Here is a 72089-nt window from a genome sequence, read left to right on the forward strand (position 1 = left end):
ACAGGGTTCTGGCCATGGTTCAGTACTGGGCTCAAGAAGGAAGTAACTAATGCTTGTGTCTGTGTTTTAGTGTCGGAGCCACCTGGCACACAATCGAAAAAGTTAAAATGTAGCATCCACCCGGAGGGCAGGCTTGCACGAACGAAGAAATGAAGGAGCGCAAGACCGCTCGGGTCGTGGCTCATACATGTCAAGTGTTGTGTGTATCTGTGTTGCCGCAGCATGAGCCACATGCCTAGCCCTATTCACAGCGTGACTTCAGCCAGGCATCTACTCAAAATCTGTGTCCACCCTATCCTTACCATAGGTCTACACTCATGTGGCCGCCCACCTTCAACTGCCAACATCAGTGTTTCATTTTCAGGCTTGTGGACATGCGCTGAAAAGCAGGACAATGGTGTGCCGTAGGGGTGCAAGTGGTGCAACCGAGCAGCACACACAAGTAAATAGGCTCAGAGGGAGGGAGGAGCAACTGTGAGGCAACGTAACACACAGTAATGCTGCACATTTGCCACATGCAAGACATGTCAAAAATGAATCTCAAAGTTGCACACATCCTACCCCACCCCAACAAGCCACAGCACATTGCCTGAATGCTAGCAGATAACAAACTAACATTAGAGTTGAAAGCTCCTTTATCTGAACTATAAGGCAGAAGCACATCTACTGGTTACACATAATAACCCTTAGCAACTGAGTTCTACCCCCATTCTGCTTAATGCCAGTTTCCTTACTAACAGTTCATGGAACATTCAACTGCACTAACAGGTCACAAGTTCACCATATTTTCAACTTCACCACACAATGTTGCAAATTCAAACAGCAGGTGTGGTTGACTTTGTAAAATATGACCTTATCCATTCTACTGTACCTTTTTAAAGAAAGTAAAATGCACCCTATTTTTTTTATGTAAAAAGTTGTTAAACAACCAATCAATTCTCTACTTTCTTAGAAACAGCATCTTGTCCACCATTCTACCAACGGACTACTTCAGCTACATGCAAAAAGTGCATTTGATGGAAAGAATGCACAATAATGTCATACATTCACCCCAGTGCAGATATCTGGGCCTAAATCCATTGTTTTTTTTGCTCACCATGCCATTCCAGTTTGGACGCAGCCATATGCAAATCAGTCTTGACCCTGCGCAGCAATGGGAACAGTCCAGCCCAAATTGCCAGGCCAGGTCCTCCCTGGACTGGAAATAAGCATCCTAGGACCGGTTTCGCGTTTACAGCCCTCATCAGCCAGGATACCTTGACTCCAGTGGCATGGAGAGCACGGAACCCACGTCTGGGCATACCCGTCCCACTAAGGGTGACAAATGCAAAAATAACATTTGATGAACCAGGATGCTTGTTTCTGGTCTAGGGAGGACCTGGCTTGGCAGTTCGGTCTGAACTGTACCCATGAGGCACAGGGTCAAGACTGATTTGCCTGTGGCTGGGCCAAAACTCGGGTGGCTTAGTGGGCAAAAGAACAATGGATTTAACCCAGATCTCTTGACTGGGGGAGAATGTTTGAATTATTCAGCATTCCGTCCATCATTTGTTGCAGTTACACTTTTCACCCTAAGTGGGATGGGTATGCCCAGACATGGGTCCCTTGCACACTGTGCCACTGGATTCAGGCTAGCCTGGATGACGAAGGGTGACAAACCCTGAAAACAGTCCCAGGATGCTTATTTCCGGTCCAGGGGAGACCTGGCTTGGCTGTTCGGTCTGGACTGTTCCCATGAGGCACACGGTCAAGACTGATTTGCATATGGCTGGGTCCAAATTGGTGTGGCATAGTGGCCAAAACAACGATGGATTTAACCCAGATCTCTTGGTTGTGGGAGAATGTTTGAATTATTCAGCATTCCATTCATCATTTGTTGCAGTTACACTTTTTGCCATAAGTGGGATGGGTATACCCAGACATGGGTCCCTTGCTCACTGGGCCTAAGTTTCAAGCTATCCTGGCTGATGAAAGGTGACATACCCTGAAATTGGTCCTATGATGCTTGTTTCTGGTCCAGGAAGGACCTAGCTTGGCAGTACCGTCTGGACTGTTCCCATGAGGCACAGGGTCAAGACTGATTTGCATATGGATGGGTCCAGATTGGGGTGGCATAGTGGGCAAAATTAACAATGGATTTAACCAGATCTCTTGACTGGGGGAGCATGTTTGAACTATGCAGCATTCCGTCCATCATTTGTTGCAGTTACACTTTTTGCCTTAAGTGGGATGAGTATGCCCAGACGTGGGTCCCTTGCTCACTGTACCACTGGATTCAAGCTAGCCTGGCTGATGAAGGGTTACATACCCTGAAACCAGTCCCAGGATGCTTGTTTCCAGTCCAGGGAGGACCTGGCTTGGCAGTTCGTTCTGGACTGTTCCCATGAGGCACAGGGTCAAGACTGATTTGCATATGGTTGGGTCCAGACTGGGGTGGCGTAGTGGGCAAAAGAACGATGGATTTAACCCAGATCTCTTGACTGGGGGGGGATGTTTGAATTATTCAGCATTCCGTCCATCATTTGTTGCAGTTACACTTTTCACCCTAAGTGGGATGGGTATGCCCAGACGTGGGATCCTTGCTCACTGTGCCACTGGATTCAAGCTAGCCAGGATGATGAAGGGTGACATAACCTGAAACCGCTCCCAGGATGTTTGTTTCCGGTCGAGGGAGGACCTTGCTTGGTAGTTCGGTCTGGACTGTTCCCATGAGGCACAGGGTCAAGACTGATTTACATATGGCTGGGTCCAAACTGGGGTGGTGTAGTGGGCAAAAGAACGATGGATTTAACCCAGATCTCTTGACTGGGGGATAATGTTATGAATTTTTCAACATTCCATCCATAATTTTTTGCAGATACTCTTTTTGCCATAAGTGGGATGGGTATGTCCAGACGTGGGTCCCTTGCTCACTGTGCTACTGGATTCAAGGTAGCCTGGCTGCTGAAGGGTGACATGCACTGAAACCGGTTCCAGGATGCTTGTTTCCGGTCCAGGGAAGACCTGGCTTGGTAGTTCGGTCTGGACTGTTCCCATGAGGCACAGGGTCAAGACTGATTTGCATATGGCTGGGGTGGCGTAGTGGGCAAAAGAATGATGGATTTAATCCAGACCTCTTGACTGGGGGAGAATGTTTGAATTATTCAGCATTCCGTCCATCATTTGTTGCAGTTACACTTTTTGCCCTAAGTGCGATGGGTATACCCAGACTTGGGTCCCTTGTTCACTGTGCCTAGGATTCAAGCTAGCCTGGCTGATGAAGGGTGACATACCCTGAAACTGGTCCTATGACACTTGTTTCCAGTCCAGGGAGGACCTGGCTTGGCAATTCAGTCTGGACTGTTCCCATGAGGCACAAGGTCAAGACTGATTTGCATATGGCTGGGTCCAAACTGGGGTGGCATAGTGGGCAAAAGAATAATGGATTTTACCCAGATCTCTTGACTTGAGGAGAATGTTTGAACTATGCAGCATTTCGTCCATCATTTGTTGCAGTTACACTTTTCACCCTGAGTGGGATGGGTATGCCCAGACGTGGGTCTCTTGCTCACGATGCCACTGGATTCAAACTAGCCTAGCTGATGAAGGGTGACATACCCTGAATCCGGTCCCAGGATGCTTGTTTCCCATACACGGAGGACCTGGCTTGGCAGTACCGTCTGGATTGTTCCCCTGAGGCACAGGGTCAAGACTGATTTGCATATGGCTGGGAAAAAACTTGGGTGGCGTAGTGGGCAAAAGAACGATTGGTTTAACCCAGATCTCTTGACTGGGGGAGGATGTTTGAATTATTCAGCATTCCGTCCATCATTTTTTGCAGTTACACTTTTCGCCATAAGTGGGATGGGTATGCCCAGACATGGGTCCCTTGCTCACTGTGCTACTGGATTCAAGCTAGCCTGACTGATGAAGGGTGACATAACCTGAAACCGGTCCCAGGATGGTTGTTTCCGGTCCAGGGAGGACCATGCTTGGCAGTTCGGTCTGGACTGTTCCCATGAGGACCGGGGTCAAGACTGATTTGCATATGGCTGGGTCCAAACTGGGGTGGCGTAGTGGGCCAAAGAACAATGGATTTAACCCAGATCTTTTGACTGTGGGAGAATATCTGAATTATTCGGCATACCGTCCATCATTTGTTGCAGTTATACTTCAGCTACAGACTCTTTTCATTTTTTCCAGTCATCCCTTGAAGATGCTATCAGTGTGGATTGTTGGGCACAGCTATATTTCCTGGTGTAAAAGGTATGCTGAACGCAGAGGTATTAACAAAGACCTAGCTTTGCAAAATGTAGATAGTAAATGGATTGGACAGAGAAGATTAAACTGGCATCAATGATGCCTTTCTTTAAAACCTTTTTGGATCTCCAACTCCCTGACCTCATGATTGTGCACTGTGGTGGTAATTACCTAGGCACATTGACTGGGGTAGGTTCGGAAAAGCTAATGAAGGACACCTTTGCAGAACTGATATTGATTTTCCCCCAAACTGTCTTTATATACTCTAACATATGCCAAAGACAGAAATAGAACTGGTCCAATCAATTGTGTCCTCAGATTGAGAAAGATAGAAAAAATGTCAATAAAGCTTTTTCTTTTTACCTCAGAGACCATAGGTTGGGCTCCATCTATAACAACAACCGGAAGCTCTGCATCCGCACTTACATGTAGCTACATCAATCCCCCAATGAAAACAAGTGCTCTTTTTAAAGCCACCCAAAAGCCCAACATGTAACTAAGCTTTTTAAAAAAAAATCTTAATTATTTTTGTTTGGAGCCGCGTACCCAGCACGTTCACATTAGGGGCCCGCCCTGAGTGCTGCGCTCGGTTTGTGACTCCAATCTTTGGTGAAAGAAAATGGTCTACTCCCATTTAATTATAGTCGTCCTGGGGACCCCATCCGCTGGGGCATCCCCAAAATATTTTTTTTTAAAAGGAGAAGGGCCGAGTGGCCCCCCTCTCTGGCTATTTTTGACCGTGGGGACCCCATCCCCCGGTGCATGGCCACTTGTTGGGGACTGTGGGGGGAGCCCCAATGCCCCATGGTCCCGCCAGCTCACCGCGTACTGCGGGAGTCGGCGATGCTTTTGAGCAAGGGGAGGTACTCACATGCAGCTCTCCTTACCAAAAGCTTAGCTTCATTGAAGCGAGAACAGGTTTCCCTGCTCTTGCTTCAATGAAGCAAAGCAGAGTTTGCTATGGCATGGCATGAGCCGCACAGCTCCTGTCCTGCCATAGCAAACAGCAGTGTCCTGGGGTGCCCACCCCGGGACATTGCAGGAGAAGGCCCTGGTGGGTGGCAGTCCCCAGGGCCACTATGGACTCTAGGAGGGGGACCACGCAGCCCCACTTCCAACATTTCTAAAGCCCCTGGGAGGTGGTGGTCCCAGGGGCTTGAAAGTCCATAACTGACCCCAAATTTTAATTTTAAGTGCCCCGGGGTGTGTGGGGGGGGCTCTTTCTCCCACACACATAATTTTGAGTTTAAAACAGAGCCCCGGGGAGATGGTGGTCCCCGGGACTGTCGGGTGGACCGCATGCCCTCCGCAGTTTGTTATCAAAGCCCCGGGGAGGCAGTGGCCCCAGGGTCAGCATGTGGAGTTTGGGACCCCCCATGCATTTTTTTGTTTCAGCCCCAGAGAGGTGGCGGTCATTGGGTCTTCGGGTGGCCCCCGCTGGCCCCCGCAAATTATTTGCCCCCTGGACCTGGCCCACCGGGGACTTTGAAAAACGAAGCACGGAAACCCCTGCTTATTTTGTTTTTATTTTCATGGCAGAAGCCGCACACCCAGTGCAACTTTGCATATTTGTTTATGAAAAAAATACATTATGGGAGGCCTTAGGGGTCCTTATTGGACCGTCTGAGCAGGCCTAGGGGGTTACAGTGATCCTATCCTGCCCCCTATTCTTCTTTTTCATCCTTTTTTCAGCAGTTATCTTCTGACTCAGTAACCAAGTCACAAAATGGCTGCCAACACTTCCTGGTTTGGAGTGTTGGCAGCCAATCCGAGTGCAGCTCGTGCCCGGAAGGGTGCGCAAACCCTCCTTGGTGCTCAGATATTGAAACTTTCTTTTTCTAATGTCTCAGCAACTACTGAGCGGATTTACACCATTTAACAAAAAGGGCTTTTCCTGAAGCAAGGGCTACCTTGTTGCCAAATTTGGTGTAATTCCGTTCAGCAGTTCGGGATGTAGCTTTGTCTAAAGTTTCCTTTGGAGGACAAATATCGAACCCATTCTTTCTCTAATTTATCAGGAACTATGAATGGATTTGTATCATTTAAAAAAGGGCTCTTTCCAAACCAAGAACTACCATTTAGCCAAATTTGGTGTACTTCCGTTCAGCAGTTCGGGCTGTAGCTTTGTCTAAAGTTTCCTATGGAAATTAACATAGGAAAAATGCCTTTTGGGAACCTCCTTTTTTCCCAGCCCCCGCTTGACTACTCAGCCCGATACTTTCAAGACAGAAGCTGACCGGAGCTGGCCACTCTTTTTGAAACTTTGCATAGATTTATCAACCAGCGCCAAAGATATTGGGGAAAAAACTGCTTTTCCTATAGAAACTAGGTCCTAACTATAACTACCTACTGGCGACCGCCAGTAGGTAGTTATAGTTAGGACCTACTTTCTATAGGAAATCCGCAACATTCTATTTGGAATAACTTTGGCGCCGGTCAACGAATCTTTGCGAATTTCTCCAAGAAAATGGCCTGCTCGGTTCCGCTCCTTCCATGAAAGTTTGGGGGTGATTCGTCAAGTGGGGGCTGAGAAAAAAGGGGGATCCCAAAACGTGTTTTCCCCATGCAATTTTTCATAGGGACCTTTAGCCAGGGCTACAGCCCGAACGGCTGAACGGAATTAAAACAAATTTGGCAGAGAGGTAGAGTTCGGTTGGCAGATTGTGCTTTTTGTTAAATGGTGTAAATCCGTTCAGTAGTTCCTTCGAAAACTGCAAGTAAAATCATAGCGATATCTAGAGATGGAGTACAGCACGCGTACGGAAATCCGTACAATTACGAGCACGAGCTGCATGCTGATTGGCTGTCAACTGTGCGTGAACATTCCAAACCAGGAAGTGTTGGCAGCCATCTTGTCAGCCATCTTGTTCGTCGCTAGAAGCGACTCACAAGAAAACAGTAAAACAAAGTTGAAAAATAAGGAAAGGGGGCAGGGTAGAAACATCCTGACCCTCTAGGCTTGGTCAGGGGGTCGTACATGGATCTTTAGGCTCAATTATTAAATTTTTTTTAAATAAAAAATCGGGGGGTACGCTTATGGTATACGTACGCGGTGGAAAAGGGAAATAAAACATAGAAATCCGTTTTATTCATTAGGTCCCGGGGGGCAAATTTCAGGAGCAATTTATTTCATAGTGGGGGTGCCCCGAGCACCGGGGAATGCCACCCCCCTGTGGTTTTATTTTGAAGTATGCAGGGGGGTTACGATCCTCTTCCCTTCAGTCTTCCCCTCAGTCTCGGGGACTGTCACCCCAACGAGGCTTTTTTTTAAAATATTTATTTTTTAAAAGTGTGTTTTCAGCTTTCCCTCTCTCTCTCCCCGTACACGTCGCGGGGACCGCCACTTTCCTGGGGCAGTAATATGTAAAATGACCTTCCAGCCCCAGATGCCTGCACTCCCCGGGGTTTTTTAATGTTGGGAGGGTGTCGCGCTGCCCCCCTCCTGGAACCCATGGTGGCCCTGGGGTCCACCATCTCCCAGGGTCGGTTCTTGCAGTGTCTCGGGTGCGTACTTCTGGGACACTGCTGTATAGTATGGTAGGGAGGTACCGTCGCCGCTTTCATTTTACCACAGGAAACCACTTTCCTATTTGAAAAAGAGAGCAAGTTAATCTGTTCTCTCTTTCAAGAAAGCAGATTGTTTTTCAAAAGAGAGAGCAGCATATAAGGTGATGTCTCTGATAAAGCAATGCGGGCTCACGAAGGACGCGGGGAGCCGTGTGCGATCGTGGGGCCATTGGGGCTAAAAATAAATTTTAAATAAGTTCTTTTTAAGAACTAACTTTATTGATCAAAAAAAGAGCTATATTTCTAAGATAGTATGTAAAACATTCCGGGTTTTTTTGTGCCCCAGTTGTACTCTCTACACATGCGCAGCCTCGTTTCCAAGCCCACGTTTTTTTCTTTTTCTTCAAGTTCGCCAAGCAAACCTCTCCTCATTTCAGGTATTAAATTTGCCGCTTTCTTTTCCCGGGCCGTGTGTGTCATCCGCTGCTATACTTTTGTAATATATTAATAAACATATTATATCTATATTTATTTGAAATGTAGTGTCGAGGTGCCAAAGTTGATTACATACTCCGCCCAGCGCCATTTTAGTAGTTTTCCTCCGTTATTTTTATTATACCTGTGTCTTTCATTTTACCCACTGCATATTTTCTCTGTGATCGATGAGATTTCCTGCCACAGACACCACGGTGTTTGTTCTTGGCCTCCGATCTTATCAGACTTGGACACACGTATACCTAGAAACTAAGTTGAAGGACGTACTCTCTGCGCATGCGCAGCCTTGTTTCCAAGCGCACGTTTTTTTCTTTTTCTTCAAGTTCGCCAAGCAAACCTCTCCTCATTTCTGGTATTAAATTTGCCGCTTTCTTTTCCCGGGTCGTCTGTGTCATCCGCTGCTATACTTTTTTAATATATTAATAAACATATTGTATTTATATTTATTTGAAATGTAGTGTCGAGGTGCCAAAAGTTGATTACATACTCCGTCCAGCGCCATTTTAATAGTTTTCCTCCGTTATTTTTATTATACCTGTTACTTTCATTTTACCTTCCGCATATTTTCTCTGTCACAGACACCACAGTGTTTGTCCTTGGCCTCCGATCTTATAAGACTTGGTTACACGTATACCTAGAAGCTAATTTGAAGGACATAAGCCACAGCCATTACAACGTGTGTTTATCAACATAAAGCCATTATTAAGATTATGCGTTTATCATGCATGGTAAATGCATACTAGTTGTAAAAGCATGTCTGGTAACGCCATATGCGTGCTAATGGCTTCGTGGTGACGATCAGGCATTGTAATGGCTGTTTCCCCCAGGACACTGCAGAAACCGGGTCTGGGCGTGGTGGACTCCAGGGCACCATGCAGAGGGCCACGCAGCCCCTCTCATACAATATAGAAGTGTTTGTGGGGTTATTGTTTCCGTGGTTCGAGGGGCGTCATTGAGGCGCACATACTTAATTTTGTAGGAGGGTAGGCATTGCATGGGGAAATGTCGCAATAAGATTGTAAATGTGGTACACATTGTTTCGTATTAGTTTGATTTCTTTACCATGTTGTAGTGTATTCAGAGAAAATATACCTCAGTACTTTTCAATCCTAGTCTTGAACATCTTACTATAGTACTTCAACATTTTAAATAATATTTTTATTGTGGATCGTCACCCCCCACAAAGAAAAAGTAGTATGTACTTTTTTTATTAAGTTTTATTAAAAGAATAACTCTAAACGAAACTTAATGATAACTATATAATAAAGAACTAGACAAATAACTTTAAAAAAACAATAGTATAAACAAATTGTGAAGTTGACTCCAAAAGACGTACGATTGGTAATCTGCAAAACAAAAGAGAAAATTAGAGTTTAGAAAATGAGCTGAAGCATTACAAGTCAAGGTAACACTACGATTTTACGTGTGCAGTGTGCCTGGTACATTTCACTTCTGTTATAGTGCCGCGTTCAAGTGGTGTCTATATGGAAGTGCCTACTGCGTCACTGACACAAAAGTTGCACAACGGGATTGTGAATATGGCGACTTATTTCTAATGCATTGTAATGAAGGCATTGTATATCTAGGCCTCTGTGCTTACCGTTGTATAAACACTGCGGCCACTGGAATTCAAAACTTGAAGACTTCTTTGCTTTTACATGTGAAAGCAGACAGCATTTTCTATAACTTTAAAAGAGAAAGAGAAATTATGTCACAGAGAGTGAGAGAGAGAAAGAGAGAGAAAACAACATTAAAACTATCTCGCAGAGTCTGGAGTTGAGATTTTTTCTTGAAAAGTTAGACGTAGATTTACAAGCTGCTTGCGTCACTTTTCCCATGTTAAAAGTGACACAAAAGTGGCGTAATAAGCTTGTAGATCTGTTTGTCAGACTGTTGTAACCTATCTGTTGTCACTGCTCGGAGGTAATTTTATATTTCAACACAGTGAAGCTGGTGCACACTACCCACTGTCTCCTTTCACAAATGAAGGTAACACTATAGTTTTATTTGTGCAGTGTGCTAGTACATTTCAGTTCTGTTATAGTGCTGCGATCAAGTGGTGTCTATATGGAAGTGCCTACTGTGTTACTGACACAAAAGTGGCAGAACGTTATTGTAAATATGCCGACTTATTTCTAATGCATTGTAATGAAGGCATAATATATCTAGGCCTCTGTGCTTACCGTTGTATAAACAGTGCAGCCACCGGAGTTCACAACTTGAGTTCAACTGTTGTTCTAGACGCCAAAGCAAACAGCAGTGTCTATAAGTTTGAAAGAGAAATGATGTCACAGAGTGAGAGAGAGAAAGAAAGAGATAGAAAAAACATTAAAACTGTCTCGCAAAGTGTGGAGTTGAGATTTTTTCTTGAAAAGTCAGACGTAGATTTACAAGCTGCTTGCGTCACTTTTCCCATGTTAAAAGTGACACAAAAGTGGCGTAATAATGCTCGGAGCTAATTTAACCTTTTAGACAGTGAAGCTGGGGCACACTACCCACTCACTCCTTTCACAGATAATTTGTTGTTGTTTCGGAAACAAAATTGTTTGTCACCTAGTGCCATTAGCGTGATTGAAACATGGTGCTCTACGTGTGGAAGAACCCTTCACTGTAATCAAGAGAGTTAATCATTTCAATTCAGATAAGGTTGTATACAGCAGAGTGGAGATAGCAGCGTCCAAATCTTTAAAAAAGAAAGAGAAATTATGTGAGAGAGTAAGAAAGAGAAAGGGAAAAAAGGATGTGGAAAAGTTTTATTAAGGATTCATTCCTGTTCGGGGAGTATTAGGGTAACGTGCTCCAAGCGGGACTTTACGAAGTTTAATGTTCATTTGCTGTAAAGTATTAAAAGTAGAAGGTTTAGCAGTCATTCCGTGCTCGTCTTTGGAGAACATGGACATTTTATTAGCTAAAGTGTTCCGAACACAAGTTTGCTCCTTATTGGGTGGGAACGGTTCACTGTTGTCAGTGATATTGTGATGAATTTTCCAAAGGAGTATGGGGAAAGAAAGTAGTAGAGGGTAAGTTAGGTAAATTATTAACTGTGTACAGTGCCCATAAGGTGGTGGAGAGGAATTATGAGGTAAACAATTTTTTATATATGTTTCAAGGGCCATTTATATAATTGCTGTGTGGTGTATAAATCACAGGGGAAAAATGACAGTGTTTTGCGCTGTTTTCTTTTATCAAGTTTGTAGGTTACATACTTCTTATTACTACTATTTACTTATAATGTGGTGTTTACTTTCATGATGGGGAGGTGTGGTTGCGCGGCAAATAATTCAGTCTAGGTTTGAAACAGTTTGTATTAAGCAAATACAAATAAACTTTCTTCAGAAACTGTTGCAGTATATATGAAAGGGGTGACAATTAAAAATAGAATTTCATATAATATCAGTTAAGCGTGGCTATATAGTTATTTTTTGTGCTACAGTTTGTAAAAGTGTAGCCCCACATTCTTGTTGATGTAAGAGGGCATAAGTTACTTTTAGATAAAGTAGAATAGAAGTGCTATAACAAACACTCCCACAGTGCATTATCTCAGATCAAGAGAACAAGTAAAACAGTAAAATCTAAATTGTTTCATATTACATAGAAATGCATGCATTATTATTTTTAAAATGTGTATTCTGTACAATTCAGACACATGCTGTCGTAGTGTTTACAAGTTGCAGACTGTTCCGCTAATAAATCACATACTCACCAAAGAATATATAGAATATTACTTTTATAATATATGAAACAGGTCCTATATATTCTTTAGGGAGAAGGTGAATAGGAATCGCAAATAAGAATAGAAATTATAAAATAACAGTCAGAAATGTGGGATTTATTAAATATTTAAAGTAAGAAAGTATGCATTATGCATGATAGCTATATTTTAATATATATAAACATATCTAATCAAGTTTTTATAAATATTTGATAATTATATTACAGATGGTGCTGAAAAATCTCCCATTCCTCTTCTGTAGCAATAGGACAATCTATTAGAATATTATAACGATTGATACCATTGTTACAGTAAAAGGAAAAGGAAAATAAAGTTATGCATTTCACAGAACATCCATAATGAAATAGTTTTGAGCGGTAATTATTTACTGAACTTCTTTTCTCCGGGAGGTGAGAAAATTGAATCTTCGTGGCGACGGGTCATAAACTCCTCTGAGATCATGACGGTGAGAATAATAATATGTATATATTCTCACAGCATATGATCACAAGGGGAAAATAGACTGAAAGCCGCAAGTCGGTAACGTTGCTTACTTATCGTTACTCTTTATGACGACGAATCGTGAACTCCACTAAGATCACCAAGACTGTTAATGTTATAATATACATATTAACAGTATGTGATCTCTAGGGGAAAACACAATAATAAGTGGAAGATGGTGACATTGATTGTAAATGTTTAGGGTTTGCGTCGACGGGTCACCAACACCTCTCAAGGGAAGTACAGTATAAATATTATAATATAAAAAGTCACTATATATTAGGTAAAAGGAGCCAGAAAAGGAGTAATATTTGTTGTAATATATCTGTTTCTAAGACCAAGCTGCTGACATTACAGAGAAAAAAGGAAAAACATGCAATAACATTTTTTCTACATATAAATGTTTAAATATTGACAACTAGTCACAATTTATAACTAAGTACTATGCCTATGCCATCTTGAAACAACTTACAACTCCAGGAATATGTTGGTTGACGCAAAAAGAGAATCCGATGCTGGAGAACGGAACCTGCAATAGAGATTGGCGATTTAGAAATAACTCGGGATAACGAAACTACTTGCACTGTAGGTGTGGTTTATATAGTTTTTTGTTGTTTAGTAGTCTATGGAAGCAAGATGTGGCTCCGCCTATGTAGATGGCACGTTTTTCAGTTTACACGTGCTCACGTTTTAACTGTTTTTCGTCTGCACGTGTTCGGAAAAGTTTCGAACTGTGAAGCTGTAAAGGTTTCGATTTTGATAGTAACATGTATAAGATATTATTGTCTACATACGTTGGAGAGTTTAAAAAGTGTTACTCAGTAAACTGTGTTCTTTGCATTTTCATGATTAAAAGCATCTAAATAGAAGACGTATAAAAAAATATTGTTATCATTAGAAGAAAAAAAAAAGGTTTACTGTTTATTATTTTTATGGTTCTTAATTTAAAAAATGCTAGCATTTGTAGATCGTAATCCTACCCTCGGAAAGGTGTGCTGTCGCTTGGAGCTTTGGGAAGGTTATTATATAATAAATGCCCTTTTCTATGCACCTGTAGACTTGGCTTTTAAACTTTCAATTGCCTAATCTGTATATTTACACTTCCTCCAAACATTGTGGTACTGCTATTTTAGTATTGCAGTGAGCCATTCTGCAGTATGTGTTTATGTATACACTGTTCTAAAAGTGAAGCTCCTGTACATTTTGCCAGACACTCTCCTGGCAGAATTGTAAAAATTCAGCCAGTACCCAAGTAGTCATGGTGCAAAGTTGGCCTTAGGGCATGGACTGCTTCAAAGCCCCATACACTATGCATGCACTCTTCTATGCACGGGCAAACTTGTCTTTTATAGCTTTTATTAGCCAGTCTCTGTTCTTACACAAACTCTTTGTGATTGCTGATTCAGTATTGTAGTGAAGTATTCTGCAGGATGCCCTTATGTATGCACTTTGCTAAAAATGAAGCTCTTCAAATTCAGATGGACACTCTTGTTGCAGAACTGTAATTATCCAGTCGGTACTCAAGTAATCATGGTGCAAAGTAGGCCTTAGGCCATGTCCTGCTTTAAACCTGTATAGAGTATGCTTGCACTCTTCTATGTAGGTGTACATTTGTTTTTTATACATTCAATTGTCCAGTCTGTATCATTAGACTTTCACAATCACTCTCACTCTACTGTTTCAATAATGTAGTGAGCCATTCAGCAGTATTTCCTTATGTATGTACTGTGGTAAAACTGAAGCTCTTATAAATTCAGTCATGCACTCTCTTTGCAGAACTGTAATCATGCAGTCAGTACCCAAGTAATTATGGAGCAAAATAGGCCTTAGTATATGGACTGCTTCAAACTTCTATTTACTATGCATGTACTGTTCTATGCACCTGCAAATTTACCTTTTATATTTTGAATTCCCCAGTCTCTATCCTTACACTTCCAGCAAACACTCTGTCATTCCTCTTATAGTTTTGTAGTGACTCATTGATCAGTGTGTAGTAATCCATTCTCTACATTGAAACAGTAATCAGGAGGTGTACAATAAGTGGTACATTCCCAGAGATATGGCAGTTATTGTGCACTGTGATATCAGCACAATGGATGCACCGTATTTACAATGTAGTGTATTATGGAGCAAAAACGGCACAGATATGTGATGTATTTGTGTTGTGAATGTGGTGCATTGCTTGACTTGCGTTCCAAGTGCAACGCGGCTCCTGCAATGCTCTTGGGGTTCTATGCTCACCAAGCTGTGTCAATCCTTACACCTGTTTCAAACAGGAGCAGGGTTTTGATGTAGCCTAGCACTAAAAGTGACTCAATGAAATATTATAGATTTCACTCAGTCACTTTTAGGAGGTGTTCCTATGCTAGAACACTTGCACTCCCTCCCCCCCTCTCTGCGCAGGAAAGTCTCTTTCTGGCGCAGGACTTTAGAATATGATGCACCTTCCATATGCATCACATTGTAAATATCAGGTACTATGGTACATCTTTTGCAATGCCGGAGCATCACAAAGTGATGGAAAAGATGTGTAAAAGAGGTACAAGGGGGTTGTAAATTCGCTCCTAACACATACAAATTCACCCAGGTAGTTTCACTAGCAGTGCAAATTGAAGTATAGACTTCTAACATATTTATATGGATGTGTTACATTGAAGTGCTTTGGAGGTCTACAGTATAGTATAGGTAAACACCTTATACATTTATGCAGTAGCACTCTCTTATACTTTTTGCACTTTCACATTCACCATACACTACTAATTCATTCGTTCATTTATGCACTACACATTCATTCTGACAAAGTTTAACACACTAATATAGAAATATAGTTCTTTTTTAAGCCAGTGGAGGTAGTTCTGAAACAAAGTGTTTTTTTCTTTTTAGTTTTCTATTTTTTTTGTATATTTCAGGAAGTTTTTAGTTGTTTTTTTTTAAACCAAAAAAATTTAACTGGAAACCAAAAAACTGTGGAACATGAAGAAAAAAGAAAAAAATATATTGTTTTGGGCAACGGTGCTCTTCTTTGCTCTTCACAATGAGGTGAATAGACTGCTCACCGTAACAAAGGAGTTCTCTGCAAAATTTACAATGAATTGTAAGATTTGCAAACTGAGGCACAATAATAGGATGCGGAATGTTCGGAGGAGGTGGTGGTGCTTTTGAGGTAGAAGGAACTGCAGGTTGAGGGTTTTCCTGGAACCTTTGTGTTGCCATCCTTCCTTAATTATTTGGATGCACATTTTTGACATGGTGAACCATTGAGGCTGTCCCGAAAGAGTACTTTTTAGTGGGGTCAGCCCTGGAAAGCTTCTTTTCTCTTTTTCTGAGGTGGCTTAGTAACAAAATGTTTCTTAGAGGAATGTACTGATGAAGTCTCTAAAAGAGCAGCCATTGTAGAGTTTGGTTGTAAAAGACTACATCTCCACAGAATAGATGTTTTTCCTGGGAAAGTCGAAGTAGGATAATCAAAATGAGAGGGGTCTTTCAACAGTTGGAATAGGAAGTATTATGAACTAATCAAAACTCTCCTCATGGTCAGATGACTTTGCGTACGCTTACAGTGCTCTTACAGTGCTCTTAAGATACGAGTATGTACGACGTACCTTTGCGATTTGCGTAATTGCTTTTAAAAGTAATAATTGCTTATTAAAAGTTTAAAAAAAGTATTTTCATGTTTGTCCTAGATACTGTCTTACTACACACAGTTCTACTAGAGAACAAGGGTCTAAGGGACAATATTTACAGACCAACTTAACAGATTCAATCCCCACAATTCAACTAATACAAAACACAAGTGGAATCTGGTGGTCATCTCAGAGGACTACAACAATGAAAAAGGTAAGAGGAAATGCAACTACTGAAACACACAGCTCACTATCAAGGGTGTCTCATCCCTAGCAATACAATTAAATAAATCGTGTTATCACATAGGAAAGTGGCTTATGGATTTCCATCAACTGCCCTACGTGGCCAGTGTCATCATCTGGAATTCCATCTTTCTGTCACAGCACCTCATTAACACAAGAGGTGACTCTGTGCAAAGTGCAGTAAGATGTACAGACAACAGGAACCAGAAGATAACATATGCCTACCAACCTATGTATAAGGGCCACCAAAAAGTGCAGTGCATATAGTGGAGTGCAAGTTAAAAAGGGTATGGAAGTAAACAGATAACTTTATTCAAATATTACTTCCAAACCAAGTTACAAATTGTGCCGGGACGGCGTTTAACAAATATGCCGTTGTTTTCAACTACGGTCTACTAGTTTCAGCCAATAGGAGCTTCTTGCCCTCGCTTTCGTCAGGACCTACAAAAATGAGCTACTGCAAATAGTGATGAAAGTAAAAATAGTGGTGAGTAAAAAATACCTCCATACAGCCAGGGTGGACTTCACTCCTGTAAGAGATAAAGATATAAAGAAATGTATGTACATATAATACAAACGGCACAGTAAATTGCAATCCTCCACCTTCTCCACCTAGTCTACGAACAGATACACTCACCTGTCCTGTGCGAGGTAAAACCCTCACCTCACCTGGTACTCACTCAGGTGTTGAGAGACCCCGCCCTAAAGAAAATAGATAGAGATATTTCTTTTAGTGTGGGTCTCAGCATTAAAAGGGTGTTTGGGCATATAGTGGATGTCACTGCACATATGGTGTGTGTATTAGACAGTACTTGCAGGTGTAGCTGACTTCTGTAATTGTACAAATGTTGGAACAATGCAGTTTGTCTATAACAGGGTATCAGACATATCTTGAAGTTTAAAAAGGAGAGTAATCAACTCTCCTGTCTACTCAAAACAGTTGTTTCCAACAACGTATATGTTACCTTTTTAAGAGGTTATTGAAGCGGTTTCTTTGTTTTTAATTTTGCAAAATCCAAACTCGTGGACTATAGCAGGGTCCAAGGGATGGCATCATTTAACCCCTGGGTATCAGTGTGTAGTTTAAAAACCCATTTTTGTTCCTTTTGAAAAAGGAACTTAGCTCTGTTACTGACATGAGGTGGTATATAAGGTTTTTCCAAAACAGTCCATTCAAAAGCATCCGGGCTGTGATTGAACTCAGTGTAGTGTCTCATGAGTTTAGTGTTACTTTTTTTGCAGCAAAATGTGCTCCTGTGTTCTGACATGCGTAATCGTACTTTTCGAGTTGTCATTCCGACATATCGATAACCACATGGACATTCTATCAAGTAAACCAAACTGTTGCTATTGCAGTTAGAAAAACTTGATTGTATACAAGGTTTTGACGTCCCAATGTCCACTCTTTTTGATTGCTTTGTCTGAGGACAGACCGAGCAACCCCCACACGGAAAATGACCTTGGACCGGTGGTAGATCCCATAGTGTGCTAGTCTTTTTTGGGGTATGTCTAGGACGTGTATCTACTAAAGCATCACGTAAGTTACGACCACGCTTAAATGCAAACAAAGGCATCAGAATTCTTTCTTTCTTGGTGTTTAAGAAGCGCCAATTCTTGCGGATGCATTTCTGAATTCCATAGCTCAAGGTACTAAATGTATTGACAAAAGTCAATCGGCCAAGAGGAGGTTTCTCAACTTTTGGTTCAAGTAAGGCCTCTCTATAATTGTTTGAGGCCCATTTACTCGCTTGCCTGACCAGTTTCCGGAGATACATTTTGTCATGGAGCTGTTTAGAAAGGTTGTTTGCATGTACTTTGTATCCATCCATGGTTGAGCTATTACGCCTCCAGCGTAAAAATTGGCCAAACGGCAAGTTGTCCCGCAGTGACTTGTGGTGTTGGCTGTCATAGCGTAACAGTGAGTTACACGCCATAGGTTTACAAAATAGCTCACTTGCCAATCCATTTGCTGTTGCAAACATGGACATGTCGAGGAAGGCAATTCTAGCCCCGCCTATTTCCAAAGTGAATCTGAGGTAGTCATTCCGGGTATTGAGCAATACGTGAAAGAGTTTAACGGACTCCTCGTTACCACACCACACCACCAAAATATCATCAATGTAGCGCTTCCAAAGTCTAATAGACTTATGGTAGGGCTTGGAAGCCATTAGTACATGCATTTGCTCGAAACTGTGTACATAAAGGTTTGCTAGACTCGGCGCATAAACACTCCCCATACTGGTTCCAGAAACCTGGAGGTAGTATGTGTCTTCGAACTGGAAGAAATTGTCTTTCATTGCCAAGTATGCCAACGTCATGATAAAATTCACTGGGGTGATGGTATCCAGCTCTGTGTTATTGAGGATATCAGCGATGGTTTCAAGGGTTTCATTTTGGGGTATTGATGTGTAAAGAAATTCCACATCAAACGAGACCGGTATGTCTAACTCTGGGTCAAAATCCACTGTGGGTAGTAATCTTAAAACATCCTTGGTATCCTGTAAATAGGTTGGCATTTCCTGCACTATAGGTCTCAGAAAGAAATCTACAAAGGTAGAGAGGGGTTCCAAACAAGAGCTTATACCCGATATAATGGGTCTGCCCGGTGGTGGCCTTTGTGCTTTGTGCGCTTTTGGAAGAATATAAAAGTAAGGCACCACCGGGTAGGTTGTCTGTAGATACGTGGATTCCTGGGAGGTAATCCAACCTTCTCTGAAGGCTTCTTCAACCGATTCCATGATGATTTTACTCACTCTCGGTGTGGGATCCTCTTTCAACGGGCGGTAACAATTCCTGTCACTTAACTGGCGCACGCATTCGGCGCGGTACAGGTTAGTGTCCAAGATGACTGTCGCACCGCCTTTGTCCGCGGGCTTAATCGTAATGTACTGGTTCTCCATCAGTGCTTTCACAGCATTTGACCCATTCTTGGGGAGATTATGCTGGTTGTTTTTCTTGTTGCCACACAGTGTAGTTATCTCTTGTTGTACAGCCCGTTCAAATGCCAGTACTTGTGGTGGTATGTAAATGTAAATGTAAATGTAGGTGTACTTATATAGTGCAAACCTGTCACCCAAAGGGCATCCTGGCGCTTGCTTAGGGAACCCGTCCTGATATTCCCCTGTGAGAAACCCCGGCAGGGTGTCCACAAGGTGAAAGCCAGGCATCCCGCCGCGAGGGGCCGTAGTGGAGATTAAGCAAGCTATTGGCCAGAGTTGCAGAGTGTGACCCCGTGATTCGAGTAGGCACCGGAGCGAGAATTGTCGAGTCCGTGGAATTTTTTAGCCCGAGACCCACCGAGGCGGGGAATCGAACCCTGGTCCACGGTCGATCTCAGCTTCCGGGTCTGCCGCCTCTAACCACTGAGCCACGCTTCTCCACTATGCTATGTAAGGGGGGATTGAATGTGGAGTGATTCTTTAGCCCTGTATTAATCCTATCCCCCTGGCCTTCCGTTTGTTCTTTGTTCTTAAAAAAGTGATGGAGTTGAACCTTCCGAAAGAAATGGACTAATTCACATTGTATAGTGAATTCATCTCCTGTGGATGTGGCTACAAAACCAAGGCCCTTGTTCAAGACCATAGTCTTGTCTATTGTCAGAGTCTTAGTACTGAGGTTGACTATCAAGTCTCTTCTTGTTGTACCCCCATCTGCTTCTGATTCTGGTTCCGTTTTGTCTGGGACCGTGTCCCTATCTGGTTGGGTGTTTGCAGAGGCTGATTCCAGTGCACTTGTGCCTGGTGATTCTGATAGTTTCTGCGTCGACCTCTGGGTTTTCCTGGACCTACCCCTGAAAAAGACTGGTTGGAAAAGTCTGTTTGATATGGTTGGTAAGGCCCAGGGGGATGAAAATGTGTAGGAGGAAAACCCTCATTGTTGAAAAAGTGGTCCTGTGTACCCTCTTCTGAACGCCCTCCTGCCTCTTCCCCTGTATTGTTGTCTATTCATGTCAGTGTAGTCAGAGTCACTGGAATTATCTTCTGAGCTACTGCCGGAATATGAGGAACCCAGCGCCTCCCTTTGTTGTTAAATGCTGGTGCTGTGTATTCGTCACTTGTATACGGGTATACCACCTCGTGTTTAAACTTAGCCAAGTCCTTTTTGAATTTTTCAATTTTTGATGAGAGGATAGAGTCTTTAAAATCCTTGTTTTGTTTGTTAGATTCTTCCTGATTTTTCTTAAAAATAATACTTGTGACTGTAGTTTTAATCTGGGCTTCCATCACCTGTATTTCTACCAAAATGGCATCTGCTATTCTTTTAGCTGTAAAAATGATTAGAAGTAACCAATCAAGGGTACACTGTCAGGCTATTAAGGACCAGTCCTTGCAAAAGGCCTTGTCCTGTAAGAATAGCCTGGGGGCGTTGGTCACAATTAATCCCGGAGGGGCACAGTTACCACGCAGATATTCCGCCATAATGGCGCCGTGTATCATGGTGCATGAATGTGATTTTTTTAAAGTAGTGACTGAATTCCAGTCGTCAACCGATGGTACTGAGGAGCTAATTCAAACTGTTTAGTATACTTGGTGTGTTGTCTAGTATACTTTGGTATGTTGCATCATCGTATGCCAGGCCACTGAATTCCCACATGGCCAGGGTCCTACAGCAGGGAGTAGTACGACAAGACCAGTCAAAGAAAAGGGGGTTGCTTTTTACTTTGAAAAACAACTATTAGAACACGGTAGCCAACACACCGGTTTGGACTCCGTAGTTACAAAAGAAGAAGAAGAAAGAAGGAGCCGCAGCCATCAGCTGCACTACAATACTACACACAGTTTCACTAGAGAGCAAGGGTCCAAGGGACAATATTTACAGACCAACTTAACAGATTCAATCCCCACAATTCAACTAATACAAAACACAAGTGGAATCCACTATTTGCACTGCACTTTTTGTTGGCCTCATGTACATAGGTTGGTAGGCATATGTTATCTTCTGGTTCCTGTTGTTTGTACATCTTACTGCACTTTGCACAGAGTCACCTCTTGTGTTAATGAGGTGCTGTGACAGGAAAGATGGAATTCCAGATGATGACACTGGCCACGAAGGCAGTTGATGGAAATCCATAAGCCACTTTCCTATGTGATAACAAGATTTATTTAATTGTATTGTTAAGGATGGGACACCCTTGCTAGTGAGCTGTGTGTTTCAGTAGTTGCATTTCCTCTTACCTTTTTCATTGTTGTAGTCCTCTGAGATGACCACCAGATTCCACTTGTGTTTTGTACTAGATACTGTCTTCCCTTAATATGTACATTAAATACATAAATATATGTTTTTGAACAATTAGAAACTTTTGCACCATATGCTTACGGGGCACCGTATATGACGTCACGCAGAAGCGTTGATGCGATGCGCAAGGTCAAAGTGTATCTGTAACGAGTGCGTGGCTATGCGCAGAGGACCATTTGCCGTACAAAGTGTGGTGTGATCACTGTACGCGTACGGTGCGATTATCCCATAAAATATGAAAAAGGAATTATAGAGATTCTAATTGTAAAAAATGGGGAAAAAAATTGGGATTTAGTTTTGTTATTATTTTACATTAAGAATCTGAAATATAATTTAAAAACTAAAATTAATATAAATATTTTTCATAAAAATGTAAGAAATTAGTATAAAAAGAAAGAAATGTAATAATTTATACATAAAAATTTATCATTTACTAACCCTTTGAAATTCACTGAAAAAACCATAGGTTTCAGCCACGTTATAGTTAGGAATTAGCATTTAAAAAACCTTGATTTCACTCATACAAAACCTTTGAAATTCCCGCGTTATAGTTAGTTCAGCTAACTATAACTCGCGCGCCCACAATGCACTGTTGATGGCGTCACATATTACATCACTCATGACATGGTCAGTGACATCACTGAGGACATCACTGATGACATCACTGGTGACATCTCAAATGACTACTGACTGATGACATCATGTATGACATCATCCTTGTGAAAGAATGGCAGACCTCCTCTCACCCTAATATAACCTTTGATAGACACACTCAAAAATAGAAACTAAAATTTTCAAAAAAATGGGGATACCAATACCAGTTACAACAACCTATTCAGTAATTCCAACATCTACATACACATCCACTAATTCACCAACAGTTCTATATAGTCACTCATACATGTACTCACTCATCAGATATACTCATACACCCATACATCCACATACTCACACATGCACATAAACTATCAAACATCCTTTTAGCTGCATATACAGCTATACACACACCACTACACTTACTTCTACAGAAACGTACACATACTTACTCTCTTAAACAATCCTTATAGAAACACATACTTATTTATACAGAAACTCTTCCAATCTCTCACTCTCATATATACTCACTTATAAACATTAATACTCACATATAGTAGTTTAAAAAATATGTACTTACTTATAAAGATAGTATTGAGACAGTCATCCACTCACTAACACACCCATACACACACTCATCTACCCATACAGTCCTGCACACATGCTGTCTTCAAAACACATACAAACAGTGAGTCACTCATTCATGCATCTATGCGCTAAGTAATATTCTCCACTGAACCATAAAAACATTCATACTGATAGTTTAAAAAACAACTAATAACCCATATAGACACTCATGTAGCTACTCACCAACCCATGCAGCCACCTATACACAAAGTGAGACACTGATGCAGATATCTAAATATTTAAAAATTACTCGGTAATACTTGTATTCACTAAGATACACTTAATCAGTCCGTTATACAATCAATTTTACAAAAAATCATCCATTTAGACACTTATATACCCATTTATTCTTCCATCGACCTTGAGATGTACATATATAAAACATATTTAATTTTCCGAAAAACACACATTCCCTGGATGATGTCATGAGTGATGTCATCAGTGATGTCATTTGAGATGTCATCAGTGATGTCATGAGTGATGTCACTGACCATGTCATGAGTGACGTAATATGTGAAGTCATCAACACTGCATTGCGGGCGCGCGAGTTATAGTTAGCTGAACTAACTATGACAGGGGAATTTCAATGGTTTTGTATGAGTGAAATCTCCAGCTAACTATAACATGTGTGAAACCTATGGTTTTTTCAGTGAATATATATATATATATATATATATATATATATATATATATATATATATATATATATATATTCACTGAAAAAACCATAGGTTATAGACCATATATAGTTAGGAATTAGCATTTAAAAAACCTTATTTTACTCACACAAAACCATTGAAATTCCATATATAGTTAGTTGCACTAACTATATATCGCGCACCCGCAATCCACTGCTGATGATGTCACATATTACATCATTCATGACATGGTCAGTGACATCACTGATGACATCACTGATGACATCTCAAATGACATCACTGATGACATCACTGATGACATCTCAAATGACATCACTGATGACAACATCCAGTGACTGTGTATTTCTGTAAAGTTAAAATATGTCTTACATATTGAAGAATGAGTGGATGTAGAAGTGTCTGGAAGAAGGATTTAGTAGGTGCATGACTGACTGTATGAGTGAGTGGTTAAATATGTCTCACTGAGTGCATGGGTTAGTGACTGAACTGTCTTAATTTGTGCATCATTATGTTTGTTGTTCTGTAAACTGCTGCATGTGTTGATCAGTAGCTATATGAGTAAGTATATGGGTTATTGATTGGTTGCTCAAGTATTTGTATGGGAGACTGAGTGTGTGTGTGGGTGGCTGGGAGGTGTATGACTATGTGCATAGATCTGTGAGCAGTTGATTCACTAGATGTATGGGTTCAAAAGTGCATGTGGAAACAGCTGTATGGGTGGTTGACTGTGTGCATGAGTGCATTGGTGAGTGAATGGATATCTCAGTGCTACATGTCAAAGTAAGTACATATGTAAAACACAGTACATGTGAGAGTTGACATATATAAATAACTGTGCATAAGAGCCAGTGAATGTGTGAGTGGCTGTATGGATCATTGTGAACTTGTATCAGGAATTGTATAAGAGAGTAAATATGTGTTAGTATATGTTTGAATAAGTAAGGTGTGTATAACTATATAGTTGAGGAAATGGAGGTGTGATTGATTCTTTGCATGACTGACTAGGTGTGTGAGTAACTCCATGGATGAGTGACAGTGTGTGAGTGTCTGTATACACTGAGTGTATCTAAGGTTACATTGGAGTCTGAAGAGGTTTATCGTATTAGCACAAGAATGATGTCATTTGAGATGTAATCAGTGATGTCATCAGTGATGTCATTTGAGATGTCATCAGTGATGTCATCAGTGATGTCACTGACCATGTCATGAATGATGTAATATGTTACATCATCAGCAGTGGATTGCGGGTGCGCGATATATAGTTAGTACAACTAACTATATATGGAATTTCAATGGTTTTGTGTGAGTAAAATAAGGTTTTTTAAATGCTAATTCCTAACTATATATGGTCTATAACCTATGGTTTTTTCAGTGAATTTCAAGGTTTTGTAAATGCTAATTCCTAACTATATATGGTCTCTAACCTATGGTTTTTTCAGTGAATTTCAATGGTTTTTTAATAGCGAATATCATAAGCTGTCGAATGTCAAGTACGTGGTAAGTAAAAACATTTTCGTGTTTATGCACACTGATCTGCTTTGAATGCTGCCCCCCCCTCATTTCTACTACGAGTACTCTCTCTTTGCAGATAGTGAAGGGTAGTTAACGCAGGCCTTTGCCCCCGTTGTAATCCGTCGTGCCTGCTTCTCTCTCCATTTGATTGATTGTTATCCAAGCATTTACTGTTTTAGAATTGGTTCTCTTTGGTTCATTCTCTATTTACAAACAAGCACAGAGTCGCAATACTCTGTTTAGTCTTTGCAGATAGTGAAAAATTGTGTAAAAAAACAAAAGGAATCGAGGAAAATCAGTAGGCCACTAATGGGATCTCTTTTTGACCTCGCTACAATAGAAACATTAGGAACAACCCCTCATGATTGCTCGTGGAATGGCCACGACGGAGCTACGAGATGGTGGTGCCAGCTTCAGTCTGAAACATCCAGAAACACTGTAGACTACCAATTCGATCAGTTCCGGTAGCGCCCCAACGTGACCCGGTAGAGAAGAACTTGCCCTCCCCTCTTTGACTGATGGTTCTTGTTGCCTGTCCCTTCTGTTGTCATTTAACAGAACTATTTAGCCTGCTGAAAGGGGTTGTGTTCCGACCGCTGGTTGGTGGAGACATTTTGACTATATTCTGGACCTGCGTTGTCGCGTAATGCGTCATATGACGCGCCGCGTTAGCGCATCCGGAAGTGCTCCGATGCGCGAAGCGCAGTTTCCCGGAAGCGATCCGGGGCGCGGTGCGCAGCGCGTAACATAAGCATAACAGGTCATGTGACTTGTTAATAAAACTTTTCATTGGTTCATTTTACTTTTCTTATTCTAATGATGAAAGGCTTGGTCATATGACCTAAAAATTACACTTTTTATTACTTTCGAACATTATTTTTACTTAAACATATATGTTATAATGTTCCAGGCTAATGTACTTTCCCGGAAAATTTACAACTGTCCTGCAAGTAAAATATATTCCTTTATCGAGAAAAAGGGCGTTTCTTCGTCCCATGACGGAGCCGTTGAGCAAAAGAGGCTCGGCCTGCTGTCTTAGTCGCCGATACGCCTGAATATCAGATTCTTATCGATCACTTTATGTTGCAGGAGTAGAAAACACAACAGCCCTTGACCATTTATCTTTACTGCGTTCCTGCGTATTATACCTTTTACCCTTCATGTAATTGGACTGCTTTATTTCACTTGCCTTTTACTGATTCGAAAACAGTGACTATTATTAAAAACTTTACCAATGTAAATACTACTACCATGTTTACTTTTAAAAACCTTTATTGTGAAAATGTCAGTATACAAATACGGGCCTATAACCACGTGGGTCGGCCACGGAGCAAACTGTAATCGTATATGATGAGGAGACATTTACACTGTAGAGGAACGTAACGGGCGGGCCATTAGGTTGCAAGAACTAACGTGTCTAACAGTTGCGGAATCGGTGGACGTACATTTTATAATTAAAATACGACAGGGCCAGTTACAATAAAATTATCTAGATATACATTTGAGGGCAAGTACCATGGGTGACGTTAATTCGAACTTTCAATAGTACAGTAATCAATAACACATCAGAACTTAATATCAATAGGGCAGGTCCAGGATATAGTCAAAATGTCTCCACCAACCATCGACTATGATGATGTTCATATGCTGTATTTATTAGAGTAACACTCATCTGTCCACATGAAATTAATTTGCCACAATCTAAACATGTCATTTTAATCTTTCCAAAGTTCTTCTGAATATTTGGGACCGTTTCCCTTGCCTCTGATGCTGTCAGTGCCACTTCTTTGGTGAATGTACTGGCAGGTCGGGGGTTGTCCTCCAAATCTCTCTTTTGTGCACCACTATAATTAATCGGTGCCACCTCTCCATATGACGATGCATGGTATAATTACCATAACTATATTTTTTTTCGGTTCCTCTGGAGAGTACATCGTGGCAGATGAGGCAGGTAACGTACCGGGCATTTACCTTTTTTGCATGTACAGGAAAGGAAAAAAAAATTGAGCGTCCGAGTTCTAAGGTGTCCCAGGGCCATTTTAGTGGACCAGGCCCAAATCCAAAGAACAAGCCGCCATTTTGAGAGTTCTGTTGCAGCCGCCTGTCGCTGTAGCAGCAAGAGCGGGCGAAACTCAGCTAGACGGCGCTCCACTGCAGATGAAGTGCCTCAACCTGGAGAGGCGGGAGAGGCTCGTTTGCGCCGCCTCCCCCCCTCCCTTCGGGCACCCCACGCCGTCTTTCGGCGCAGCATTGTAGGATGGCCACACCAGTGTGGCAACTTGCTGGACACCACCTCGGTGCCATCCAGATCTTGACGCGTTGCGCTGCCTTTGGCCCTATTCGCACATCGGTCCGCTACTGACGCCACCTCACAGGCCAATGTGGTACCCCACGCCGACTTTCGGCGCAGCATTGTAGGATGGCCACACCAGTGCGGCAACTTGCTGGACACCACCTCGGTGCCATCCGAATCTTGGCGCGTTGCGCTGCCTTCGGCCTATTCGCACATCGGTCCGCTACTGACGCCACCTCACAGGCCAACGGGGCGCCCCACGCCGACTTTCGGCGCAGCATTGTAGGATGGCCACACCAGTGCGGCAACTTGCTGGACACCACCTCGGTGCCATCCGGATCTTGGCGCGTTGTGCTGCCTTCGGCCTATTCGCACATCGGTCCGCTACTGACGCCACCTCACAGGCCAACGTGGTACCCCACGCCGACTTTCGGCGCAGCATTGTAGGATGGCCACACCAGTGCGGCAACTTGCTGGACACCACCTCGGTGCCATCCGGATCTTGGCGCGTTGTGCTGCCTTCGGCCTATTCGCACACCGGTCCGCTACTGACGCCACCTCACAGGCCAACGGGGCGCCCCACGCCGACTTTCGGTGCAGCATTGTAGGATGGCCACACCAGTGCGGCAACTTGCTGGACACCACCTCGGTGCCATCCGGATCTTGGCGCGTTGTGCTGCCTTCGGCCTATTCGCACATCGGTCCGCCACTGACGCCGCCTCACGTGCCAACGGATTTTCTACGCTTTTTATAACCCTATGCCGCATAACAGGTCATGTGACTTGTTTATAAAACTTTTCATTGGTTCATTTTACTTTTGGTTTCCTAATGAGGAAGGCTTGATCATATGACCTAAAATAACACTTTTCATTGGATTAAAACATTTTTTTTTCCCAAACGATGAAAGCCCCACCTTGTTTCTGGATGTTTCAGACTGAAGCTGGCGTCAGCATGAAAGCACCACCATCTCGTGGCTCCGTCGTGGTCATTCCGCGAGCAATCATGGCAGCCGCTCCCCACCGGAAACCTGCAGGAGTCGGGGGCCCCCAAGACTTTTGTAGAATCTACAAGGCTGAGGGGACGCTTTCGAGAATGGGGTCCAAGACCTAGCAGACAAGCGTCCGAGTTCCAAGGTGTCCCAGGGCCATTTCTGTGGACCAGGCCCAAAAAGGAAAGAGCCTGCCGCCATTTTGAGAGTCCTGTGGCAGCCGCCTATCGCTGCACCGCAAGAGTGGGCGCAACTCAGCTGAATGGCGGGTTTTGGCACAGTGCACCAAAAGCGGGCGGAATGGCAACTGAAACGGTAAAGGGGCGCCCCACTACAGCAGACGAGCCTCCACCTGGGGAGGCCCGTTCACGCCGCCTCACCCCCCCCCCCCCTGGGCGCCCCACGCCGTTATTCAGAGCAGCATTGTAGGATACCAAAACCAGTGCGGCAACTTACTGGACATCACCTGGGTGCCATCCACATCTCAGCGCGTTCTGCTGCCTTGGGACTATTCGCACAACAGACCGCTACTGACAAGGCCTCCCCCGGGACGCCCCACGCCGTTTTTCGGAGCTGCATTGTACGATACCAAAACCAGTGCGGCAACTTACTGGACATCACCTGGGTGCCATCCACATCTCAGCGCGTTCTGCTGCCTTGGGACTATTCGCACAACAGACCGCTACTGACGAAGCCTCCCCCCGCACCCCCCGGGACGCCGCAGGTAACATCACCTGGGTGCCGTCCAGAACTCATCACGTTGTGCTGCCTTGGGACTATTCGCACAAAACACAGCTACTGACCATTGTTGGTTTTTTTTCTCCATAAAATGTTTAAATGTATTTACTGTTTTTGTTGCGTTGTATATATTTATAAGCTATTAAAGTTTTATAATCCTACTACTTTGTTGGAGTGCTATATATTTTTAATGTGACACATAATTGTAAAAACTTTGATGTACAAAGAGGCATCCCTGGAATCTTCCGCTTCAGGCTGGGTCCCCTCCCCAATCACAATACAGGATGGTTTTCAGATAGTAGGAACGCGTGTGGTGTGACGGATCTCATCGGGTGGGGGCCTTGATCTACTGTAACTCCTTTGAAGAGGGGTGATTCTTTACAGCTGGAGCCATAAACTACATCTGCAGGGCTAGGTGATAGCCTGGGACCGGCCTGGACAATCGGACACATAGAAAGAGGAGTGTCAGAGGGTGCGGTAGTGAATAGGGCGAAAGGGAGGTGTCGAGCGGGCACAGGGTGTGATTCTCAGGGAAGAACAGCGCAGATGGGGGGAGGTTTATTGCCCATGCATAAGACAGAGAGCGGGGGTGACCAGTGCCTGGGGGAGATGCTTGCGAGGGTGGGGAGCCATGCTAAGGATCGACAGCGTGCAGAGAGTGGGTCTGGTCAAGGCATCTAAAATGGCTGCCGTGCACGACAAAAGTGTGGCATTTGAAAAAAGGCAAGATGGCGCAGACAATGTTTATCAACACTTCCTCATTTCCTTCGAATCGAACGTTAACAGACGTTATCTCTCCCACACTACCGGTCCCCCTGGGCTTAAACGCCGAGATAGTAGGCACTGCATCCCGTGGAGATACGCCGAGACGTCACTCAGCAGAAAAAAAAAAAATAATCAAAAAAAGTCTATAAACATGCAATAAGTTAAAAGTCAATCATTCTTGTTTCCTTGTAGTACGCTCCCCAGTCCGCTTTCCGTTACGCGTACCGGGCGCACCCCACGAAAAAAAACGGGGTTTTTTTTGCCCCGCGGGCCCCTTTTAAAGCCTCCACATCAAACCTAGGGGGTCAGGGAGGATCTACTATGCCCCCTTATGGTCATTTGCCCCTTCGCTTTGGCCTCCTCTTGTCTCTCGATCCTACCGAGAGACAAGATGGCGGCCACTACGGACTGTTTGGAATGTTTACAGACACCGGAGAGCCAATCAGCTTCGCTTCGCAAAGCTCCGTAACGCGAAAAGTACGCGAAACGGATCGCTGCCTGAAGCGCGGTCACAGATATATATCTTTTTTTGAACGTTAATTTCTCAAAATCCACTGGAGCACATATATTGAGACCTAGCAAAGGCACATCGGGCTACCAGTCCCTACAATTTTGCCAAGTTTCGCGCACCCCACGAAAAAAAACGTTTTTTTTCTTTTTTTTTTTTTTTTGCCCCGCGGGGCCCTTTTAAAGCCTCCACATCAAACCTAGGGGGTCAGGGAGGATCTACTATGCCCCCTTATGGTTATTTGCCCCTTTGCTTTGGCCTCCTCTTGTCTCTCGATCCTACCGAGAGACAAGATGGCGGCCGCTACGGACTGTTTGTAATGTTTACAGACACCGGAGAGCCAATCAGCTTCGCTACGCGAAGTTCCGGTACGCGCCCCGGTCCGCGAACCGGGGCGCTGCCCGGTCCGCTGTTACAGATATATATCTTTTTTTAAACGTTAATTTCTCAAAATCCACTGTAGCACATATATTGAGACCTACAAAAGGCACATCGGGCTACCAGTCCCTACAATTTTGCCAAGTTTCGTGCAAATCCATTCAGCCGTTCGGGCTAAAAGTGAGGCCAACAGCCCTATGGAAAACTCAATGTTAAAAACACGTTTTGGGACCCCCCTTTTTTCTCGGCCCCCCCTTGACGAACCCCCCCCAAATTTCCAGGGGCTGCTCAGAAACAAAATGTTCCATTTTCCAGAAAATTTCAGCCAATTCCGTCCACAAACGCCAAAGTTATTAGACATAGAATTTTCAAAAATCCCATAGAGAAAAAATCCTAACTATATATACCTACTGGCGACCGCCAGTAGGTAATATACATATATATATATATATATGTGTGTGTGTACATATATATAGACATACATATATGTATATATATACATATATATGTATATGTATATATATATATATTATGTTCCATATATATATATATAGAGAGAGAGCGAGAGAGCAAGAGAGAGAGAGAGCGAGAGAGAGAGGGAGATAGCTATAGATATAGATATAGATAACCACAGTGATATATTTATGTATATGTGTGTGTACATATAAGCATGCATATATAGATATACATATATAAATATATATATTCCCTTTCAACCCCTAATCCTTAAACACAACCACTCCTAAACCCTAAATTTTAGAAATGGTATTACTCCGTGGCGACTGTATGCAGCCAGGCCAAGCAGGAACCACAACTCTGGTCAGAGTAAGCAAGATACACCTCTGCTCACCCTCTGGTAACTTGGCACAGAGTAGTCAGGCTTCTCTAAAGAGGTAATGTGTAAAGTATCTGTGCAACACCCACACACAGTAACACAACAAATACACCACAAAAAGACTCCACAGAGGTTTAGAAAAATAGAATATATTCTGAACAAAACAAGGCCAAAATGATATAAATCCAATGTTTAGAAGTTAATATACTGAATTTAAAAGAATAAATGCAGTAAAGTGCTAAGAAGCAAGTATTCCTTAGAAGGTTACTTTAGGTCTAGCTGGACCAGGGCAAAGTTAAAGTCCAGGCCTACCATGATGGAACGCCGGCTGTCTACAGGACCTCTCCTGGTCTCAAGCAGCAATATTAGTCAATCTTTTCCTTGCAGTGTAGATGATGCATCAGTCCAAAGTTGGGTGCTGGAGTCGAAAGGCATTGAGTGATGCACCAAATTCTGCCACGCAGTCCAGGAGCTGCATTGAGCCCACCAAGCTGTAGTGGCAGCGATACGCTGTCTGATACGCGGATGCCAGGAGGCAAAGCACTGATTTCGATGCAATATGCCAATTTTGTTTCCGCAACTGTGTCGATTCAGCAGTTCTGCTACAGGCAGACAAGAGATCCGTCAAAATCCATATTGCAGGGATCTGGCCACTTCCAGTGAGCCAGGCACAGGATCAGGGGTAGATACTTTGATATACCTGAATCTCAAGCAAAATGAGGAAAGCCAACAAACACTTGGAGATTACTTGGTGTAAAGGCAGAGCCTGGGCCTCCTCCAACAGAGCCAGCAAGCAGTAAGCATCAGGCGACACACAGAAAGGCAGGTGTTTTGAAATCAGCAGTCAGTTGAGTCCTTTAAGCAACAAAATGGTTCTTCTTGCAGAGCTTCAGATTATAAGTCGAGGAGTATCGTATTTGATGAGTCAGAGACCCAGTATTTATACCCAAAAAAGCTTTTGATGTGAAGGTGACTTCAAAGTAGCTCTATGAAGTGCACAAGTATCTCTTTCAACCCTGCCTGCTAGGCTATCTGTGGGTGTAATATGCCATTTGTGTAGGGACAGGACACAGCCTATTTAAGTGAAGTGATAGTTCCTCCCTTCCATCCTGCCCAGGAAAGGCCATCAGAATGCAAATGTATGTAGATGAGCACACACACACCTATCCTTCCTCTGTTGTGGCTGTCTAGAGGGAATGCACAAAGTGTAGCTGTCACCCACCCCAGGAGTATATTGGAGACAGGCTGCAAAGCACACAGAGTTATAAGGATAGAGAAAAGTCCACTTTCTAAAAGTGTGTTTTAACGCGAGTTGTTGAGCCTTTACATCAGCTTATGGCTTGACCACACTAATTATGAAAAACCTTGTTTTGCCTTGGCTGGAATTATTCACCACACTTTTTTTCATTATGGGTTCAGGGTTATAATTGTCTGATTGTTCAGGGTTATGATGACATTCTTCTATTCAGAATTTCAGTTTAAAAAACACTTTGACTTTTATCCACAATAAGGGAGTTGAACGAATAAAATCTAGGGGCATATTATCAAGGGATTTATCTCCGCTTTTTTGGCTTTAAAAGCCAAGAAAGCGGAGATAAAATGATCTCCCTATTTTACCTAGCTGTCGCTAACACCAGTTAGCGACAGCTACTAGGAGATAGCAACCATCTTGGGCCCCGCTTTGCATGTCAGAGAAATGTATCACTAATGACATGCAAAGTGGGCGTGCCAAGATGTTAGCGACTGGAAACAGTCGCTAACATCGCTCTCTCCTATTACCAACTTTTGGAGATATTCGCGCTAAGCGCGAATATCTCCAAAAGCTAACACCTGCCCTGAGCAGTTCTTAGCCATGTTATCCAATGGGAGGTGGATAACATGGCTAAGAGAATTTGCTCGGTAATGCATGAATATCGCTGACTTTTCAGCGATATTCATGCATTTCGGCCGATTTTTATCGCTTAGGAGATAATCCTTGATAATATCAAGGCTCCTAAGCGATAAAAATCATCGCTACACGGCGATAACATTATTGCCGCTAAGCCAACATAGGGATAATTATCGCTAGTTGTTGGTAATATGCTCCCTAGACTTTAATTTGAGGCAATCAGGGACTGAAATTGGTGCTTTTTACCTAAAATCATTAGCCGAAACAACCCCTGAGTATGTGTGGGCATTCATGAGTCATCCTTTAAAAAGTTACATGAAATAATGACTATTGCTTGTGAAAAGTTCAAGACTGGTTTACTCTGATTTCACTTCTTTACGTGTTAAATTGAGAGTTTTGTGTACAATAGAGTGTTTTGAAACAGTCATTGTCTCAGGCAAAGAGCATGACGTTGTTATTCAAATGTTTAAAGTATTTGTTTTGAATGTATGAAGTGTCATTATGATTTGATCAAGGCCCAAGTGTGCACAGATACCTTTGGGATATGTGATCTAATGTGTTTGACATAAGAAAAGTGCATAATGGAATTAAAGCATTGGTAGATAACAAGCCATGGCCTTGGGCCTCAAAACCCTGAACCCAAAAAGTAAATAAGTGTGTTGAATAATTCTTGCCACGGTAAAACAGGGTTTCTCACTTTCTAAAAAAAGTAGCATTTCTAAAATTGGAATGCTAAATCTATTGTTACCAGTAAGGAATATTTGGCATTACCGTTCCAAACATATGAAACATGAAAAATCTCTTCTCTGATCAGGAATTACTGCTTAGAAGTGTGTTAGGGAATTCCCAATGCTAACCTATGAGAGGAGTAATCCTCAAAGTAGTAAACAGTGAAATAGGCTGTTTGTAACTACCGTAACATGAAAAACATACCAGGATATGTCCAACCCTTCATTTACACAGCACCTTGCCCTTACGGGTACCTAGGACCTACTTTAGTGAGGACTTATGTGTAATAAAAGATGAAACTGCACCCACAGGTCCTGGCATGCCTAAGACAGGTTTGAAAGTCTACTTCTGTTGGTGGCACAATCAGTGCTGCAGTCCTACTAGTAGTATTTAATTTACAGGCCCTGGGAATATGGTATACCAATTTACAAGTACATCAAAAATGTCAAACAGGTATAAACCAATGACACCATGTTTAGAGGAGAGAGTACATGCACTTTAACACTGGTCAGCAGTGGTAAAGTGCCCAGAGTGAAAAGCAACAAAAGGAAGGTCAGAAAAAGAGGAGGAGGAAGACAATTGGTTTGGGGACCCTTCAGAGAGGGCAATTCTCCAACACCAAATATACCCTTATCCCCCAATACCCTTACTGACTCCAAAACCCTACAAACAATTGTACCATCCAATAACCCTACCCACCCCCAAACCCTGAAAACACCTTTACTACCCACTACTCTTACCCACCCTAAAAACTCTAAAGCACTCTTACCCAACCCTAAACTCTAAGAATTGCCTTATCACGCAATACCCTTATCTACCCCTAAACCCTACAACACCCTTACTACCTAAAACCCTTGCCCACCCCTAAAACCTAAAAACACCTTTACCACCCAATACCCTTACCCACCCCTAAAGCCTAAACATACCCTAACAACCAAATACGCTCACCCACCCCAGAACCATAAAATCAAACTTACCACTCCAAACTCTTACCCACCCGAAAACCCTTAATTCACCCTAATTCCTAACACACACACACACACACACACATATATATATATGTGTATAGATACATAGATAGATAGATAGATAGATAGATAGATAGATAGATAGATAGATAGATAGATAGATAGATAGATAGATAGATAGATAGATAGATAGATAGATAGATAGATAGATAGATAGATAGATAGATAGATAGATAGAGTTGTTTCACTTACCTGAAATATGCTTATATTATCGTTGGAAAGGCATGTGTGGTAAAAGCATATGCGTGGTAAAGATTTGAACAGTAAAAGAAATGAATGGTAAAGGCATTGCATGGTAAAGGATGCATGGTAAAAGTATTGCGAGGTAAATAATGTATTGCAGAGACTGTTTCCCTCTGGACACAGATTCTGGACTTTGCTACCTCTGAGAATTCCCCCCGCTGTCAACGACGACAAACACACCTTATTTTACAACAAGAATGCACACTATACACCAATTTCAATGGTAAGCTATTATAATATATTACCAGAATGTCACCCGACACAAATATTTTATCCGAAATGTAATTTAAAAAATATATCACCATATTGAAGTTATAAATAGAGCATCTACTCCTAATATATTTATAAACAATATTTAGGATGCAATATTCATGCTGAGCGATATTTCTGAATAGGATATTCTTACATGAAAAATGTTTCATTTAACTGTGTGTTAAAGAAAATAGATATAAGGACTTTAAATTGCATTATGTTTCATTTGTGACTGCTAAAGAATGACTACATAAGGACTCTTTAATCGCCCACTTTTTAATTCCTAAGTTTACTATAGGAGGCAACTTATAAACAAATTTGTACTAAGGGCCTTATTATGAGTTTTGCGTTCTGATTGTTTGAACACTGCAGTCGGAGTCTCTAGAAGACTGCAGCACAAGTGGTCTTCCGATCACTGTATTACTAGCATACTGCGGTGCCCGCGGGGTAGTTGCAGAAATATTGCAGCGGTGATGATGAGGTTTCCATATATATCGATGCCTGTTTGAGCATTTCTACTGTATATGTGTTGAATGCACACATAGGCACGATACATGGTGGAAAAAATGCCTCCTACTCATTACCTGAGTCCGGACCATATGTGGGCAGCCAGGCAATAAGCATATGGTAAAAATGGACTTACCTATAGATTGCCGCAAACAGGGTTGAATTCCTCGGGGTGAAGATGCTGCTGTGAAGGGGAGACTTGGAAGAAGACATCACATCAATATCTGCCTAGAAGGAGAGGAAGTATGGAGTACGCATCACAAATCCTTAGGTTCTTCTGACTTGAAGCAGAGGCCCCACCGCCACTGTCAGCTCGTACAAAAGCACTTTTGTAAAACGGACTGTAATGGTGATGTAATCATTTTGTTAATGGTTTAATTGTTAGGAAATGCAATAAGAATGTTGTACATGTAACTTGGAATGTTATGCCTTAAACCTGTGGTCCGGAGTCTTCTTGGGCTAGAGGTTCGTTCAGTTTAGTCAGTTGCTGAACGGACTCCGGGCTGGCTCCTGATTGTGGGTGGAGTATTATAAATAAACTTATATTACTTGAATTCACCATTGTAATGACTAAGTGAATCATTACACAGACGGCGGTAAAACTCCTAGGTACTGCCCGGTGGCAGCTGCTTTTCCCCGAACGCAAACCCGGCGGTCTGCAGTGGCCTGGTTGTGTCAGCAGTTCAGCCGTGGTCTTTCTAATAGCAATCCACCCAACTCGTAATATGGCTGTCAGACCGCTGAGCTTGCAATGGTTGGACCGTGGGTACGGCGGATTACGGATCACAAAACTTGTAATAAGGCTGTTAACGCGGGATTACTGGTTACTAGTTACCTTACCAGACCCCAAACCTAGTCGACTGGATCGTTGGTATCTGTCATTGAGTAAAAGGCAATCTAGCATTTAGTCAAACAATTAAGAACTTACACCACTCTAAATGACCACTGACCAGGATTAAGTTTCAAAGATTTAATATAAAGTCAAAGATAACTGAAGATACAAACTTCTTAAGATGAGATTCAAAAGATAAACTGGTATCACTATGAACATGAATTCTTTGAATAGTCTAAGTCTACAAAACAGAATAATGAGTACAAGTTCGAATATCATGAGCGTTGCCAAAATGGATACAAGTTGCAACCTCAAAGTCATTACAGAAAAGAAAATTCAGGTTAGTCTGTCCCTACACTACACTAAGTGACATCCCTACTTAACAAGATCTTTACCCCTCTAGTTGTCAGCCGTGGTGACTTCCTAAGAAGATCACGCACTTCTCTTTGTCTCTTCCCTGATAATGGGTCTCTCCTGGTCAGTCTATCTGCCTACCCATCCGCTTCCTTAGGCTCCCAAAATCATCTGCTCTACTCTCCTCCCGGGTCCCTTTCCCTAATACCAAATCACATTTCCGATAGGAACGCCCCTTGGGACGCCCCTCACGTGGTACATTTTTGCGCGGTAAACTCCATGATGGTACTCTTCAAGACCCTCGTTAAAGTTGACCTTGGCTCCCAGGCTTCTTCTCCAGTGCGCCGATACCCCCTGAAATTCCTGAAGACTCCTACAGGCCTGCGCCAAGCGCCACTGAACAAAGCTCCATTCATTTCGACTGATTAGGACCCCTCGCACCTGCATACATACAGGCCGTCCCACAGTGGGCCTCAAATTCCAAACTCCACCATATCTATAGGTCATAAAGCATTATGGAAAGCTCTGTACTTGGCACCTCTCGACTTCTCCTCTAACGAGCACATTACAGATCAAAAGGAGCATCCCTATCAGTTCGGGCCTACTTGATTTACATGAAGCGGGTCCCTGCACTCTGAAAACATTTAACTTGATTTAAACAGCATTCTTAACTAACATACGTTCCTTAAAGCACACATCTATAAAGCATATATATCAAACTAAATTCGATATATCATTTTTGGAAGAACCACGTTAACCCCACCTCACATTATTTTAGCAGCACGTTTAGATTTTCTGTGAATTGCCATGAGGCCTACACAATATACTGGTTTTGTAGAGTTCCACTTAACTCTTACATGATTCCTTTAACATGAGAACGTGAGGTTTTCATATTCATTCCAACACTTCTACATTAATCTCACACAGTTATGATTATTGTTACTCTACTTAAACATTCTATACATTTCACTACTGAATATAAGACACTCTGTGTATTATACTTCTAGATATAAAACACTCGTGTGCAAAGCATGTTTAAACTAACTACGTGCTTGTAAATATGGTGCACTTATACATTTTTTTCAGATTTTGTGCTCTCTCAGTCCCCCCTTTGATGACCTTCAGGGGTCATCACCAACAAAACACCATCACAAAATTGTAGGACTCTTCAAAGTGAGGTCGTGGCAGTACCACTTCTTTTCATTGTCTCCAATGCCTTCAGACTCTTATATTGTGTATCTTGTATCGCTGTCAACCTTTTCTCCTGTTCTCTCATAGATCTCTGTAATCTGTTTGCTCTATACCATTGATACAAACGCACCAATCCCCACAAAGTGATTACACAAATCACAATTATGATGATGGGTTTCAGTATGTACCAAACGATACCCTTTCCTAGGTTGGCAAACCAACCTCCAACTTTACCCATTCCATGACCTACTTTTTCCCCACACGTTTATCTTTGTCAGATCCTCAATTTCGTGGTGTATGGCAGTGATGTTTCGTATGTACTTCTCTAGAGGTTTTGAATTGTCTGGAATGTAAGTGCAACATTCTTGGACCTTCAAAGCCTTACAGACTCCGCCCTCTTTGGCTAACAGAACATCTAAAGCAAGTCGGTTCTGAAGAACCATTGCCCTTATCGATTGCATCTCACCCTCCACCAGCATTAATGATCTAGCAGTGCTGGCAGATAACCTATCTACGACTGTAGCCAATCTCCTAATTTTGATGTCATTCAGTATCACTCCTAGGATAGGGAATGCAGCACCGAATACATCCCCAATTACTTCTGCTGCACCTAGCCCTCTCTTCCCTCTAGTTGGTATTCCTTTCTTTGTTGTTTCTAAATTCTCAACATGATATATTTTAGGGAAGACAATAGCCAGATAGCATGATCCGTACCAATTATCTGGTAGCTTCACATAGGCATTTCTTCCACATACAAAATGTACATTTGGAATTGCTTGCATCTCTTTCAGAAAGTCTTTGGAGTAGTACTCCAATTGAAAGGCATGTTCGCAACTGACTTGACCTACATACAGATTCTCATAATAGGAGTAACTCCTGTGAATACACAGTTTCCCCATTTCTCCTTGTCTAAAGCAAATGGGCCAAAGCTACCCTTTCTTTGATGTATCCTTTCCTCCTTGGTCCAATCTGTTTCCCATTGTCCTGAGGCCTTTAGAATCTTCTGCCTCCTGTATCTAGTATCTACCTGCCCTATAAACTTTTTCTCGATTTCTGACACTTGGCAAGTAAGATTATTTCTTCGGACATGTGAAGTATCTAACGTTTTCCATGGAATGAACCATTTGTGTAATCTGTCTTCGCTCTTGTAATAGTCCCACTTATTCAGATGCTTGTAATTTGGGACCTCTGGTAATGTCGAGTCGAAATTCGAGAAATAGTACTCAAATCCTTCTCGTCCATAGAATATGCTCAACAACAAACTGCATGTGATTCCATATGTCAATGGAAGATGATGGTATCTGATACCCTCCTCTACCGAAGCTGGTAATTGCATACAAACGTAGCAATTCTTCGCCTCCATGACATCAATGTATTCGTAAAGCAATTTTGCATAAGCATTTGACCTGAAATTTCCCTGTGACTCGTCTGTGTGTAACCTTTTTATTTCTGCATCTAACAACGCTTTGTCTTTATCATTGATGTTTCCCTTATAATTAACCGTAGTGGTTCTCGGTGTTGACACTCCCTTGACTTCCTTGACTGCAGTTACATCCCTCTCGTGTCCCACTATGTATGAGACAGTAACCACTAAAACTATAAGTGAAATCACCACCCCTAAAAGTGTGCCAACTATACATTTCGCCCTGCGGTTCGGGTTGCCAGCCTCCATGATCTCAAACAGTGTAGTTATGGATGTTCTTCCAGCATCAACTTCTTCTTCTCTCCAAACAAAGACTTTCTTTCAAACAATGTTTCTCTTTTGAACACTTAGAAGCTGACAATTTGCTCCGCAAAACAGTTTAAAGTCCTGTAGGAAATAGACAACCCTAGCCCTTCTCCATCCGCTAAAAGGAAACCCCTACCAATTTTTTTTTTTTCTTCTTCCACTCGGCGCTAGGTTATCTTGCAGAAATATTTTTCAAAGTCCTTTTTCAAAAAGTCTTTTATCAAGCAGAATCTATGTATGTTGCAAGGAGTGACACTACGTCTTCATAAATGTCCATACGAAGAAACATTCCCTCAAGTATTGGGCATTCCTTGCAGCAACATGGGAATTCAACTGTCTCTAGGATTATTCTCCTTATTTCACTCTGGACAAGGGGACGAACAAAATGAAGAGTTAATGTCTTTTCAATCTCTACTCCTGGTACTATCAGTTCTACATCCACAGTTACAAAGGGGTCCGTTCTGACCAGAATCACCTTCTTCACTTTCCCAGTTCTGCGCCCCTTTGAAGACATTTACAACAAGGTATTAATCCAAAACAATGAGTGTTCCAAGAACTTCCACTACTCGCTCAAGCATTTCCAGTCGAAGAAGAGTTCCCTCCAACACTGGATATCGTGAACAGCAAACCGGAAAATCAACTGTCTCTAAAATCAATTTTCTTATTCCGCTTAGGAGAGGAGGATAGACGATGTTGAGTGTCAGCAACCTTTCGGTCTCCGCCCCCGGTAGCAGGAACAGTATTTGCACTGTAATGATCGGATCAGTTCTGATCAGGTTCACTTCCCTGACCCTCCCGGTTCGGTGTCCCACAGACATCTGCAACGAGGTAGGTCCAATCGGGAGTAGAGTACCTTCTGCTAGGCACTCGCACCCTTCTTGATCTTCTAAGACCCTCCTCGGCTTGATCCTGGGTATCTTCTTCTGGATCCGAGTCTTCGGATATAGGAGCAAGCGTTTCTTCCTGAGCCGACCTTAAACTTAGCCTCCTTCTTCTTTCCGGCCAAGTGGCAGCTCCAATCCTTGGTCCCCTATTTCTCGTCCTCACACTCGGTTCTTGATCGCTCTGGTACTGATCTGTGTCTGTGTCGTATTCACTGCAGCTCTCTCCTTCGGTTGCGTTTTCAGTCTCACTGCCGTCCTGTCTTCTCTCTTCGTCTGGATCCGATGCGTTCCCCACTTCTTCCGACACCCCCTCAGCCGATCCGATCCCCTCTTGTGACTCTTCTTCCACGTCTGGACTTTCGTCTGGGATAGGAGCTGTTTCTTCTAGGGGTGCTGGAACTCTTCGAGTATGGGATGCATGGATCCAATTTGGCAGCCCCCCGCACTTCACCGCGGTGTTCGTGATCAGGATTACCTGAAAGGGCCCACGCCAGCGCACATCTAGGCAGTTCTTCCGGACGTGCTTCTTGACCAACACCCAATCTCCTGGGTTCAGGTCATGACACAGATTCCTTGATGCTGGAACTTCAGCCGCCTGCACCTGAAGGGACACAGAATGGATGGCGTCAGACAGTCCCTTACAATAATCCAAGATCAGATCATCTGTAATATTCAATAGGGCAGCAGTTGGAACTGTGGGAAGTCTCATGGCCCTCCCCATCAGAATCTCGTGTGGAGAGAGACCTGTCCTCCTGTCAGGTGTGCTGCGCATGCTCATGAGCACTAAAGGAAGAGCATCTGGCCAACTCAAAGATGTGGATGCCACTACTTTAGCCAATCTATTCTTCAGAGTGCCGTTCACTTGTTCCACAATTCCTGAGGCTTCTGGTCGATAACTACAATGCAGTTTTTGATCAATCTTTAACGTGGAGCACAACATCTTCACTATTTCGCTGTTAAAATGTTTTCCTCTGTCCGATTCCAGAGAGGCAGGCACCCCGAAGCGCGGTATCAACTCCCTGAGTAACAATTTAGCCACTGTGAGAGTATCGCACCTACGTGTAGGGTACGCTTCAACCCATCTGGAAAATATACATACAACCACCAGCACATACCAAAGGATGTTAACTCTTGGCATTTCAATAAAGTCTAATTGCATTCTATTGAAAGGTCCCCCTGACCTCCCAATGTGACTCAGTGTGACTGGCGTCCTTTTGCCTATGTTCAGTTGTTGGCAGGTAACACATCGCTTGCATACTGATTCTGCCTCTATCCTAAATTTTGGGCAATACCAAGTCTGCCTAAACACTCTCATCATAGCGTCTCTTCCTAGGTGTACAGGACCATGTATTTGCCTTGCCATGGGATTCGCTAGTTCCTCAGGTAACACAGCCCTCCCATCTGCTGAAATCCAAAAATCCATTTCACTTCGCACGCAACCTGCTATTTCCCATGCCTTTTTCTCTGTTTCAGGTGCGTTCTCCTGCATCATTCTTAAATCCTCCCAAGTGTCTACAGTCTCTAACATCATGCTTAATTCTGTCTTTTCTTCAGCACCATCTATTTCCACTTTTGAAAAAGAATAATCTTGTTCCGCACAATAGCGTGCGACCTCATCAGCGTACCTGTTGCCTTGTGACACAAAATCTGTATTCTTAGTATGGGCTACACACTTTACAATTGCAATGGCAACTGGACCTTGTAGTGCTTCTAACAACAATCGCACAAATTCTCCATTTCGAATGGGCGAACCAGAGGAGGTCATGTAACCTCTCTGAGACCACAACTGCCCGAAATCGTGAACCACACCGAAACCATATTGGCTGTCAGTGTATATGGTGACTCTCTTTCCGTTTCCTGCTATGCAGGCACGAGTTAGGGCAATGATTTCTGCTACCTGTGCGGAATGTACTCCTTCCAGTCAAGCGGCTTCCACCCCTCCAGTAATGGTACAAACAGCATAAGCTGCTCTCAACCGACCAGTATCGTCTCTTAAACATGAGCCATCAACAAAATAAATCTCATCCGGGTCAGACAATGGCTCATCCACAATATCTGGTCTGGGTTTCGTGCATAGTTCAGTCACATCAAGGCAATCGTGGTCTTCACATCCTTCGCCTTCTATTACAGTGGGTAATGGCATCAAAGTAGCAGGATTCAAGACAGAGCATCTCCTGAGTGTCACGTTCTCCGCGGCAAGAATAACTTGCTCATAGCGCGTGAGCCTACTATTGGTCAGATGCTGCGTCTTCGTCCTGGTCATTAACAATTCAACTGAATGCGGTACATACACCACTACTGGATGTCCCATCACAATACTCTCGCTCCTTTCAATGCTGACACCCGTTGCAGCAACAGATTTGAGACATCCGGGCAACGCTGCGGCTACTGGATCTAATGTAGCCGAAAAATATGCAACTGGTCTACGGGCATTTCCGTGGGTCTGTGCCAAGACTGACAAAGCACATCCCTCTCTCTCACAGCAATAGAGTGAAAATGATTTCTCGTAATCGGGCATTCCCAGAGCCGGAGCACCACATAAATCGTCTCTCAGCTGCAAGAACGCCACCAGACATTCTTCGTCCCATGGTACCGGATCACTCACCTCCTTGTGCGTCAGTTTCTGTAAGGGTTTTGCTTTCAGTGAAAAGTTGACTATCCACTGTCGGCAGTAACCTACCATCCCTAGAAACATTCTAACTTCTCTCTGTGTCGTAGGCGCATTCATCTTCATTATCGCCTCAATCCTCTCTGGGGACACCTTGCGTTTTCCCTTTTCTAACCGGTGCCCCAAATATTGTACTTCAGTCAGACAATACTGCAACTTGCTCGGATATACCTTATGTCCATTTTCAGCTAAATGGTTCAATAAGGCAATTGAATCTGCTTTACAAGCTTCCTCAGTTTCTGACGCAACAAGTAGGTCATCTATGTACTGGACCAGAACCGAATTCTGCGGCAGTACTAGATTTTCGAGATTCTTCTTCAACAATTGGTTGAAGATAGATGGGCTGTCTGTGAATCCTTGTGGGATTCGACGCCATGTTAAAACGCGATCTTCCATTTTAAAAGCGAAAAGATATCTGCTCTCTTCATCCAATGGGATTGAAAAGAAAGCCTGACAAAGATCTATCACTGTGAACCATTCTGCTTGACATGGTATTTGAAACAGTATCACTGATGGATTCGGTACCACGGGACAACATGAAACGACTATGTTGTTAATTTTTCGTAAATCCTGCACTATCCTGAATTTCCCACTAGGTTTCTGCAAACCCATAATCGGGGAGTTACAAGGACTACCCACAATTTCTTTCAGTATTCCCTGCTGTATCATTGACTCAATCACAGGTTTTATTCCTGCAATCGTTTCCTGGGACAATTTGTATTGAGGCGTTCTTGGAAACTCGGCATTTGGTTTTACCAGTATTTTTACCGGTTCTACCCCTTTAATCAATCCTATTTCTTCTCCTGTGAAATCCCATACCTCTGACGCCACTGCATCTCTTAAGTCTTGGGGAAGATCTTCTACTGTCAGAGTAGGATATAATTCTACACAGGATTTTGAATTTGCTACCTTGAAAGTAGCATCATCGTCTGTAGTCTGTACCTCCACTCCTTGCGGGGTGCAGTATATTGTGCAGTTCAATTTGCACAACAAATCCCTTCCTAACAGACATACCGGACTCGAATCACAAACCACAAACTGATGTTCGTTCATATGGTTTCCTATCTTCACAGACACTGGTTCTGTCAATGGACTAGTCAGCCTTTTGTTTGCGACTCCTACCACCTGAATTGTTTCCCCTGACATCGGCAAGTCAGGAACCACCGCTGACCTCAGAGTTGATCGGGTAGCCCCAGTATCCACTAAGAACGTTGTGGGACACCCTGCCACTTCTGCCTCAACAAGCGGCCCTCTTTGATCCACCTCTAGGACTGCCCCGAGGGTACAGTCCTCTTCACTGCTCACACGTTGTCCTGTCAATGGATCAATGTAATAACACTTTTCTTCCTCGATGAAGAGAGGCATCTGTTTAAAGACCTTTCCCCCTGTCGCTATTTTCGGTGGCTGTGGGAACTGTGCCCGTGGAGTCGGAGTCCCCCCTTTGGCCACCTTGCTTCCTGGAACTGTCACCTTTGGAGCTGGGATTTCTTGAACCTGCTCTTCTACTTCTATCTCTCCATTTTCAGGGTTAAAGGGACACTCGCGTCGCCAATGTCCCACCTGGTGACACAAATGGCACTTTGTCGTTTTCTTTAAAGTGGCAAAGTCTACCCTAGGTCTCTGCCCTTCTTCATTATCTTTGTTCTGACCGTTTGGTTTTCGTCCCATTCCCTGCTTCTGCTGTCCACCCTTCCCGGCTGACTGCATTTGCACCACCATCAATTTCCCCTTTAGATTCTTGGCTTTAGAATCTATTTCGTCACTACAGTATCTCGCATAACGTAGGATCTCATCTAGTGGTTTGTTTTGCCAGCAAATTAAATGTTGCTGAATCATTAAACAGATATCAGGTCTCAACCCCAAAACAAACTTAGACACAAACTGTCCTATATCTTTGGGATCCATTACATCTAGTCCACTGTATTGCTTGAATGTTTTCAACAACCTCTCATAAAACTCATGAACGGTCTCCTTCGGTTCTTGTCTCGTTCGGTCTATTTTCACCCAATCTATATCCTGTGGTGGTACCTTATCTTTCAGCCAAGCTATTACCCTTTCATACTTTCGCATGACAATCTCGGACGGTCCATTAGTTCGAGCATCCCTCACTGGTTCAGTATTTGGCCATTCAACACTAGTCCACAAATCAGATGGGACCACAATGTCAAACAACGTGTTCAAATCAATCCACAATACTTTCGAGATCTTTACAAACCTTTCTACCTGCTTATACCACTCTACTGGATTGTCCCTCAACTTCGGAAATGAGTTGGTAAATGCAGCTAAATCTCCTCTACTCCAGGGCACATGTACATAATTTCCGTTCGATATTTCTCGCAAAGGGAATGCCTCCATCTGCATTATCCTTCCCTCTGGGGTCATCATACTTGTACTCCGTCTAACAGTGCCCTTTTTTGACTACCTCTCTTCCCATTTGTCCAGTTCTCTCCACACCCTTATCCCTGATACCAGCTCTCTTATGTGTGTTTTTAATCCAGTAGTTCTCTTCTCATCTAGGTCTTGGTCTGCGTACTGCAATCTGTGGTTACTCTGCAATGCCCTTGTCCTAGATAAATCCACGGCATACCTGTCTGCCAAATTGGTCAGTTTCTCATGAAACGCTCTAGCTTTCCTAGTAATATCCTTTGCCATGAACAATAACTCATCCTGTTCATACAATTCTATCCTTTCCAAAGGCAATGTTCCATCAATTATCTCATCAACACACTAAATTTAGTTACTCCATCCGCATCTCTCCCATCCCAGCTCCGAGATCTACGTTTAGGCACTGGTGAGTTATAGGGAGTCCTCCCCTGTTCCCATCTCTCTAGGTCCCATGCCTTTCCATCTTCTCGGGGTGGATGGTGAAACACTCCTTCACGCCTCATAGCCCCACGTTCCCCATCCTGGCTAGTTTCACGGGATGCATGGTAAGATATTCCGTTACTCCCTCTCTCCTCACTACTTCCCTGTGATTCTTGTTTATTCGAGGCATGGCGGGACCTATCACTGTTCTCCTTTCTCCAATGTTGAACGTCTTCTCCTAGTACATGATGAAGGCACCTAAACCTATTCTGAAAAGCTTGTACCATTTGGTCTCCACCTTTCTCCCAGAGGCGGGACATCTCCTCACACTCTACACTCCTACCATTTTGCTCCTGTTGTTCCCTCTCATCCGTAGGACGTGTAACTCCTCTATTCTCCTGACTTTGGCCTTCCCGCCCCTGACTGCTTTCGCTGGCCCCACAATGAGATACAGTCCCGTTACCTCTGCTTTCCCATTCTGGTTCTGTTCTTGACCTGTTACTCGGGGTTACTGCGGACCCATCCCATTCCCTCAAATCAGCTCTTAATTCTGTATAGGACTTTGGCCGCGGTCCCCTTAGGTCCATCGGTCCTCTCTGACCTCCCTGTCCTGTGTTGGGACCTACAGATGTATCTAATGGGGTGTTCCACGTTACCGAACCTGGCAATTGCTTCCATGCATTTGTCACGTTATTCCTCCTTTCCATCTCGATCCTTTCTCTATCCAATTGCCTCTGTTCTTCCTCTCTATCTCTCTCAGGGTTATAGATCGATACTATAGGTTCTATGGTAACAGGCACTTGAAGAGCGTCTGGCAATCCAAAGGACTCAACCCTTTCGGTGGCTGGCGTTTTCTGCACCACAAACCTTCCCACTACACTCTGTACTGTACTAGGTTGAGGTGTCTCCCCACCTTTGATAGGTGTCCATTCCGATATAGGGAGTGGTGTATACCCCTCTATGGCATTCCCATCTTCCCTTGCGAGCCCTCTATCTCCAATTTCCTCAACTCTCGGAGGTGGTCTGTCTATCAATAATCTATTTATCACATTGTCCTCCGACTCGCTCTCCTCATCCTCTTCCATGAGGTTCCTCCCACCTACCACCTCTCTTATTGGATACAACTTCTCTACTTCAATAGCCTGTACCCTCCATCTCTTTGCCTCCTCGTCCCATTTGGAATCTCGCACTGCTCTTACCGATCGCGTCAATCTTTGTTGACGCCTGTCCAAATTTCTATCGTGTGCCGCCCTGATCCATGCATTAAGGGCCTCAAACTGTGTTGGTCTAGGTGAGGGTTTCAATGAGGACATGGTTGCTTTTAGCCGATGTAACACCTCTAGCTTAAACGTTCCGTACTTTGGGAACTGCATTTCCTCATTTCCTTCCGTAAGCTTATTCCAAGCCCCAATCCATAATATCGTATGCAGCCCCACATTCGTTGCCATATAATGAGCTGGTGTACCCTCCGGCGGTGCCTCTTCCCCGTAATAATGTTCACTTCTTTTTCTTTTAAACATCCCTTTCAAACACTTAAAACACTTCATGATTTCTCTTTTCTCCGCGTTTGTTTACTTCCTAATGACAATCTACCAATCGCCGTGCTGTTTCCGCTAACTGGCCTATCCGATCGCGACTTTTCACTGACGTCGCACCAGCCGCCCAATCGCGTCGCGGCTCTTGCCGACGTCACACCAACCGTCCTATCGCGTCGCGGCTCTTCACTCCCCGCCCTATCTCAGCGCGGCTCCTTTCTGACGTCACTCGTCCCCCTTTGCAGCAGCTCCCCTCCTTTTTCAGCTCGTCTCCTCGGTCACGCATGCATCTCATTCATACTCTGAAAAATGATTACTTCCGTCCAAGCGATCACCTTTCTTGACTGTACGCCCACAGTCTTTTCCGTAGTTGTCACCTTAACTTGACGAAATGTCTTTCCGTTTACGTCCAGACAATCGCCTTCTCTGATAGGTTGCTCACACACAGTAACTTTCGACCAGCGTCCGTTACTCATACGCTCACTCTTACACTCCCCCTATCTCGGTCCCACGGCGGTCAATGGTACCTCGTGACCTCCGTACTATGGTAAACAACTACTCTGGATGTTCGATACACCCAAAACCACTTAAGCTCTGGCCTGAACTTAAGATTTGCCAGTTCACCCGTTTACCAGGTAACCGGTTCACCAGGTTGCGCGCGCTCACAACCTTCTCTCATTCACACTACAGGCATTCAACTCCGCAAGACATTACAATACAAATACAACACAAAACACCACAATCTGTTCACGCATGACCCTTGTTATACTCACTCTCCTCCGATACTGCTGCTTTTCTCGCACCGTCTGCACCTTCGGCGCACGATTCTTCCGCTGCTCGTCTCTCGATGTCTAGGGGCCTTGGGGTAAACTAACCTCTCTAGATTACCTTCCTCAAGAAGATAACCATCCTACTCTGCTACCAACTGTTAACGCGGGATTACTGGTTACTAGTTACCTTACCAGACCCCAAACCTAGTCGACTGGATCGTTGGTATCTGTCATTGAGTAAAAGGCAATCTAGCATTTAGTCAAACAATTAAGAACTTACACCACTCTAAATGACCACTGACCAGGATTAAGTTTCAAAGATTTAATATAAAGTCAAAGATAACTGAAGATACAAACTTCTTAAGATGAGATTCAAAAGATAAACTGGTATCACTATGAACATGAATTCTTTGAATAGTCTAAGTCTACAAAACAGAATAATGAGTACAAGTTCGAATATCATGAGCGTTGCCAAAATGGATACAAGTTGCAACCTCAAAGTCATTACAGAAAAGAAAATTCAGGTTAGTCTGTCCCTACACTACACTAAGTGACATCCCTACTTAACAAGATCTTTACCCCTCTAGGTGTCAGCCGTGGTGACTTCCTAAGAAGATCACGCACTTCTCTTTGTCTCTTCCCTGATAATGGGTCTCTCCTGGTCAGTCTATCTGCCTACCCATCCGCTTCCTTAGGCTCCCAAAATCATCTGCTCTACTCTCCTCCCGGGTCCCTTTCCCTAATACCAAATCACATTTCCGATAGGAACGCCCCTTGGGACGCCCCTCACGTGGTACATCTTTGCGCGGTAAACTCCATGATGGTACTCTTCAAGACCCTCGTTAAAGTTGACCTTGGCTCCCAGGCTTCTTCTCCAGTGCGCCGATACCCCCTGAAATTCCTGAAGACTCCTACAGGCCTGCGCCAAGTGCCACTGAACAAAGCTCCATTCATTTCGACTGATTAGGACCCCTCGCACCTGCATACATACAGGCCGTCCTACAGTGGGCCTCAAATTCCAAACTCCACCATATCTATAGGTCATAAAGCATTATGGAAAGCTCTGTACTTGGCACCTCTCGACTTCTCCTCTAACGAGCACATTACAGATCAAAAGGAGCATCCCTATCAGTTCGGGCCTACTTGATTTACATGAAGCGGGTCCCTGCACTCTGAAAACATTTAACTTGATTTAAACAGCATTCTTAACTAATATACGTTCCTTAAAGCACACATCTATAAAGCATATATTTCAAACTAAATTCGATATATCATTTTTGGAAGAACCACGTTAACCCCACCTCACATTATTTTAGCAGCACGTTTAGATTTTCTGTGAATTGCCATGAGGCCTACACAATATACTGGTTTTGTAGAGTTCCACTTAACTCTTACATGATTCCTTTAACATGAGAACGTGAGGTTTTCATATTCATTCCAACACTTCTACATTAATCTCACACAGTTATGATTATTGTTACTCTACTTAAACATTCTATACATTTCACTACTGAATATAAGACACTCTGTGTATTATACTTCTAGATATAAAACACTCGTGTGCAAAGCATGTTTAAACTAACTACGTGCTTGTAAATATGGTGCACTTATAAATTTTTTTCAGATTTTGTGCTCTCTCAAGGCCCTAAGCTTTTATCTAACCATATGTTCTGCTTCTTTCCCAGCAAGAGGCAATGCAGCAGTTGAGAGAAAATATCTAGAAAGCAAGTTTTTGATACATGTCATTTCATTAGAAATGATTAAAGGCAAAAGCATAATTTGAAAAGATAGCTGAGCAAATGAATGCTGGCGACAAAAGAAACAATAGGAACAAATGTGAGTCTTAAGCAATGTGATTAAATTGTTCATATACTCCTCAGTGGAAAGCATTTTTTTTTTTATTAGACTTTGACTAATTCAAACTTTCAGAAAATGTACGATGGCACCATAATATGTTATGATGAATACCACTTTCAATATTAGATTTTTTTTAACCTTTAGCTTTTCATTTTGATAAATTAAGTGTAATATTTTAAATAGGATATTTATTATTTCACCGCTGTGACACTGCCACTGACACCATTATCCTATTTAAGACAGTTGATTGACTTCATTTTATATGCTAATGAATGGTAGCCCAATTACCAGTACGTACAATCACATCATTGTCATCTAAATGGAAGCCAATTTACTGTCCATCTGGTAACACAAATCCTAATAATTAGAAAAACTATTTTGAGCAATATGGCTATCCACTGGCCAAATCATTTCACTCTCTATTAGTTCCTTTAACATGTGTTCTAATGTTAGAAAATCAGTCTAACAATGTATCGAACCAAACTTATTACATAAAAGCCCTATAAGTGGCATTTGCCAACTCTAGCCATGAGGTTGTACGGCATGCCATCGACTCAGCTCTCTTTATCTTCAGAATGGAATGGCCTATAGAAATGTGGCATAAAATGTACTTTCCCTCCCCACCACTACATAACATAACTCACTGCAAGGATGTAAGTATTAAATGTGGCAATACTGAGAAAACATTGCATTAGGTTGCAGATCCGAGTCAGATATCTCCTAACAGCAGTGGGGTATCTTCAAAGGGGGTGTTTGTGGTATGACACCCCCCAAATAAATCCACTCTTGACTTGCAAGTTGGGTTGGGGGGCTCTGGGTCAGGTCTGCTATGTCTGGGTTGCTTTTTCTCATTTGGAGCCAAGAATAAAAGACAAAACTGTGACCTTTAATGAAAAGGAGAGAGAAAGAGAGACAGATATAACAGTTTGGTGGCTGAATTTCAAAATGTGAAACCAGATAACCTGCATGTCCAAATTGGGGGCTCCTAAGTAAATATTCTTTCTTTTATCATTCCTTTTTTCTTTTCTTGATTTTTCTTCCTTTCTTTGCTAATTATTTCTTTCTTTTATTCCTTTCTTGCATTTTTTCTTTTTTGTTGTTATTTTCTTGCCTTTTTCTTGCATTCTTGCATTTATTCTTCTACCTTTTTTCTTTCTTTGTTCCTTCTTTTTCTTTCCTTCTTTCTTTATTCCTCCCTGATTTTTTTGCTTTCTTCCTTCTTTTTTCTTCCTTTCTCCCTTCTTTTGTGCCCTCTTTCTTTTTCCTTTCTTCTTTCTTGCCTTCCTTCTTTCTTTCTTTCTATCTTTCTTTTGTAAAGTATTTTCTTCCATTTCATTGTTTCATTTTCTTTTTTCTTTCTTTCCTACTTTCTTTTTATTGTGTTATCTTTCTTTTTTCCTTCCTGTTTCTTCTTTCTTTTTCTCTTCTTCTTTTTTCCTTCCTTCTCTCCTTCTTGTTTTCTTCTTGCCTTCCTTCTTTCTTTCATTCTGTTAGACCTGTCAGTCTTCGGGTTGTCTCCCCCAAACATTTTGCCTTCTCCCCTCCAGCTTGCTGAATTAGTTTTAGTTGACCGTAGGAGTTTGTACACTTTACCACTGCTAACCAGAGCTACGGTGCTGGTGCTCACTCCCTAATACATGGTAAAATTGGCTTACACCTGATTGACATACTTAATTTATTTATAAGTGTCTAGTCAAGTGGTATACTATGTATCCATGGCTAGTAAATAAAATGCTACTAGTGGGCCTGCAGCACTGGTTGAGCCACCCACTTAAGTAGCCCCTTCAACCATGTCTCTGGCCTGCCATTGCAGCCTGTGTGCAGTTTTGAACTTCCATTTTGACCTGACCAAATAAGTCCCTTGCCAGGTCTAAAACTCCCTTTTTAATACATGTAAGTCACACCTAGTATAGGCCCTAACAGTCCATACAGCAGGGTGCATTTTATTTAAATGTGGGACATGGGGGCATTCCCAGCAACATCCATGGCCTTTTGACACTTGCACAGATTTACGAGAAAATGGAAATCTGAGGCAGTGCCAAAAGCTTACGTCTTCCCACAGGAGGCATAAGGGAGGCGCAACGGGGAGAAATATCTTTATTTCTCCTCGTTTTTCATTTATCTATGTGTGCTGCCTTCTGCAGCACAAATAGAAAGAGGAAAAGCCTCTATTTTTGTACAGAAAGTTTTCCCTTCCTGTACAAAAATAATCATCCCCGCAACGCAGGCACCCTTGCACCATTGTGCAAAGGTGCCTGCGCAGGCAGCCCATTGTGCGCCGGCGCAGGGGAAAAGGACAGGAATGCGCCGTATCTTATAGATAGGGCGCATTCCTGCCCTTTTCTTTTGCCGTAGGGAAGCGCAGCACGAAGGCCTGCTGTGCTTCCCTACGGCAAAACCACGTAAATGAGGCCCTGGGTGTTGGCAGGATGAGGGGGTGTAGCTGTGCACAGCCCTAAAAGCACTTCAAAGACACTGATTCAGCTTACACACAAAGAACTACAAACTACCATATTGGGCTAGCAGACAGCCTGGGACCACAGCAAAGAGACAGGAAAATTCTGTACACTTCTGTGGGGTGGGGGGCTCCAGACTTTTCTTCCACTTAAAAGCTGCTACCGGGTATAAAGTTGGGACCCTCAGACTCATAGTTCAGTACCCTGCTGCCTGTGGCCTGCTATGTACTTCAAAGGATTGACCTTCTGCCTAAAGTCTACCTTGTGCCTTCAGAGTACTGCCCTGCTGCTCGAGACTTGCTTTTCTGCTTGAATCCAGGACTTCTTGAGTGACTCCAAGGGCTAGTTGACCAGCCTCCTGATTAGAGCCTTGGGGACAAAAAAGGCATCTACCATTTGAACTTGCATCTGGAGACAGCCTGACCAAGTCCTGGCTCTTCAAGTGGTGCCCTTCCAGTCCTGGACCCTTGGATTTTGTGCTAAAGTTGCCCAGATAGCCCATATCCAAAACTTGGTACTTGAACCATTTTCAGACAAAAAATGCTCTGAGAACAGAAATATGACTGGGACCTACCTGCTTACCGATCTACCTATGGTGCATCACTGGTTACCTGACTTCGCTGTAGGTTGTGCTATATTCTTCTCCGCAACAACAAATCCTGTTCAGTGGCTCCTCGTAGAAGGGAGATCCAGCCTCATGGAGCCCTTGTCAGCTATAGCCTGCAGCTTCATCCCTCTGGAGATTTTCGACTTCCCAAAAAAGTCAAACGAAGAAGTTTTTCCATGACTTCTGCAAGCGGCTCCCCAACAACAAAGCCTCCTCCTCAGACACTGCCAGCTGCCTTGTCGAACTGAACTTTACCTTCTCAGATATTTTTAAAGATAAACAGAGACCGGGCCCTAGCCACTTTGCTCCATCGCGGTTGGCCATAACTTTTAACTTTGCCTCGGTTGGCTCTTTAATCTTTTAGGTGCTATTTTTCACATTAAACTCTAAAGATTCATGGCGGCGAGACAAAATGGCTGCTCCTTATAGCTCCTCCGTGACACAGAGGAACAGCTGGTCTCGAAGTGGTCTTTCTAGGTAGCGGTGCAGCGACTCAAAAATGGAAAATCTAATCGGAGGCACTTGGGAGCGCATAGGCAAGTTTTTAGACCTCTAATCGGTCTATTCAAGTGCCTGCTACTTATTACCCTCTGCTCCCAGGGCACCCCGTATTATGGCCGCCATTTGGCAAGCTTGGCTCTTATATTCTCCTCAGGCATCAGTGCGTCTGAAATGCTCTTTTGATTGGTCATTTTGGCCATTAGGAGCTATTTTCATAATGGAAACACACATTTCTATAAATGTTTCAGATTTTAAAGGACATTTATCTACTTCATGCTGGAAAACCTCTTCTTGAATGGTGATGCATACATTTCATGTAGGAAAATATGGTCATTGTCCTTACTTTGAATGACCAGCGCATCTTTAAATTTTGCAGCAGTGTTTTGAGGATATAGACCCCTGGAATCTGGGAGGCAAGTTTATTGAACCTATCTAATTGCCTGCTGGATACATCATTTCCTTTGCACTTTCTTTATTTCGGCTGCCATTTAGTGAGCTTGGAACCTGTCATTACTTCAGGAAGCAGTGCACATTATTGCCTTTTTGCGTAAAAAGTCCCACTTCTGTTACACTGAAGTAATTTTTTTCCATGCACTTTGAGAAAGGTCTATTCATTCTTGTGGAAATACAGTGCTTATCTTTGACAATATCTCTTCCTCACATTATTATTCCTCTGGAAAACACTTAAAATATCCTCAATCTGCATTAAACATGGATTCCACACATGCAAACAAACCTGGAGGGTCTACAAGCTCTAATTCTAAATGTCACAAAGAATCTGTCAGAAATACAGATAAAAGAGTCAAAAAAAGATCCTTCCTTCCCAAATAAATCACCTCTTTGACCTTAGAGGATATTATGAATGAACTGAGAAATATTCGACCTTTCATGACGATACCACTGTGACGTTTCAGAGAATTGAAGAGAAATGGTCTGGTCTGAACTCAAGACTTACTGATGTAGAACAAAGGATCAGTGGGGCTCAAGTTGTTGTTGCTATTATCTAAAGATGTTGTGGATATTTTATCTAAAGAGGTTGCTCACCTGAAGCAAACAATAGAAGACTTGGAAAATTGAAACGGACGCAACAACCTAAGAATTTATGGAATTCCAGATGGTTCTGACATGATTTCTTTCTTGATGGTGTATATTCCACAAATAGTTGGCTTGTCGAAATCTATAAACCTAAATATTTAAAGGGCTCACAGGATAGGTCCTCTCAACGTATCAGCCTCAAACAGACCTCGTGGAATCATTGCCTCCTTTCTTTTATACTCTGATTTAATGGCGATTCTTAATGCTGCTAAACAATGTAAACAGATGTTCTGGCCAGGTCAAAAAAAATTCTTAGGTCAAGATGTCTCTAAGCCCACTGCCAATCACCGAAAAGAGTTTCTAGACCTCAGACACACGCTGCGATCCATGAATGCTAGCTATGGTCTCATTCATTCCTGCTTTTTCAAAGTAACATATAAAGATGGAACAGTGACCTTTGAAGATCCTGCAGAGCTCAAGAAATTTATTTACATGCACAAAGGAGGAGATATGGAACTTAGTAAAACCTAACTGTTCCCTCACATGTTCCCTCTCTTTTGTTCTACAGGTTCTTAACCGTATCTTGTTTGACAATGATATCTTTATTCGCGCTGTCCATCTGTTGTATTGCTCTTGCTCCACACCATTGTGTTGTCTCCCTAAATGTTCGGTAAGTTCGCTTTCATTGTGTTGATTAAGTTCTCTTTTCATTATTATTGTCCTTCGATTATCTATTGACATTACATCTATTTATTCTTGGTGTTCCTCTGTGGGCCGGCTTCTGTCCTTCTCACACCCTTTCCCCCTACATTAATGTTGTTTTCGTTTGTGACTACTATGGCTAAAGACTTTTGGCTTTTTGTCATCTTCTCTACATATATGCTTCTGAGGAGACTGTGTTCTCCTTTTGTTCCTCCTTACCCTTTCTCATCTCTTATCCTTTTTCTCCTCCCCTTACCTTTCATCTTCAGTATAATACAGCTTTTCTTTTCACATATAAGCTTGTTCCTGTGGTTCTTCACTATTTTCCAGTTGGCTTGTGGAAAATATGCTGACTGTTTTGTCTACTTTAATATCTTACATTTTTTATTTTCTCACACTCTTTGGTTTAATATTGTTTCTACATGAATTGGCATTCTTTTCTCTCAGGACCTGTATTACTATCTATCATTCTGGTTTTTGCTCATCAAATATTTCACTTATTTCAAGTTTCATGCATGTTTTTTATAACTTTTTAGATATTCCCTTGATGAGTGGTTTACGTATTATCTCATGGAATGTTAAGGGCATTCGTAACCCTGTTAAAAAACAACGTGCGTTATCCCACTTTGCTAGATTGAAATGCCTTGTACCGTTATTACAAGAAACTCATCTTAAGGAGCACGATACACTCTATTTACGTAGACAATGGGTTGGAAATATTTTTTTAATCTACCGCAGTTAATAATAAGAATGATGCAGTAATAATGTTTCACAAATCATTAAATATTCTTTTGCATTATGAGGTTAAGGTTACAATGGTAGATGGCTTTTACTGAATGTTAAAGTAAAAAATACTCAGGTTTCTATATGTAATGTCTATGGTCCTAATGGTATAGACTTATTATTTTGGGATGGATTATTCACTCTCCTTTCTTCTCACGCCGCAGAAAATCTGACAGTGAGAGGTGCCTTTGATGTCTTTGAGTTCTCCTTCTTTTCCCCTGTTCATAGGTCTCATTCTAGAATAGAATACATAGTTCTCACTCAATCATCCCTTCAATTCATGACACATGTGGAGATCGGCTCAATTCTTATCTTTGATAATGCCCCAGTCATTTTAGATCTTAACTAGCCCACTTCCACACCTATCTCATATAGATGGCGATTTATTGTCACCGTTTTGTTAGACACTCAATTTACAGAACAATTTTCATTCCTTTTAGAGGAATTTTTCAAGAATAATCATCCCTCAGACTCACAGATAAACTTTATTTGGGATGCTTTTTAAGAAACTGCCAGGGGATTTATAATATAGTTTGCTGGCCAAAAACAAAAAAGGCATTTAAAGACGCAACATTAATTCTAAAACAAATCAAGGCCCTGGAACATGAATATTTTACCTCAATAAACAATCCTGGGATAATGCTTGCAGTAGTCTGCTTAAATTTAACACTAGCATGTATGGTGGTCATAATAAAGCTGGAAATACACTACTTAACTAACTTAAAACTAGAAAACAGAAATTCAAGATTGTTGCTATTATGGATAGCACAGGGGTTAGACAGGGGTTAGACACATCAGTGACTCTAGGATATTAGAATGCTTTACTGACTAATATACTACTCTGTATACTCCTGAGTCCTCCCCTTCATCTGATCAAATAGATGCATATTTTCAAGCCATTCCCAAATCCTCAGAAAACTATGTTGACCCAACATCTCTCAATAGTCTAATCCCAGAACAAGAAATTACAAACACTATTAATCAATTTCCAATGGATTTACTGTGTGTTTCTGTCTTCATTTTAAACATGTACTTGTTTCTCGGCTGCTACTTCTCATTAGTCACTTTTTAGCTACTGGAAAGATGCAAGGTTCCTTCACTCAAGCTATGCTCTGCTTGATTCCCAAAAAGGACAAAGACCCCTCTTATTGTAATAATTATAGACCTATTTCCCTAATTAACACAGACTGTAAGATTTTTGCCAAATTATTAGCCCTTTGTATTAACCAGATCATTCCAGACTTAGTTAATATATTCTAATCAGGGTTTGTAAAGGGACGTTCAATTATAGATAATTCCAGAACCTTCCTTAACATTATTCATTAAGCCTCCAAGACTGATTCACCAGTTGCTGCAATAACGTTGGACGCCGAACAGGCTGTCGACAGAGTAAATTGGGAGTTCATCTTCGGAGCATTAAAATGGCATAGCTTTAGTCCTCACGTCATTCATTATATCAAATTGTTATACTCTGCACCCTCCACCTCCATTTGGGTTAACGGATGTCAATCCAATTACTTTTCACTTCATAGAGGAACCAGACAAGGATGCCCTTTATCTCCACTTTTATTTATTCTTGACCTAGAACCTTTTTGGGGAAAAAAATTGTTGTTCTCCACAGTTTACGGGCTTCCAATTCCAAAACGTTGACATAAAAATGACTGCATATGCAGACATCTTACTGTATCTATCTAACCCTACCACTTCTTTGCCAGCGTTTTTCTCAATGTTAAAGGAGTACCCCACACTTTCTGGATATAAACTCAACATTGACAATTCCGACGTTTTGCCCTTAAGTAAATATTGTTTCCCTGACATGTTTAAAGATAAGGGGTTCAAATGGAATTCAAAAAGTATTAAGTGTTTAGGTATCTTCATACAAAAAATATTAAAGAAACCAGTAAAATTAACCTTGCAGATATAGTTACAAAACTCTCGGCGTTAATAGATAGCTGGTCCCCATTATTTTTGTCATGGTGGGGCAGATTAGCAACAATTAAAATGATGTTGCTTTCGATAATTAATTTTTATCTCTCCAATTACACTTCCACTCTCTTTCTTTAAAACCATTAATCGTTCCTTGATCAAATTCTTATGGAAGAATCGCAAGACTAGGATCTCATTAATTTGACTTCAACAATCCAAAGACTTAGGAGGAGTTAATTTTCCTAATCGTAGACCACTCTGCATTTACATTGAAACAAATAGGGACTTTTCTTTCAGACAACTCACATACAATATTAACTGCATGGAGCCCATTAGAACAGACCCAATGTACACCATTGTCGTTAAACGCAGCTATTCTTTTATCTCAGCCCCCTAGACACTTTTTATCTCCTGTTCTCACCCATTCTACTGCTGTAGGTAACTCTTTGGTTACTGTCCATATCTCTCAAACAGACTCCTTTTTGGTATGATAAACACCTAAAACTCAATTACCGAGCCCTTTTCTGGAAAGAATGGTTCGACAAAGGCATTATTCCTAATGAGCATTTAAAGACTGATGGGTCTCTTATGGACTTTTCTGAGATCCAGAAAAAATACGATATATCCTAACAACATGCTTCTCATTACCTTCATCTTAGAACATCTATTCTTCATCTCCTTTCTCAGAATTCTTCCTTAGTTGCACATAATCAGACCCCCTCTCTCTCATTGGACTTTTCCTCTCAGTTTAAAGCATCTGCTATTTACAAGATGTTGTCTCATCCTGCTGATTTGAGAATTAAATCTAAGATAGAAATGTTATGGGAAAAGATTTGCAACAAGAGCTCTCTTTTCAGACTTGGGGTTCCATATGGGCAAAAATGCACACTTCCTCACGATCACCAAGTACAACGCAGATATTGTATTATTTCTAAAGTAGGCTGTTTCTTAACCCCAAAGATCTCTTTAAGTTCAAGTTGATTGATAATAGAAAATACTGGTCTTGTCGTCATGAAAACAGTGATTTATTACATATGTTCTTTCTCTGTCCTTTGGTTAATAGATTCGGGTTGCTCATTTGGAAGAAATTGGATGAAATGTTGTCCACAAATATTTCTTTAGCATTTTACACATTTATGGGGGGTAGTTCCTCCCCTATAAGGAGTGCGCAAGGGAGTGTAGGTACATTTATTGATCTGTTCATAGCTATTACCCTACAGATTATTACCACAAATTGGAAGGATACTACTAAAATCTCGTATACTGCTTGGTGGAACCCTCTTATGCTATAATCACAGATTAGATTGTGCTCTTGCAACCTCTTTACCCTTAATGATTACAAAAGATTTACTTTGGTCACCACTCTCGACATTTCTATCTAGGATAGCTAATCGACCTATTTCTATGGTAACCAGATATGAACCCACTTAATGGGTATTATGTTTAACAAGTTATTAATGTTATTTTTGTAACGCTGTTCTGCTTATTACACGCTTCTCATTATTTCCCTCCCTCTTTTCCCTTCCTCCCCCTTTTGACCCTTTTTTAAAATGCTTAATTGCATATGCTTATGTAAATTGTTTATATTGTTTAAATTGGTTTTGATCCTGTACTTATTAATATTGTTCACATTTTTCTTTTTTTATTCACAGTACTGAATTAGAAGTTATGGAAGTGTTTGAACATTATATGTTTATTGTATACTTATGTTTGACTTTGAATATTATCTCAATAAAGCATTCCAAACTAAAAAGAAACCTCTAAAAATTCATATCTCCAGTTCTCCAGATTGGAGTTTTGTCATGTTGGTGTTGAATAATGAATTAAAAAGTTATTCTATTTTTTTAATTAGGGTTGTGTTTTCACTTTATTACTTTATAGACATTGGCTCTAAGTTAAGCCTGACTGCTTTTGTGCCAAGCTTCCAGAGAGTTAAGCACAGGTTAATTTAGTGATTTTTTGTGTTTCCCCTTGACAAGGAATGTGACTTTTGCTTGAGTAGATTTTCAACCTCCCAAGGAACAACCCAATTTCACACACATCCGTTCTTTCTTTCTCTCTTCTTTGTCTTGTTTATTTGTTTCTCTCTTTCTCCTCATGCTTTCTTTCAATTCCTTATTTCTTTCTTTCCTTCTCTTCTTTCTTTCTTTCTTTCCTTCTCTACATGATTTATTTCGTGCTTTCTATTCTTTATTTATTTCATGACTTCTCATCTTTATTTCTTTATTTCCTTCTGTTCATCATTTCTTTTGTGCTTTCTATTCTTTATTTCTTTCATACCTTCTTTTCTTTATTTCTTTTGTGCCTTCTTTCTAAAAAGGCAATCTGTCTTGTAGCCAATTACCAGCCAATTGGCTTCATTAGGTGTGTGTTAGCCAATACCTTTTGTTTTGACTAACATAATATGTAGCACATAGTTACTTATGGGGGTTTGCAGCCAGACGTCATCCCTTAGTCTGTGGGAGTGTCATTACCAGAATTCTTCAGCCCACTACAGCATACATCAAGGGGCAATGCATCAACTAACGTCAGTCATTGGCCGACTTCACTATGAGTTACGTTTTGCTGCCCTTTCACAAGAAGCACATCCACACACAAAGTAGCTCCCTTGAGGGGCAGGTAGTACTATGGCAATGTGTGCTTTTTATGAGAACAAAACAAACATTTTTTTACTTACGCCAATTCTTTTTTTAGATTGATAAAGGCCTGCCAGCTTCCCGAACAATAAACTTTTGCAAAAACCATAACAAAACAAAACAAGAATTATTAAAAGGCTGGCGGACAACACTAGACATATTGGATTTGCCAATTCTTATTTGTTATTGAGAAGACTCTAATATGGAGTACAGAGATGTGTCATATTGCTAAACAAAATTGCTATTGGAGGAGTGAGAGAAACCTTTATGGCGTGGAAACTTTCTTATGTTCAAATTATAAACTATAATCTATAGGCAATTTTAAATTCAAACATCTTAACCACTTGTATTCAAGTAAAGCTGTTGCAGGGCCAACATTTGGTCGTTTAGGGTCAGTCAGTGTTCAGTAGGCTCTGGATACATAATACAGTAAACAATGTATGCACCATGGACTGAGTTAAAATGACAGTAATAAGAATGTTGCACGCAATAGACAAAATATCCTTTTGCGCATCCACTTTAGCACGTAATTTCCTAATGGCCAAAACATTATGAGGGATTATTACACGAAGTGCCGGTCCAGCATATTCCACTAGTTTGTAGATTAAAATGCGTCCTAGCACGAGTAGACATTTTGCACCAAAAATAGCACAAAATCGGTAGTGACGGAACAACAGCTGTTCACGTTCGATTCCAGCCATCCTATTTGTATGCAAAGCCTCGATTACGCGTTGTGGCATAATGGTGCAATTTCACGCATTTCATAAAACAATCGTAACGCAAAATGCCGAAAATGGCACGGAGCAAATAAAATCCCATCCAGTCCTAACCCATGCACAGTTTGAAGGTTTGCCACAGGCATATGACGAAAACAGCATTCATCCAATATCTGGCAGGTGACAACTTTGAGCGACAAAGAGAAGGCGGGACTGCTAAGGTTATGGCTCACTATATGCATAGTTACATCTCTGTCAAGCGAAGCAAAGACACTGAGGTGTGCTTCAGTGGTGTAATCTTTGGCTGGAATACTAATCTGGAACGAAAACAGCTAAACCCTTGCACACAAGGGATAGCCACACAGTACATCTGTATATCTGTGGTGGAGTTTCTTACACACACTTTTCTCTAACAAGAAGCTTTTTGCTAAAACCATGCCTTCTTAAATGGAATGATTATCTTTTTTTTCCATCAACTTGTAATTATGTAGCTTGTGTTCTATAATCTCTTTGTTTTAATTTCAACATAGCTCAGTAGCTCTCCCATACATTGCTGACCGAATGCTGGTCCTTCTTTTCAGGGGTGATTTGCCTGTAGGTGGACAGCTAGTAGTGCAGACCATATAAAGCTATAGCTAACAACAAAAAAACTGGAAGAAAAAAAACCATCGGGCAATAAGAAGGACTGCCTGGCAGAATTAATCTGGGTGTGCTTTGTGTGGTTTCATTCCAGCTGGTAAATACATAACATCACAGAATTAGAAAATGAACTATGGAGCAGAATGGTTGTTGTATTGGTAGAGCGTATTCAGAAGCATGTTGCATTGAAGCATTCCGTGGCCTTGCGCCTACTTTTTTTAATTGGTCAAAGTGGAACATGAATACCTTCTTCGAGAGGCACCCACTCTAAATATAATACAGACATCTGTTACATGCATTCATGTTCACACGACTAACACTTATCAGAATGACAAAAGCTAGTGCATAACTGAACATTCATTTCAGTGTCGGAGGATAATTGTAAACAGTGTGCTCGCAACGAGCAAGTCGTTGCCCCTGCACCCTGGAGCCCTCCCAAAGAGAGAGACACTTTGATTATGGTGGTTTAACCAATATGTAGCTTTTTATTCACACGGTATCAGCAGTAGCGGCCGGTGTCTGTCAAAGTGGTGGGGGTGATGTTGAGGGGGTGGGGGGGGGTTGGAATTGATAGACAACAAACAAAAAATAAATAAAAAATCAAACCTGTTGCATCGCCGGTCTTCTGCTCCTCTCTGGCTCCAGGCCAACGGCGGCCAAATACTGACGTTGCTGTCATGAAATGAAATGAAATGAAAAATTGCATTTGTATAGCGCATAACTGCCCTGAGGCCTCGCAGCGCTTGAGGATTAAATGGTTTAGCGCAGGCTCAGGGCAGATCAGCAGGATTTTGCAAACAAATGCGTTTTCAAGGCCTTTCTAAAAGACAAGAGGTTGCTGTTTCCTCGGATGGTGAGGGGAAGGGCGTTCCAGAGTCTGGCCGCCGAGTGGGAAAAAGAGCGGCCACCCCACCGGGCTTTATTGATCTTAGAGGAGGTAGCCAGCTGCAGGGTGCCAGAACGAAGGGAGCGAGCTGGAACATAGGGCGTAACCAAGGGGTGCAGAATCGCTGGGCCTACACGATGGAAGGATTTGTGCAGGATGCACAAAGCCTTGAACTGCACTCTGGCAGCCATTGGGAGCCAATGGAGGTCTTTCAGAGCCTTCCTCGCCGACTGCCGACGGGGCAGATTAAACAGTAGGCGGGCCGCACTATTTTGTGTGACCTGGAGCTTCTGAAGTACCGAGGCCGGTGCTCCCAGATAGAGAGCATTCCCGTAGTCCAGGCGGGAGAGAATCAGGGCCTGGACCATGATCCTCCTCGCCTGGAGAGGGAGCAGAGGGAGCACCCGCCGGAGCATCCTCATTAGTCCAAAGCAAGTGGCAGCGGTCTTAGTGGCCTGGACCGAGAAATCAAGAGCGGTGTCGAGCCAGATCCCGAGGCTCTTTATCTGGGACCTGGGGGCGGGGGGAACGCCAAGACATGGTGGCCAGACGGGTGCAAGAACAGACGGGGAGGAATTTCCGAGGAGAATGATGTCTGTCTTCTCCCCGTTAAGTTTCAGACAGGAGGCTTGCATCCATCTGGCAACAGCCTCTAGACAGGGGCCTAAGGTGTTGGATGATCCGTCTGCGTGGTCTAGCGAGACCACCAGCTGCGTATCATCCGCGTAGGTGACAATACGCACACCAAAGGGATGGACTATCCTGTCCAGAGGTTCCATGTAGGCGTTAAAAAGGGTCAGGCTCAGGGAGGAGCCCTGAGGAACCCCGCACCTGAGAGGATGTTTGGGAGAGACTGTCTCACCCTCAAAGACCTGGAAGAAACGCTCGCTCAGAAAGGAGGCAAGCCAATCCAGGGCCGCGCCCGACACGCCCATGCCAGCCAGTCGATGTAATAGCGTGGCATGGTTCACCGTGTCGAACGCGGTGCTAAGGTCTAACAGGATGATGGCCACCTTTCCTCCCTGATCAAGAATAGCTCTTGCTTCTTCTGTAACCGCTAACATAGCGGTTTCGGTACCATGTTGAGGACGAAATCCTGTCTGGGAGGCACGCAGTAGACAGTTGGACTCCAAATAGTCTGTTAAGATGTTGTTGACGTGCCTCTCCAGCAGTTTACTCAACCAGGGGAGCAACGAAATGGGACGGTAGTTGGACAGGTTGCTCTGATCCAGGGTGGGCTTTTTGAGAAGTGCCCTCACCATGGCACATTTCCAGGAGAGTGGGACCGATTTGGACACAATGGAAGTGTTTAAGGTTTCCAAGATGACAGGGCGAATAACGTCCAAGGCCTTGACAAGGATCCGGGGGGGTGCCGGGTCATTGGGTGACCCGGAAGTAACTTTGGAGATTAATCTATCCAGACTACAGGCATCAAGAAGCGGAATTGTGTCCAGCTTACAGAGAGCCAGAGAGTCAGCTGGTTTGTGTGGGGCAGAGCGGGCGATGACCATAGAATTGCTAAAGGAGGAGTATATGGTCAACATTTTCTTTGAAAAGAAGGCAGCCAGCTCATTGCAGCGATCTTGTGCACCTTCGGCAGTGGGACGCTCAGCCGGGGGTGAAATAAGGGACTTAGCTATCCTAAAGATTTCCCTAGGGGCATTGGCTGCTGCATTAATTTTCCCTTCATAGAAAAAGGCTTGCGCTTTTTAATCTCTAATTTGTAGAGCTTCATTGCAGACCTATAATCATCTTTCCTAGACGAAGAATGGTCCTTCCTCCACGCTCTCTCCAGTTTACGGCAGTCAAGTTTTAATGACCTTAGAGCAGGAGTGTACCAAGGTGCGACTTTAGGTCTTCTAATGAGTTTACAAGGGCGTTTGGGAAGAGGTCTAGGGTGCTGGAAATCCAGTGTTCAAAATCATTAGAGGCAGAGGCAGGAGTCGTAGCCTTCCTCGGGGGATCTTGGACGAGAGCAGTTGTCCAGTCAGTGAGAGAAAGAGAGGACCATTTCCTGCCCAGATACTTGATAGGAACATCACAAGGGGAAGAGGAGTTGGAAAGCCAGGTAAAAGGTATCAGGAAGTGATCGGTCCAGGGTAGTGGAACTGGGGACTCTACATTAAGGTTGGTGTTGCTGTATATGTGATCAAGAAGATGTCCCTTCTTGTGGGTTGCCTGATGGCCTCTCTGGCAAAGATCTAACGCTTGCATGTTGACCCGTAAGTTATTAGCTGACGTATCATGGGGGTCATGCTGTAGGTCGCATGAGATCAGCGTCAGGATTAGCCTGAGCACCCTCATTTTGCACTCCCAGTGAGACTGGGATCCTGTGCCTGCTGTCTCCAACCCTGCAACGCAGCTCTGGTTGAAGACAGCTTCCGTGCGTATACTGGTTTTGCCGTCCTGAGATGGCCAGCCAAACCATATGCACACTGAAGGCAGTGTGTTCAACACTCGCCAGTGTTGGTCATCCCTCTTGGCCCTGCCACCGAAGACTCGGTCGGGGACAAAATCAGATGATAATAAACCCGGGTTAAATATTGTTTTATTTTTATTTATTTTTTAGGCTGCTGGCGGGGGTGGGCACTCTTGTGCTATGGCCGAGGAGCCGCCACTGGGTGTCAGCCAGGAACAAAACTCATAGTTAAGTAGACATTGGTTATGTGGATACAAGACACCAGCAATCAGTAACAGCTCAGAGATTGTACAAACTAAACAACAATGTTCTCCACTTGCCATTACAGTGCTAATCTCTGGAATGCACTGTTTCAGAAGCCCCCTTCCCCTATATATAGCCCACGTCTTCCACCAAGGGCACAAGGGAGGTTTATGGCAAGCATACATTAGTGACAACTTCCCCTCCATAACCAGAGGGTTGGGCAATGCTTACAATTCTATTCCAACACTTACTCTAGGGCACCACATAGTGCTCTGCCCCTGCAGGGGTACCTGTCACCAGGCGAAGGCCTCAATTTGTTCAATTCCAGGCATTATAGGCTAGGACAGAAAGATCCAGGACCACCAGCATGTTAGTCCACCCTCCTGCCAGCCTAGCGCCCACACATATCCACACCCCACCACGGGGTGGGTCAGTTCAGTAAATCTGTCCAAATTTCTTGGGTAGTCCCCTTTTGTGCAGCTAAAGTTCCACCACACAGCGAGGAGGTTGCTGGCAATCTCCCCCTCCACCTACAGCTCCTTCTTCCAGAGCGCGCCTTGGTTGCAACAAAAAACAGCATACTCCCAGCAGAAGCCAGAGCACAGGACTGTGTTCCAGGAGGGCATCTTGTGCGCATTTCCCCCTTCAACTGGTTACAAATTAACCCCAACACTGAATGCTCCCGGTTCTTTCTCCCTCATTAGGGATACATATACCTCATCCCATTGGTGACCATTGCAGCAGCTCCAGACAGCACCGGAACGTTTGCTGGCCCAAGACTAATCTGACAAAACCTAGTATGATGCTGAGTTTCCCTATACCAGGAAAAACCACCAATGTGGACCCAGCACACTAAACCCATCCTCTTGTTAGCAGAAGCACAACTTATTGGCAGACCAAGCATGCCCAGTTAAAGTACTCTAGGTCCCACCGAAGCATTTGTTGGACCAACACTCTCTTGGCAAAAACCAGCAAGATGCCTATCCTCCCTTTACCGAGGGGAACTACCAGTCTGAATGCAGCACACACAAGTCAACCCCTTATTGCAAAAAGAAAAAAAAACCTTGGCAGACACTGCAGGCCAAATCAGAGTACCCTTGGTCCATCTGACCACCCAAGCAGCAGCTCTCAGCAACACCAGACGTACAATGGATTGACGGCCTCCACACAGTCATAAGGTCCAGCCTTATTGTGATAACCTGTTCAAACAGCCAGTGCTGCATCTGGTGCCCTAAGTTCTTTGTAATATTGCCTTTCTCTAACTGTCTGTATTGAGTATAAAAGATCCCCAGTGCCTGCCGCCTAGCTACAGTGGACACATTCTGTCTGATTCCCCTCAATTCTACCTCAGTTCTTATAGCCCCCACAGGCTGATGAAAATGTTTAGCCAAGGGGTAATATATTGTGAAGCCTGTGCGCTGAGTGCCCATTAATGGTAGCCGCTGGTGAGCTATTATACCTTACCAGTTTAAGCACTGGCCTTTCCAAGGCATGCAGTTGTGTTGAATGTATGCGATTTAGGCTACCTACTGGTTCTCCCACTGGGTACTACCAGCTGACAAAGCTGCGGGGCATGGAACGCAACTGATTATCTAGGGAAATCCCCGTTGTGGCTGATATACCAGCAAACAATGCTGAGCACGGCATGCACTTGAATCGCCGTTCTGTACTGCCCCCTTCTGTCATAGCCAGGCCCATTTGCCTCTAGCAGGACAATTGTGGACATTATGTTTAAGGAAAATAAACCCTGCCGCCACCTTGGACACCACACTTGCTAAATACTTAAATCCCCTGGGAGTCGTCTGCTAGAGCTCAGGCATGAGATCGCAGTTGAAACCCAGCAAAAACGTGTGCATCAAAGCCCTATAACAATAGAGCTATGCAATTAACCACATATGAATATTGAGATTGATAAATATGATAGAAATGTACACCCTAATGTATGCATGCATAGAAGCAGCAGTACTAGTAAATGCAACTTTGATACACTCTCTAATCTATGCACACCAAATGATGTCAATCCCAGTAAATGCAAAGCCAATGCACGCTGTGACCTATGCATGCACAGTGATGTCGCTAACTAAGCTCATACTAAGCAACTGTTCAGCCACCACCTCTTGATGAAATTGCAGAGGTAAATTGCAGGAAATGGCTAGCCAGGGGAGTACTTGTGAATTCCAGACCAGCTCATTACTGCACGGAGAGATCACAAAAGTTGCCCCGTACCGTACTCACAGGGTACTGAACTTCCTGCTGAGACTCGAATCTAGATCCCCGCCCCCACCTCAAGCATTGACGCTATTTACCTTGTTGTGATTTTGGCATTTCCGTTTGCTGCAGCCCTCATCGATCCTCATAAAATCACAGGCTCAGCTTGGTATTGCTGTGGCAGTTCATGCTCTTCATTCCCACCTGTGGCAGCTCATTGACCAATAACCAGGCTGCCATCCCAGCGCTTTTTGGGGCAGATTTACGTTTCCTGGCGCATCCCTGCAAATCAGCAGGGATGTGCCAGGTAAGATGCATGACGCAAGTTTACCCTTGCGCCACCACCGATGCGCCGGCGCATCATGGCGCAAGGATAAACAGATGCGTGTCGCATCTGTCAGCGTAAGGTTGGCGCAGTGCTGGAGTTTGTCGTGGGCACGACGTAACTCCAGCACTGTTCCAATCCAGCCATGTTCTAATATACTGCGTCACGCCTTACACCTGCTTCAAGCTTTTGTAGATTTCACTCAGACACTTTTCTGATGCGTTCCTGCGAAGGAACGCCCCCCTCTGTGCCGGAACGGCCACATGAAACCTGACGCAGGTTTCATGTGGCGCAGGGCTTTACAACGTGACGCATCTCCCTAGATGCATCACATTGTAAATAGGGCGCAACGTGGCGCATGGTTTATGTCGCCACTGCGTCACAAAAGTGACGCAATGACGGCACAAATGTGGCGCAAATGACTCGTAAATCTGCCCCTTTGACCGTAGACGTAGAGGACATGAAAGAAGTAGATAAAAGAAAAACCGTCATCGCCCCTCCTCTGATAAGCAACTATAGCAACGTTTTAATTTCCCGAATAGAAAAGTTGGAATATGCGCTGTCCCATAATGTCTAAAGCTCGTACCCAAGTAACTACTCAGATACATTGAAAGGCGACTCCATACGGCGCCATTTTTTACCGAGGGTTTTCCCGATGACCCTGAGGCCCCGCAATACTGTCCTATAAACAATTGTTAATCCCTACTATTAAGCACCTCGGTTGAAATTGGAACTTTAAGCGTCAAGTGTTCTTGTATGCACACGACTCAGTTTTGTATTATGTATACATTTGTAGCTTCCGTCACATGCGCCTCTTCGATTAAACCTAATGCAGCATGTCGGGGGCCTGACCAAGGTACCTTAAGAGCCTCCCAGAATCACAGGATGTGGATCCGACAGTGGGCTCAAACCTGGAACCCTTTCAAAAGTCAGAGCTCTGACCATAATGTCCGAGTACCTTAAACATACCAATACGAGGATTCACTGACTGGCCTCCTAGTCCTAGCCTGCTGAATATACAAAGAACTTTGCAGTGTTTTTAAAACTCCTGCACTTGTACAAAACCGGTCCCCCCAAACTAAACTGGCCCCCTACCCTTCCAGTCGCCCTGGGAAACGCCTGCTCCTGCCCTTTCACTGCTCCAGTCCAGTCAGTACTCCTGCTCATGCTTGATCAACACTCCTGCTTCGTCAATTCCCCTGCCCCCTCCCTTCTCCTGGCCCCTCCCTTCTCCTGGCCCGTCACTTCTCCTAGCCCGTCACTTCTCCTGGCCCGTCACTTCTACTGCCCTGTTCCCTTCTCCTGCCCTGTTCCCTTCTCCTGCCCGGTTCCCTTCTCCTGCCCGGTTCCCTTCTCCTGCCCTGTTCACCGCTCCTGCCCTGTTCACCGCTCCTGCCCTGTTCACCGCTCCTGCCCTGTTCACCGCTCCTGCCCTGTTCACCGCTCCTGCCCTGTTCACCGCTCCTGCCCTGTTCACCGCTCCTGCCCTGTTCACCGCTCCTGCCCTGTTCCCTGCTCCTGCCCTTTCACTGCTCCTGTCCTTTCACCGCTCCTGTCCTTTCACCGCTCACGCCTGGTTACTGCTCTAGCTCATGCCCCGTCACTTCTCCTGCCCCATCACTTCTCCTGCCCCATCACTTCTCCTGCCCCATCACCTCTCCTGCCCCATCACCTCTCCTGCCACATCACCTCTCCTGCCACATCACCTCTCCTGCCCAGTCACCTCTCCTGCCCCGTCACCTCTCCTGCCCCGTCACCTCTCCTGCCCCGTCACCTCTCCTGCCCAGTCACCTCTCCTGCCCAGTCACCTCTCCTGCCCAGTCACCTCCCCTGCCCCGTCACCTCCCCTGCCCCGTCACCTCCCCTGCCCCGTCACCTCCCCTGCCCCGTCACCTCCCCTGCCCCGTCACCTCCCCTGCCCCGTCACCTCCCCTGCCCCGTCATCTCCCCTGCCCCGTCACCTCTCCTGCCCCGTCACCTCTCCTGCCCCGTCACCTCCCCTGCCCCGTCATCTCCCCTGCCCCGTCACCTCTCCTGCCCCGTCATCTCCCCTGCCCCGTCACCTCTCCTGCCCCGTCACCTCTCCTGCCCCGTCACCTCTCCTGCCCCGTCACCTCTCGTGCCCCGTCACCTCTCGTGCCCCGTCACCTCCCCTGCCCCGTCACCTCCCCTGCCCCGTCACCTCCCCTGCCCCGTCACCTCTCCTGCCCCGTCACCTCTCCAGCCCCGTCACCTCTCCTGCCCTGTCAATTCTCCTGCCCCGACACCTCCCCTGCCCCGTCACCTCTCCTGCCCCGTCACCTTTCCTGCCCCGTCACCTCTCCTGCCCCGTCACCTCTCCTGCCCCGTCACCTCTCCTGCCCCGTCACCTCCCCTGCCCCGTCACCTCCCCTGCCCCGTCACCTCTCCTGCCCCGTCACCTCTCCTGCCCCGTCACCTCTCTTGCCCCGTCACCTCTCCTGCCCGTCACCTCCCCTGCCCCGTCACTTCTCCTGCCCCGTCATCTCCCCTGCCCCGTCATCTCCCCTGCCCCGTCACCTCTCGTGCCCGTCACCTCCCCTGCCCCGTCACCTCCCCTGCCCCGTCACCTCCCCTGCCCCGTCACCTCCCCTGCCCCGTCACCTCTCCTGCCCCGTCACCTCCCCTGCCCCGTCACCTCTCCTAACCCGTCACCTCTCCTGACCTGTCACTTCTCCTGCCCCGTCACCTCTCCTGCCCTAGTACCTCTCCTTTCCTGTCGCCTCTTCTGTCCGGTCACTGTGGTCACTGCTCCTGCCCAGTTCACTTCACTCCGTGTACAACATTGACAAAGGTGTCAAGTTCCCCACAGTACTCTGCTTGGGGAAAGCTCCTCTCTAATCACCAACTCCGATCTCAGGGGCACTTGATATGTTAAAGGCAGAGGGCGGGCGCATTGTCATTCTAAAGGGGCTAATCTGCCTCAATCGGAATGACAATGGCCTGCCCTCGGTCTGTGCGAGCTCAGGGGGGGCGGGGGCTGCTGCAGCCTCTGGAGTACAACAGAGAAGTGCGAGCAGCCCCTGGAAGCGGAAAGAAAAAATCATTTTAAAGTTGGACTATTCTTGCCGTCCGGGACGCTTTTTTGAAAGCAGAAGTAGGGGAACGGACTGAACAATTTTTTAGAAGTAGGGGCACGCCGTGCCCTTCCGTCCCCGCCCACTTCTATCACTGGTCTAGACAAGCGTCCGTAACTGGGAACCTGCAGTCTATGTCCCTGGTAGCGCGAGCCGCGAGCACTTTACAAGCAAGCAATAACACCTTC

Source organism: Lissotriton helveticus, chromosome 3_2 (assembly GCF_964261635.1).
Source record: "Lissotriton helveticus chromosome 3_2, aLisHel1.1, whole genome shotgun sequence".
NCBI classification, from domain to species: Eukaryota; Metazoa; Chordata; class Amphibia; order Caudata; family Salamandridae; genus Lissotriton; species Lissotriton helveticus.